General features: G+C 31.2%; 1 protein-coding gene across 1 annotated transcript; it reads right to left on the reverse strand.

The window, feature by feature from the left end:
- Positions 1-3,950: 3,950 nt before the first annotated feature.
- On the reverse strand, positions 3,951-32,761 carry LOC129957445 (spermidine synthase-like). The gene is made up of 10 exons (XM_056069763.1): positions 32,608-32,761; positions 29,688-29,721; positions 25,619-25,751; positions 22,955-23,075; positions 18,070-18,162; positions 11,272-11,425; positions 10,820-10,903; positions 8,898-9,043; positions 5,360-5,482; positions 3,951-4,058 (listed from the first exon to the last, which is right to left on the reverse strand). Exons 1-10 carry the CDS (start codon positions 32,629-32,631, stop codon positions 4,023-4,025), a joined length of 948 nt encoding a protein of 315 aa, XP_055925738.1. The 5' UTR covers positions 32,632-32,761; the 3' UTR covers positions 3,951-4,022.
- Between the last annotated feature and the right edge of the window lie 39,328 nt (positions 32,762-72,089).

Here is a 72,089-nt window from a genome sequence, read left to right on the forward strand (position 1 = left end):
AGGATGACTCATTTATGAACTTAGCCGAAATCACCTTTCCTGTAAAAGATCACTCTTTGGTTCAAATCCAAATGCTGTTCTTCAATTTCGTAAAAATAAATAAATAAATAAAACTGCGACCGTATTCCAACTTTTCCTTATTTTGATGTTTGGCACTTTCTGATGTTCTCGCCTTTCAAACAAAATTTTAACAGTCATGGCAGCAATCTAAATAAAATAACTGATAAATATTTTAAAACCATTTCTCATTTATTAAAGAGATTTGGGAGAACAAATAAAAGACTATCGGATTTAAATGACCGAGTTGCCGGTCGGTGAGAGAAGTCCATTTGAATTTATTTATTAGTTAATTTTTAGATTTTTTTTTTTTGTGTGTGTGTGGCAGCTTTGAAGTACCGAAAATGTTTGAGATTTTGACTGCGAGAAGGTCGGCAATGAACGATGAGCATCATCAATAACCCCTGAAAAAAGAGTCTTGTAGACAAAAGCTAGTCGAAATATGTGGCGCATTTGTTGATAGGTGTAGAGGAAGTAAAAATTTTGAGGCCACTTTTCCGCTAATAAAAGATACAGGAGTTATTAAAAAGTGGTAGGATGAATGGTTAGAATTCACAGTTATTAGTTGCCTCCATATAATTTTTTTTTGAAAATAAAAGGTCTGTGGTTCAAAAGCCAAAAGGTTACCCTTTTAATAACTGTTCTTCCCAACATATTAGAAAGTTTGCAGATCGCACAAAATCAACACAAGAAATGTACTCATTTAATTCAATTTTCGTTTGATCCCAGAATTTTGCGAAACTATGTATTATATTGTACAAACACCTATGGAATATCGTATTTATTCACCTGAAAGTTATAAGTGAAAAAGTTTAGCGGGATTTAGAAATGAAACTCGTGATTAGGGAGCCATTTTGAATGTTGTTGGACATTTATTTCTGCTTGTGATCACAAGGCTAAATAAATAAATCGGTGGCGTCTCCTTATCTTTCAGGGAAGAACATTCAAAATGTCACTTGTTACAGGTTGACGGATTCTGCAGTAAGTTGATCTCCACCCTGCAGACTATATAAAATGAAACAGAAAATGCAATCTGTGTATTTATTACCAAACACCCTCATATATCTGAATAGCACAAGAAAGAAAACCTTGAATATTTCAGCTTCTGGACATGCTGTGTTCGGGAAACATGCACGAATTTGGTGCTCATCCGTATGGCCCAACACTTCTTTATATTATGCAGATCTTCAGCGGAATCAGCTTTCGAACCGGGAGCCTCCAATCCCTAGACTGAAATCTTACCCTTGCATAATTTATCAAAATCAGTCTACTAGGACGCATGACATTAATAACTTTAATTATAAATGCTTGATAATTGCTAAAAAATAGAATTATTTTGTTGACAAAAACAACAAAAAATTATTTAATATTCTTTAAATTTAAAAATTAAACATAATGAATGTTTAGAACGAAAAGAGTATAATAATTTGAATGTGCAGTTCTGTAAAGGAAAATCTTTGCTACAAAACAGGCTTTGAAGAATGTATTAAAAGTAATATAAAAATTACTTGGCATCACTAAAAAGTTGATTTCTGAATATTAAAGTATTGAAAAAAAATGTGTGCAATAGTAGGCACCGAAATCACTGAAGAAAATTATAACATTTTAATTTATATTTATTTAAAAATATAATTGAGAATTTGAAAAACTCTTTCTTGGAAAGCACTTACCCCAAAAATAATTAGTTGCCAAATTTGACAGCTTTAGTTTCAATGATCTCTTTTGTAGACCTCTTCGAACAATTTTTACGTGGTGCATGTTGAAATATATATGTTTATTTATATATGTTCCGTCGTTTTTTTTACAGAAATACTAAAGGCTTTTATTTATGTACGAATAATAATTTTGTTAATATTATTTTTTGTAAAATCGGAAATGAGAAAAATCCATCATGACTAACTAATCTTATAAATCAAGCTAATCTTACGCATGAGAAAACTGTACAAAGACAGATATTTAGAAAAAAAAAAGATTATTGAAAGCGAATCGAATGCAGAAAAGCGAGAATGTTTCTTCCTCGATTTTTTTCATGTCCTGTCAAAATTTGGCGAGTCTCGTATTTAGCAGTCCAGATTATCGATAATAAATTTCGGAACAGTACCTCCTCCATTTGATCAGTTTGTTCCGAAATTTTATCGTAAACTGCATTTTTGATCTAGAGATAAGATATCTCCATTATAAATTTTATTAGCCTTGTCTGTTGCGTTTGTCTGCTCATTCTCAGACGACAGACACAGCTGTTAACATGAGGGATTTAATTTAAACATAGACACATACGCATTTACAATTCATGGGATTAAATTATAAGCAACATTTCATAGACGTAGATGGATGCATCTTTTAATCAAAGAACCTGGACGGCGAGACAGATAGATTTCTCATTACGAGATTTCGTTCAAATTTTGATAAACATTTGCAATTTTATTGTAAACTGAATACAAAATTTTATCCTTCTAGTTTATGCATTTTGATATTATGTTGATCGCAGATGAATATAATTCCAAAAATATATTTAAAGAATTAAATGCGAAAATTTACAAAAATTCTGGTAGCTAATTTTTGACGAATATGATATTTCCTCTTTATATCTTGTATATTAAAAAGCAGAAGCATTTATGGGAAACTGTTGCAGATAATGACATTTTGGGCTTTTAAGGAACTTTTGTAGATGTGGATTTTAATTTAGTTATATTAACGTCCCTTTTTAAAGCAATTCTAGATCTATTTCGGCGCGGACCGCGTAATTTTAAACCGCGGTCAAATGACGATGATGATACCTGATCAGGCATTTCTTCTCCAAGCTTCCAGCGGCAGGACGTTTGGCCCAGATGGATTTAGCCTGCACCATACCCGCTTACACGAGGGTTCTTTGGTGGAATCGGATCTCGAACCTGAAACCCTCCGTTTCCGAAGTCAAAACCTTACAAGCAGGCTACCACGGGCCTTTACCTTTGTGGGAGCTTACTTTAATGATTTTTCGTTCTTTTAATTTCTATAAAAGAATGCTTATATAAAAAGCATTGACGAACCGTTTGATTATTTTCTGAAGCATTTTAATTAATTTTGTCAAATGGATATCTATATTCATTTCTTTTAGCTGTATTTTCTAACTTTTCGATACATAAAAGCAATATAAACCCATTTGATTCTGTTTGGGTAATTTATTTTATAATTAATAAGGTAATTATTTTTTATGGAGTCTATATTTTTAACGATTTGCTTAAAGCTTATTTTCAAAGTAAACAACATATAAAAGTGCAGAGCTGCATTTCGATTACAAGATTTTGTTGCAACAAGATTTACTTTTCCCAAGCCTCAATTGATGAATTGGCATCCATCACTCGCTTTACTATACAAAGAAATAATTTTTTTTTACAGCTAAAAAGATGAACTTGTGTTATTTAAATGGAAAAATTAAAAACGTTTATGGGGAAAAAAGTCAAATGAATTTAAAATGCCTTCTTTTAGAAACTAAAATTTGGTTGTTCAACTTGTAGATGTAAACCAGAAATAGAGTCGTTGGAGATCTGTTCCTTTAAGAGAATCAGAGTTTCCTATTCCCAGTTATTATTTCAAAATTTTATTTTTTCTATTTCTTGGCCATTTCATACTAAGAATTCGATGAAAGTTTGAAACTAGAATATGAAGATGAAGATAATCAAATGAAATAAATTCGAGAAACTCAATTTGAACGTTGGGAAAAAAAATGAGAAAGTGTATTTCTCCTTAAATGGTAATATTCTTAATTTATGGAAATTTCTTGTTATATTATACGTTGATGGGTAAAATGAATTAACTATGGAAATATATATAGTTTTTATTTTCTTAGATAATCTGGGTTAAATCTATCAGTTTGTTTTCATAGGTGGGAGGGAATAAATAAAACAAGCAACTAATCCATAAATCCTTTTATTGATGTATTTCAACAAATTTATTTCATTTACATATTCTCTTAAATTCGAGCTTCATTTGCTTTTAACTTCCCAGTCTAATCCAAGGTCCTGCAAGGAAAAAATGAATCAGAAATTTTTTGTACTCGAATATTTAGGAATATAAAATAATCAATATAGATAAAAAGAATGATAGATATTATTTTCAACTGATGTATTGCAAATATATAGAGCTTGGGATGAAATATATGAATACTGGTGCTTAAAAAATATCAGATACACAACTTTCAACAATGCATCAGATTTTGGTGAAAACATATTTTTCTCAGTTTCTGATCATATAAAATCCAATTCAATGAGAGAAAAGTCAGAATATTTAAGAGACCAAACACTATTATGCAGTAAATGTCTATTTATATGAAGATTATCAACATTATATGAATAATTTTCTTTTGAATCAAAAATACGTTTTCTTTGGAGTATAAAACACAGAAATTACAAAATTCTGTGTGTGTGTGTATATATATATATATATATCTTTGCATTTTTAATTTCGATTTATTCTCTTTAATCCATCTCGGGAAGGCATAATTATTTACAATCAGAGATGCGGATAAGGCGTCCACCACAGGTGGCACAAAAGCAGAAGTGAGGAAGGAGCTATGGAGTCATTCATTTTCCAGGCCTCTATCGCGGATTTAATTTTTGATTCTTTTAATTAATTTAACCATTTTGTACAGGAAATTATCCTGTCGGCTAATTATAATGTAAACGTAATTTTTTGAAAGCAGATGGAAGTTCGACGATAGAGAAGACACTTTGCATTTTTAAATTCACTTTAATCCATCCCGGGAAGGCATAATTATTTACAAGGGGAGACGCGGACAAGCCACGTCCGCGTCTCTGTGCGACACAAAAGCAGAAGTGAGGAAGAACGAAATAAATTATCCCTGGTCTTATATAACATGAGATTTCTGACATTTTTCTAATCATGAACAAGAAAATACGATAATTCAAAAGCATAGAATATATATATATATATATATATATATATATATATATATATATATATATATATATATATATATATATATATATATATATATATATATATATATATATATATATATATATATATATATATACAGAACTTTTATAAATTTCATATACTTGTTTTTATTAGTTTATTATTTTTAATTGGTAAATTAGTTACTTTTCTTTCGTTTCAGTTTCTGCTTTTAATTTAAAGTTGTGTGACTGAAATGAGTAGAGAAAAAGAGATTTAGTTAAGTGACACTTGATTATTTTAAACATCATAAACTAAGGAATAAACATCATTCTTCACAAATCCACGAATGTTGGTGAGCGAAGAATTGTATTTATCATAAATAAGAAGCTGACGATTAACGTACTTCTGCCACAAATAATGGTAGAGAAAATGCAGCGCGATGAACGTCGGGAGTGTAATACTTCAAACCAAGTTCTTTCAGAATTTGATGAGAAAACCTGTTGACTGGAATTCGGAAATTGGTGTTCTGAAAAAAAAATTATGTTATGAAGTAATAGATGTTGGTCCAAAGTGTCAAGATATCTTTAATCAATATATCTATTATCAAGAATGTAATCGTTTAAATTAAATGATTAATTAAAGCCTGCTCATATTCTTCAAAATAAAGTACGGATTACGGTAAGAATTTTCGAATATATTTGAACTAAATCGAAGTCAGGGGAAGTCTTATGCGAATAATGTGACGTCATTATGAAGAAGTTTCAAGAGAGAAAGAGGGAATGGAGTAGGTTAAGAGTGGTTTTAATTAAAACTAGAGGTGTTTTAATTAAAGTAGAAGTGGATTTATTTTTTTCTAAAAAATAATAATTTATTATATACAAAATAGAATGAATAGCATATTTATTTTTAATTAAATATTATATTTAATGTATAACCCATACACAACACTATGTGATGTGTTATTTCAATTTATTTAAAGTGAAGTTATAAGTATAATATTATTTCAGAACAATTAATGGACTCTAAAAAGATCATGTTAGAGGAAATACATAAAAAGATATTTAACTAATATAAAGAAAGTCTATTTTAAAGTAAAATAAAAGGATTTTTTTTATTAAAATTAATAATAAAATTTTCATAGCGAACACAATCTAATACTCTTTCAAAATGTATTTGGATAATTTTTTCCCAACAAGATTTTGATTTTACCCACGTTTCGCAGCATTTATAATGCTTGTTTAAAAACAGCTAAGTAAAATATTTAAAAGCAAGAATAGCCAGGGAAGTTTACTTTTAACTACAAGCCTTTGTGAATTATTTCGTTTTTCTAATGTTCTTTTCCCGCTATTTTATTTTCTCAAAAGATCATACAGTACGCTCCGAGTATCTGGTTCGCGATTATCCGGCCAAGTTTTCTCTTATCGTAATTAAATCAGAAAGTCAAAGCGTTGTATTGGCAATATTGCCAAGGCATTGGTAGCGGGCTAAAATGCAAAAGCAGTCATCTGTTAAGGATTTTTTTTAAAAAAGTTAAAAAGAACAATAATGAGTCAAAGCTGTAAGTTTTGACTCACATCTTGGGATAACTTTTTAATATCTCTGTAATCATTTATCAGTAAAAAATAAAATCAGCTTGAGTCGATTTTCTTAAGAATCAAGCCTACGATTTACCTTAATGTTTTGTTTATGTTTCCTGCATTTAAGTTATATATTACACAGTTGATGTTAAAATGTGAGCAATTTATATCCTTTAACCTGTTTTTTTTCTGTAATAAATTCTTGAGACGTGCTGTGTAGTATATAGACATATATGAACTATCTGTTCAGAGCCTTCTATTTTAACTCGACACATTATTGTTAACTGCTTCTATGATTCAATGATCCGCGTTCATATTCTACGTGACTTGAGATAAATAAAAGGCTCAATACTCTTTAAGAAGTGAGAAAATACGTATTATAACAGTGAGTTTTAGTATAAAAAACTTCTGGTCTTAGTGGGAAAAGAAATGAGTTCATAGAACTCAGGCTTATCCGGGTTTTTTGTTATCCGGACTACCCGTCACCCACATTTGGCCGGATGCTTGGGAATGTACTGTAATTCCAACTAAGAATTGTAACATTGCATTGTTAATTTTGAAGAATAAATATAAATAATTTATTCTTCGTGTTTCTGAATATTTTACACTTGCTATCAAACTTGATTTAATAACAAAAATAGCCTAAAAATCAAACACTTTAGAAAAAAATACTATTTAAAAATTCTTTCTGGTTTAGAGTAACTGATATAAAATTAAAAAAAAAAAGTTTAAAAAATCTGCTTAATATAATTCCTCAAATAGAAACAGAAGATGAGCTCACAGTGATCTAAAGTCTGGAATGCTTTTAAGAACAGCTAGTGGAGATATTATATCATTAGTTTTTAGATATTTTTTTACAGAAGCAGCCACTTTTCTATTACAAAAAAAATCATGAACCTCCCCTTTATACATCCGATTTTTCCTTTTTATATCTATATTATACAGCGCAAATAAAATAACTGATTGAAAATAAAAATGAAGGCCAATAAAATTTTAAAATTAAATGTGTCATTTTAGGAAGAGATTAGGGAATATAAATATTGCTACCAAGTGAAAACTCCAAAATTCTATTAAAAAAATTTAATTCATAAGAAATTTGTGCATTTTGGTGTATCCTGTAAAACAACTACATTGTACAGTTATTAGTTTTTCAATCACTTATACAAAGATATAAATGTGGATTACAAATAACCTTCGCCGCCTCCCCCGATACCTTCGTCATTGCACTTTTTTTGAACTTGAGAATCCTTATCCCCCCCACAAAAAAAAAAAAAAAAAAAACTTTCACGGAATGAGATCGAAGAAATGAGCTGTTTGCAAAAGTGCCGGAATGCGAAGTGGAAAGTAATTTGATATGTGGTGGTGATCTCTGAGCCAACGCCTTATTGTGGCGGAAAATTCACGACGTTGCCTTTTCCGTTATAAGAAGTTTTCAAATGCTTGTAAATTACTAGTAAAGAACATGCTCTGTACGTATGTGACCAAAATGAAACGCATTCTAACCAATCGGTTAAATAATACTTTTTAATAATTCCTTTCATTATGAAAAATATTTGAAACTTTCTGGTACTTTTCACACACGTAATAACATATTTCAAATTAAGATGGTTCTCTAAGTTGTTTTCTTTTTATTAATTTTGGTGTTGAAATTTCTGTTTACAATAAAAGATGAACGATTAGAAAATAACATAATATTTATTATAACGAATGAAATAGTTCACCAAATTTAACAATTAAACTATTAGTTTAATATTAAGTTCTGATGGAAAAGAGCAATAAAACAGGGATCCGAAGAGAGTTTTCCTCAGAAAATGAAAGTTTTGTGAGTAGTAATTATAATTATCTCATGTAAAACTCACGCAGTTTTGAAGGCAACACAAAAACACCCCATGCATCAATTATTGATTCTATTACTATTATTTTATTCTACAATAATTTGTTCTTTATGTATGGCAGTTTTGATCATACAAAAAAAATGAAAGATAACATTTTAATCCATGGAACTTCAACAACAAACGCAATCGAACTTTTTTTTGTACTGATATATCATTATTTGCTAGTGATAGCAATACTACTTAGAACGAAGACACTGTTATAGATTTTCTATTGCATATTTCCTTGCAATCCGTGTTTTTAGAAATGAATTGCTTTTTTATATGAAGTAAAACTCAGGGAGTGAAAAGCCATAAGGAAGCCGTAATAAGAATTCGAATAATTAAGAAAAATTAAATATAGAAATTGCAACAGAAAAAGGAGAAAATGAAGGCTTAAGTTCACAGTTAGGAAATGACAAAAAAACTTTTACTGGATCAAAAAAAAACTCGATCAAACTGAATACTTTAAATAAAAGAATCGAGCACTTACTGGATTCTTGGAACAGCAGAGGTAACCGATCTGACCAGCTGGGAAAGAAGCTACGTAAGATGATCCGAAATCAACCACAGGGAAAAGAGTCTTGCACATTTTAATCATTTCTTTCACTAAGGCCCGGTCGTACCAGAAGGTTGTTCCTAAAGTAGAGCAATTGGTCGGCCTATTATTATTCCACGGCTATATATAGACAGTTACAAAGATTATTACATCACACTGATTAAAACCATGGGTGGTATTCTCCCGCTGGAATTTCTCTTAGGTTCGTATTTTGCATTCACCTTCGTAGAATTGTGAAAACCAGTGGAAGTGGTCTCAACAAAAGTTTCTCGTATATTCTCTAATAAACTTGTCAAGCCAGAGAAAGCCTAGCATAGAATTGGCGTACAATAGTTACGAAATATTGACTTTCGACTTGAATTTAATAATTTTTCTGAATCTATTTTGTCATCCTTGGCAAGTCTTTTGGCGATGAATCCCTGGCATGTCATAAATTGTCGTATTTGTGCTTTAGACGCGTTTTTCTCAACCGATTGAAACAAAAATTTGACACAAAATTGCATTTGTAGTCATAAAATCCCGTACCAAATTTGATATACTGAAGTCATTTGCATTTTAGAATTATCGCGTTTACATGTTTCTGAAAGTACCTAACAACAGGTAATCAATCCTTTGCTGGATTTGGCTCGCAGTGTGACAGGTGTCTGCACTCAATCTGTGCATCGAATCTTATCCATCTAGCTCTCTTCATTTTGTAGGTATAGTGTTAACTTATATTCGAACAGCCGGACAGACGAACTTCTTCTGAACCGATTTTACTCAAACTTTGATAGAAATCTGAAAATTTGGTATAAAGAAATGTCAACTGTCTAGCTAAAAGCGTTTCTGAGTGATCTTTGTCACAAACAGACAAATAGACAGACGAACGGACATTTTCCAAAGATGTGTTTTTCGAACTCAAGGAGGTCTGAAATGTGGAGATTCGTCAAAATTTCGAGTTCAAATTTTTTGACGATTTCAATACTTTCTCTAATCTACGCATATGGTAAAGTAAAAAACTGAGTATGCATTTAAGATCTCTTCTCTTTTGCTGACTGGGTTCCGAAATTTCATGTAGATCAAAAAGAGAGAGATCTCGGTATAAAGATCACAGCCTGTTGCCTTTTTAAGACATATGAATGAATTAATACACCAGCAGAAATCGTTTTGCCTATTTATTCTAAAGCTTGATACTTTTCTACGTTTTTAATAATAAAAACAACAGAAATTTTCTCTTTTTTAGATCGTAGCAATTTTTAAGCTACTGCATTCATATGAACAGGGACAGACAAACTAAATTCCCGTTAACTGATTCCGTCCAACTTCTTCAAAAAGATTTATGATTTTGATGGTAAGACATTATATGGAATTTCATCCGACTATTCTATATGTTTCTATTTTTAAATTGGCTTACTTCCAAAAATAATTTCTTGGGATATGGAAGATCCTTGAAGTTTCAATATCAAATTTTTTGACGATTTCAGTCATTTCTCTTTTTGTATTTAGCGTACATTAATGTAAAAATTGGTTTTGAATAATTTTGCATGGGAATCGGGTCGAATGTTTCAAAAAGGATCGGACATATTCATTATTCATGTAAGTATTTTCATCTGTGATTAATGGAACTAAAAGGTCACAAATTCACCTATCTGACAAACAGCTCACTTTGGCTTATTGAATTAGTGATTTTCATTTATAGTATTAGCATTAGAAGCTATGATCCAAAGAGAAATTGTATGCGAACTTTAAATTTAAAATATATATAAAAACTCAATAACACCACTGATTCTCGTGTTAGTTCCTTCTGATTTATAAAATATTTTTAAAAAATATTTCAGTTGTCAAATTTTTTTAAAAATATTTCAAACATTCCATACCTTGAGATAGCAAAAGTCCATCTGGTTTCAAAGCTCGTTTCAGATTTTCATAGTAAGGTTTTTCAAACAAGCAGACAGATGGACCTGAAACGAGACAAGTAGCTATAAATCTGGCTCAGAATTTGGTTTTAGGATGCGTCGATGTTTCCTGCGCTCATGTTGATTCAAAATACAAAGAATTAGATCGCATTTCACTACATATGAATGAAATATTTCCATTCTATTCATTTTTAGCAATGTAATTTGATCGTCTTTGGAGCACCACAACAGCTTTTCCCTTTAGTTGAGGAAGCATTATACTTTCACATAATTATGATTTTATTACACAAAAATGAAACCCATATAATTACATAGTACAGAATTCTAATTATTTTGACTGCGGATCTGTGTATTCAAGATTCAACAATGAAACAAAATTTTTTGATATTACATGGCTGAATAGAATGTCCTACCTTTAGGATCTGTCGAATCTGTTATTATGACGTCGAATTCATTTTCGTGATTTTTCATGAATTCTATTCCATCTCCGATGTAGAGTGTCAGTTTAGGACTGTCGAATCCTTTTGCCATGAACGGTAAATATTTCTTCGACATTTCTATTATTGTCTACATGAAAAGAAAGAGTTTAGAAGTAACTACATTTCGTTGCAATCATGTATTTTTTTTTTTTTTTTGTCTGTGAAAATGTCACGATTTTATTAATTTACTACAAAACAAAAATGATAAATTCACTGCAACCAGATAAAAAAAAAGTGATGCTAATAACATACCAAATGTCCATTATTATAATAGACGATTGCGATGGAAATACAAAATAGGGTTTCTTTGCAATAGTAGAAACAATTGAAATACCTGTGAAACAAAACTAATCTTAATTCTTAATTGAAAATTTGTGATAAAACGTAGAATAACTCTGAGAAATAAAGTTATAACGCAAGCGATAGTAAAAAGCCCTACTCGACTGACGAACTTAATTCTAAATCTGAAAAGTAGCAAAAAGCTCTATTCTATTTTATGGCTTCAATCCTGGCTCTGAACCAGGAAAAAGCATTTCCATCATATGATTATTAATTCTAATAATAAAATAATGCACCGGGAATATCCTGGTTGGTAGGGCGTTGAATTCCCGTCCCTTAGGCTGTGAGCTCGAACCCCGCCGGTCGAAGACAAGGCAATCTCGGCGAAATTCGCAATATAATCACGATAATAGTTGAACAGGCCAAGAGCACTACGTAGTTGTTTCTTGGTTTCAGGTACGGGCAAACGAGAGATCGTTTCTAACTTAGCTGGATCAGCTTGATGCTTTCCTGAGCCAATTATATGTCCCAGGTATGAAATTTCAGATTTCGCGAAAGCACACTTTGAAAGATTAACAGTGAATTGCAGCTCTTCCAATCTATCCAGCACCAAATGAAGATGTTTCAAGTGAGAGGAAATATCATTGGAGAATATAGCAATGTCATCAATATAAGCACGGCAAAATTCTCTGTATGGCGACAATGCTTTGTTCATTTCCCTTTGAAAAGTTGCAGCTGCATTTTTCAGCCCAAAAGGCATTACCTTAAAACGATATTGTGCTCTATGGGTCTTAAAAGATGTATAATCCCGCGAATCTTCTTCCATGGGAAGCGAATAGTACCCTTTCAAAAGATCTAACACACTAATCACATTTGCCTGTCCTATGGAATATATTAATTCCGTTGCGTCTTCCATGGGGAAATCGTCGGTTTTAGTCACTGCATTCAAAGCTCGATAATCCACGCACATCCTGATAGATCCATCCTTCTTGTTTACACAGACTATAGGATAAGCAATGTCAGCTGAGCTCTCTTCGATTAGATCTAGTTTTAGGAGTTCTTCGATTTGGGAGTCTATTTGAGGTTTCAACGCTTCAGGAATCCTGTACACGTAAGGTTTTTTCCTTTCTTTATCGTCCTCTAATTTTATCTTGTGATGACCAACCTTTGCAACTCTAACTTGTCCGGTAAATATTGAATGATGATTCCACAATAAGTTCAGGATTTGACATTTCACTTCCTCAGAAAGATGTCGCAAATCCACTTGATCAAATATCTCTTTCCGGTAACATACATTTTTATAACTGGGGGATGAATAAACTTCTCCAAAGTCTGCATCATCTTCAAAGATCATGCCTACAGCATTAATTCTTGGATAGTATTTCCGAATTTTATTTGCATGACAATGCCGAATTTTCCCATCGCTAAGTTTTACTTTATATGAATGTGGAGGGCAATGCTCGATAATTTCTCCAGGACCAGTCCAACGGGCATACAATTTGTTCGATGAATCAGGTATTAATAAATAAACTTGGTCACCTGGCTTAAATTCCTTAGAAGCGGTTCGGCGGTTAAAATATTCTGCATATGCCTGTTGTTTACCAGAAGCGATGAGAGATGCTTCCACTGCAGCTCTTTCTAAGTTTATTTTTTGCTCCTGTAAATAATCCACAACTGATTTCTCCATGTTTAACGGAATGGCAATATCACCACACCAGCTCGATTTTAGAACACTGAGAGGTCCTCGTGCTTCACGTCCATACATCAACTTGAATGGCGAAACACCCGTCGTACAGTTAGGAACTTCCCTGTACGCAAAAAGCATATACGGAATGTATTTATCCCAATTACTCGGATCAGTTCTGATAATGTGATGGAGTGAATTTTTGAACACCCTATTATATCTTTCTATAAGGCCATTCCCAGCTGGATGGTTAGGCGTCGTAAATCTGGGAGCACAACCTAATCTTTTCATGAATTCCTGGGTTAACTTAGAAATAAAGTTCGTTCCATTATCACTTGCAATAACATTGGGTATTCCAGTCCGCATGAATATCTCCAATAAAGCATCACACGTAGCTTTAGCCGTTAACGAACGAAGAGGGATAGCCTCAGGCCATCGAGAATGCTGGTCCATTAGACATAATACATACTTATGCCGACGAGCAGAAGGGGGTTCAATGGGTCCTATTAGGTCTATATTTACTATCTCAAATGGCAATTCCGGACGGAGAACAGGAGTAATAGGAATTTTATCAATCATTTTTTCCGGACTCTTCAACTGGCATTCTTTACAAGATTTACAAAAGTTTTTAATATCATCTGTCATATTTGGCCAATAAAAACTGTATTTAATTCTTTCACTAGTCTTTTTTAATCCCATATGGCATCCGAAAATTGATTCATGTGCTAATTTAAGAACTTGCTGTCTCTTATTTTTGGGCAAAACCAACTGATTCACTTTTTCGCCTAATATTTTATCCCGGTGGAATATTAATTCATCATTCATAAAAAAGTTTCCTTTTCCAAGGGATAAATTTTTTCTTACTGACAGCAAAGTATCACATTTTCTTTGTTCTTCTTTCAACGCATTAATTTTGTTTTTCTTATCCAAAGAATCGCTTTCATTTCCGATCGGTTGTTCTTCGCTCTGACTAATTCCACAACAAATCATAAATTCATCAAAGCTCTCTTCCATCGGCGCCTCTAATCCAGACGTGTTTTGGCTGCCGCTGTGGTTTATGCTTTCTCCCAATAAGTTTAATATAGAGGGGGGGGGGATGATGAATTGCTCTTGAATTCTATCCGTGACAGCTGCAACTATCTCAATAGGCCTGGAAAATCCTTCGTTGTTTTTATCTTTTATGATATTTGAAAACTCGAAAGAGTAGCGTTAATCCTTTCTCCAAATGCACTTTTTAAAATGATTTTTCCTTTTTCTTTTTGTTCACTCGACACATATTTAGAATTTAAAACTGGTATCATAGCACCTGAGTCAACTAGGGTTTTCAGTTCTCTATTGTCCACACAAATATCAACGTATTGTAAAGGATTGATATTTAAGCTTTTTTCACCATTAATTAATTCCGACTGAATTTCCGCGGTTAAAATGTCTTCCTGTTTCTTTTCTCCCGCAGATTCTCTCAACTGCGATTTTTTATGTCTATTTGGGCAGTCTCTAGCAAAATGCGACAATCCACAAACGTAACAGTCCCTTGTTACTTTTCTTGAATTTGTAGTTTCGTTTTTATGAAAGTTTTTGTTTCTGAATTCTCGTTGATGCGGGGGTACATATTTCCGTTCCGAAAAATGTCTCTCTTCTCTTTCGTCGTAGGTTTGATGTTTAGAAAAGTTATTCTCTTGATATAGTTCTTTCTTTTTCCTCACACTGTTTGATCGCACATTTTCATAATCATCTAATTTGCTTGCAGTTTCGTTTGGATTCGTGAATTGTGACCAAACATCAATAAAATGTTCTTTAATATCCGTAGGTACTTTTCGCTTTATCTGTTCTGTTATGATTAAACCCGACAAACTTTCAAAAGTAGTTATTTCCAATCCTTGAATCCATTGCTCAAAATAATTTTTAAGTTCGTAAGTAAAATCGCACCAGGTAGTCTCCGGTCTTTTAAAATGAGTCATAAACTTTTACCTGAATTTTTCCGGGCTGAGTTTAAATCGTTTCACTAATAAACTCTTGATGTGGTCATAGTCCTTAACTTTCTCGATTGGCTCTCGAGCGATGAGTTGGGTTATATCCGTTGGCAATAATCCTAATAGATGCGACACGTAATCTTCTCGTTTTATTTGAGCCCACTCGGCTTGTCTCTCGAACAACAGCAAATATAAACTGATATCACTGTTCTTTTCATCGAATTTTTGCATCACGTGCCTGAGTTCTATCTTGGGAGTTGGTAATTCGACATCCACGGGTACACTGGAATATTGCAGCTTCAGTTTCTCAAGTTCGAATTCTCGTTCTTCTTGTGCCTTTTTCTCCTGCAATTCCCACTCTTCTTTAATTTTTCTTTCTTCAAATTCTCGTTCTTCTTTAATTTTTCTTTCTTCAAATTCTCGTTCTTCTTGCTTTCGTTTTTGATCTTCTCTCTCTTTTCTATCCTCTATGATAACTATCATTTGTTTCTTCACAAACTCTTCCTCGTAATTTTCACTTCCAATAATTAATTTTTTTAAGTCCACAATTTTCATCTTTAATGAAACAGTTTCACCCAGCTCTTCCGCCAACAACTTCAAATCTTCCTTTTTCGCACTGCCTAGGAAGGCCATATCGATACCGAAAGCACACACCTTTATCAAATAAAGTTCGATTTCAAGTTCGTCAAAAATAGCACTCGATTCTCAATCCTTTCGACTGCGCCAAATGTCGTGGCTGGTTCGTGAGTGCTTTGAAAAAAATTAGGCAAATAGAAAACTTAACAGATTTATTTCAGATTCGTTCGAGTTACTCTGCTCAGTAACTCCTTCTCCACCAAGAGCCAACATTCGAATGACCTCACTCTTTGAATTACACTCGCGCTAGTTGCCTAGCGCCATCTATGAACGTTTATTTTCTTAACGCTTCAAAATCCAATCACTACAGGATCGATCACTGATTCAGGTCTAAATTACGATCTGAGAATGAAATAATGAATGAAATTCGTCCCGTGAAAAAAGCTGTGACGCACGAGTAGCTAAGACGCACTCTTGGCCCTAGATGGCGCTTTTGAAACAAGAGACGTTAAAACTCGTTCTTGTGCTAAAATCGCTGACTATGGCAAGTGCCATAAACACCAACATAAAATGAAGTTGAAAAATTTAATGCAGCAAAAGGAGAAGAATATGGAGAGGAAAGGGGATTGGAAAAAGTCATTTTTTTTATTTCACATACAATTAGGGGAGGGCTAAATTAAAATCTGCTATGCAAATATAAATATAAAAAATACATTCATTTAATCATTAATTCAAGATTCAAGCTCAGATTTCAACTATTAATGCAAGGAAAAATTGTAAGCAAAATTGTTCGACTAGAGATTATATAGAATTACAGAATTTTCCAGACAAAATTTGATTAATGGATATGATTAATTAATGGGTTTTATTTTTAAATACAAGAAATGTTTGATATGTTGGCAAATTTTTAAAGGTAAACGCTTCTTTTTTTGTTAAGGAGACTCGGTACCCTGCGAATTTTGGAAAATTGACGAACGTTTTTCTAATTTTGAGTAAAAAATGATCTTTGGACATTTGATTTATTAATCTGAAAATTTCAAAAGAATTGGAAAAGTATTTAGGGAGATATGGATATCAGGTGCCACGCCCACTTCCAGTGTTTACATCTAACATATTACATGTACAAAGAGCCAAGCCGGTAAATTTTTCCATGAAATAAAAAGCAGGTCAGTTGATTGATACTGAAACGATTAAATCCTTGTTTGTTTATAGTTCTTCTGCTTTCGCTTTTCTTTTCAATTGAATTTCTCGTTAGTTATTACATTCATCTTCAAAATTACATATTTCATTTGAATTTCAAAAAATTGTCTAGAATTTTCGTTGTGTATTAACAGATAAACAGAACTGCAGATCATTTAATAAATATTTTGACTAAAATATTTTATCGAATAAAAAAAAGTAAAAATTTCCAAATTTATTCGCAATTTTTCTAATAATTCATGCATATAATAATGGTCATTAATATATATGATAATTATTTATATTAATAAAATTAATATCTTAGAACTTACAAATGTCACATTATTGCTTTGAGATAAAAACCAGCTTGATATGAGCTGTTTTTATTACAATTTTACTGTCTTGAATACTTTAAAGCTATTTATCTCAGTTTGTTTTTTTCCAAAATTTTGTTTGCTACAAAATGTTAAAAGTCAATCACATTTTTATTGTAACTGCATGAAATTATTTTGCTCACTCTTAAATGCAAGTTTAATAGAATTAGGGATGGATTTGTAAAAATTTTGATTAGAATTTTTTCTAAAAATGTTCAAAGCGAAAAAAATCTCATATTTTCCAAAAAAATCACAAAATTTTGGTCAACTTTTTTTTTCTGCGAAATTAATATAGATATCGAAAATTCGATTCCTAATTCTGTTAAATATATTTTGAGGCCCATTTAAGAATTTGGGGGGAAAATATTGAAAATTGTACTAGAAGGAGCATTTTTTAAAAAAGTTTTTTTAATTCAAAAAATTTAAATTTGTAACTTTTGAAACTGAAAAATATTTTAGAAATATAAGTTCCTCCACAGTTTACATCTATCTATCCCAAAATTTGAAAAAATTGTTGGTATTTGTGGAAAACATTTTTTTTTTTGGGGGGGGGAGTACCGAGTCCCCTTAAATAATTGCAAGGAATGCTTCAACTTCGCAATCTAATGGACTTTACAAAGCTCTCGTCAGAAGAGATTATACTTAATAGGGTTTATATAAAATCATTTACCTCGTCAATTTCACACATAGTGACAGATTCGACCAAAGGATGCTTCGAAACTTCTCTCACAATTCCACCGTCGCCTCCACCGATGACTAAGACCTGCGAAATAATCGTCTGTCAGAGCCAAAACCATAAAAAATGACAAAAACAGTTTTTGCAATCCTTAAATGGTGCTTAAAATACTGTCTGTTGTGAAAATTTACTATTCATATTGTTACAAATTTGTAATGTTGCTTCCCAGCACGATTAGTTCAATCACTGGAAAAACCGTTTTACAATCAGTTCTGCTGGATGCTGATCGGATGCCGAATCAGTAATCCTAGAACTTGGCGACGAATTTGGTGATAGTGTCAATAAAAACTGAGATATGCTTGATTGTTCCAGAACCTACTCTGCCTTGCTCTGAAAACTATAAAAGACTGGCAGTTCAAGCCGAAGATAGTCGTACAGAGAGTCATCGAGAGGTCGCATAACGAGTCAGTGGCGAATTAGGTGGATCAGAATAGCGAAACGCAAGCGTTGAATGGAGTTCAAGCGATTGTTGAAATGAGCTGTGTGCTGAATCGTGGAGTTTATTATAGAAGCAGCATCGAATCGTGTGTGGAGTAGACTGCCGCTGCGCTGTGTGTCGAGTCCTAGTGTCGAGTCGTATATGCAGTAGCCAGTCGTGTAGTGGTGAGTCAGCAGTTGGATACAGCTAAAGCGAGGAGACAGTGGAGATTGATTGATTGATTGAGGTTTAATGGCGCAAGAGTCATGTTTGGCTAAACTGCGCCAATCAAATGGTAAAAAGAAACATGAATAAAAGATCAATCATATAAATGACATAAAATCTAAAATATGGAGAACTATATGCAAATTAAGATAACAAGATAAAAATTTAAGAAATTGTTAAAAATATTTGACAAAATCAATAAACAAATGATAATGTCAAATTTGGGGATATAAAATCATTGTAGTCTTTTGACACGATATTTCTTTATGTACCTGTCATGGACAGTGGTACTAATTGTCTTAGGATGAAATATTTTAAAATTTACCCAATGAAATGGGCTGCTTTTTAATTTTTCTTTAATAGTAAGATTATCGGTTGATGCTGGGGTTTTAAATATTACTGTTGGTTGTCCTTGCAGATCAACAACAGGGGAAGTTTCCTAAATAGTTTCGTTTGGGTCATAGTCTATAGAATCTTCAGTCACAGACGACGCGATATCATTGTCAATTTTGTTATTACAATTATCGTCTATCGAAATGTGTTCAGAAATTGTGGAAGCTGGTAAATAACCAGTTTTATGTACAACTTTGGAGTGATTTGCCACATGTGTTGACGCAGATTTGTTTACTTGCATAGTTGCAGAAGTCGGAGCTTGCATAGGCGAGGTTACCCAAAATTTGGATTTTTCTGACATTGATTCCTTTTGGTTTTCAACTGCGGTCTTCAGGATTTTTTTATATTCCTTTTTCTTTGTTACTAACTGAAAATCATTCAAATCCTGTGAAGCTGACACAACATCACATGCTGGAACTGACACACTTTCATTCTGAGTAATACTTAGTGTAGTCGAATTAGAACTAGATTGTATGTCGGAAATTGTAACCAATTTATCTAAAGTCAAAGAATTATTCGATATATCAAACGCTTTTGACTGCTTAGCTTTTGTCTGAGCTACGGAAGCATAGCTAGTGCCTGTAGGGCTTTGGGATTTCACAAGTTTCCGAGCTTCGGTGTAAGATATCTGATTTTTTATTTTTGTACTGATTACTTCTTTTTCAAGCAACCACGTTGGGCAATTTCTAGAATACGAAGTGTGTGCACCTTCACAGTTTACACACTTTTCGACAGAATTGCATTGAGAACTGTCATGACCGACATCTGCACAAATGGCGCAGGTCAGTGTCCCGCGGCAAGAAAATTTAGAATGCCCAAAACGTTGGCATTTGAAACAACGAAGAGGACTGGGAATATACGGTCTTACTGGAAGACGCATATAGCCTGGTTTAATATATTCTGACAGTTTGGGAAACTGGCTCTGGGCACTTCCAGCCTCAGTACTTACCATAATGCTAATCGGTTGCCTATACGCTCGGAGTTACCCCCGGGAACAGTGACCACCCTTAATGCCAAGCCCAAAGAGTAACCCCTTCGCTTGATTCCTAGCATACTAGCCACTCAGGTGACTAGGTACCAGCCGAGGAGACAGTGGAGGATTGCAGGCGTTTGGAGACAGAGGACATTATGGTAAGAGGACAGCTACGAAGATTTACTCTTCCTGCTGAGTTCTGTCTGGCAGCTTTGTGTGTTGTGGTTGTTGTTAGCTACCTCTTTAGTTGTTAGCTACCTTTGTTAACTACCTGCTAGCAGCCCACAAGCAATATCATTACTTGTGGGCTGCTGTCTCTTTTAAGTGTGCTGTTGTGTATTGTGTGAGTTCGACTCGGCTGTGTATTTGTTGTCTGTGTATTCGTGTTTAATAAACGAGAATTAATTTTTAATAACGAGATAATTTTTTCTGAGGCTTGTTGATTGTTTCACAATTAGAACAGGAGCGTCTTTCCATGTCTCTCACACTTCATGCTCGTTACACTGTTTAAATAACCAGAGGGTTATGGTTGCAGGGGCATGAAGCAGTGTTGTGTGTGTGATTCTTTGACACTATACACCCACTGCTAGCAAAACCGGTGTCTTTACGGACTCAGTGATGGAAGTTCCGTAGCAATATCATTAGAATAATCGATCTCGTAATCTGGATGATACTGAACAGGTCAAACGTACATGAATTGAAACTCTTTCGACTGGAGTTATGCCCTCTGTTGGTTGGTTAGCCTTTCTCTGTCCGCGAACATTATTACTCAATATGGATTATATTTTCATCAAGGCTTCACCATAAAAATTGTAGTTCTACATCAGTTTGGAACAATTAAAAATCAAATTTTGGAATTGCGTTTTTGCCCATTAATTGTAATCTTTCATTAGTAATAGGCATAACTGTTTATGTGCCATATTTATAGTGTACATCTGAATGCATCAACTGAAAAACCAAAGGCTATATGAATGAAATGTGGAACAATGCACTAGAATAGACCTAGGATTTTGCACCAAAATTCCAGATCTTTATAAAAAATTTTCTATTAATGAATGCTTCAACGGGAATATAAGTTTTTTAAATTTCATTTTTGATCTTTTCCACCACTCTATAAGACATATTTAAAACTAAAAAATAAGCAGTCCTGTTTGACACTTACATTAAATGAAAATATTGTATACATTTTTAATTGTAGCATTTAATCGGCCGCTTTGGAGATATTTAAACTATTCATTTGTGGTCAAGTTATGGAGACTTAAAATAGAATGAAAAAAAGGAACCGTGGAAATGAAAGAGAGAGAAATGACATGCATTTCAAATCGACTCCGTTAAATAAGTATTTTCTATAAATTTTACCCATTCTAAAAAATTGTCTTGTTTTTTAATGTAGACAAGAATTTTTAACAATTAAGGAAACAGTTTAATTAAAACCCAAGAATGAAGAATATTGTCGATAATTGCATTTTCAAAAATCTTTTATTAAATTACTAGGAATCTTCGATGATCAGTTAGCTTGTTGTGACTAATGATTACTTAAAACTACAATCGAATTTTCTATTCGCAAATTAGTCTTAACGGTTTACTCAGTAAAGTATTTTTAAACTTCAGATTTTGATAATCAGGTAACTGATACTATTTTAGAAACCTTATATAACTATATTTAGTGTGCTATACGTCTCCCGATCCTTGTCATTTCACCCAAAAATTAAAAATTTTTAAACGGGAAGTGATTAAAATTCTATTTGCCCACTAACATATTTTCTGAATCGAAGCAAGATCGCAAAAAAAGAATATATGGACTGAAAAAAATATCTTTCATTTTTGAAGTTTTACTACAGAATATATTTATGACTCACATAATACAGAAGCTCATCCAGTAAAATTTCTCTGATTCAATAAAAAAAAATCAGTCTACTACAATAAGAAAGCGAACGTTAAGCTATAAAAGTGATTACATAAGTGTGTTTAAAAGTAATCGCTTCATAAAAAAATGTATCATTGTTTACTTTCTGAAATTAAATATTAGCTAGTTGTTGTCGCAATAATCAAAACTTTTATTAAACGCATGCTTTAAACAAAAACACATTCAATATACAAAAATTGAATTTAATTAAGTACAGACAAAAGATTCTGAAGATAAAACTGATTTCATTGAACAGATAATTTTTGTATTTTAAAAAGATATAAAAATTCCTTTTTGTGCCTCTATATTTACTGAAATTATCGTCGAAAAAAGCCATAAGTACGTTTAATTTTTTAATTAACTAAATATCTAATTAAAATATTTTTTAAATATTCGGTCCGAGGTGTACATTTTCATTCCTCAAAATATGTACGTGCCAGATGTGGTACAAATGGTTTGGCCTGTAGAAAGCCACTCACACATTTACCTTTATTATTAGGAGAAACAGAGATCAGAGATTAAAATTAGGAACAAAATTCATGAAAACTTCATAATTTATAGAGATAGAATTTCAAAGTGCAAAGTTCATGAAAATATTTCAAACTTGACTTGAATTTTGAAACTTGGCTTTAAGCCCCGTTTCAAAGACCTGCGCGCGTCTAGAGACAGGTACTTTTCCGTCTCTTTCCCTTCTCTTGTGGTTTTCAGGGGTTCTTTGATGTCTGTTCCTTTTACGACAATTTGCGAGAAGCTCCAAACCGTTATACATAGGCGGGGGTTGTCCAGCAATAGTCGTTTGGCAGATATACCACCATATCCGTAAGGTCACGGGTTGTCAGAAGGTGGCTTAGTGAAATCGAATTTTCTGAGTTTGTACAAGTTAGCAGAAATCTGAAAGACTCACTTTTTGAGGATTGGGATGAGAGTTGAGAGGCAGGAAAGTCGCCATTTCTTGCCACGAGCATTCGTCCAACTCGGTCAGCTGAATAGAATTGTCGAGAGCCAGAACTCGCCCCCACTTGGCGCTGGAAATAACAAAAGCATTGATGATGAATGAAAAGCAGGATGAAAGAAAGCCATCTTACATTATACATGCCGACCCTAATGGGGTGGGTGATTATTATGCGCTCTGAGGATAAAGAAACTTTTCGTCCGCAGTTATTTACTGAATCGAATTTGTAACAAACGTCTTCCATAATAGGAGAAGTTATTTTATAAAGATGGGCTGATTAAAAACATAATTGACCAATTGAAGCAAGCTAAAATGTACAAAAAAAAATCTTTCTATGTAAGTAATCGATTAAGGAGATAGTAAGTCAATAGAGGATGTAATAAGTCCATAGAAGATGTAATAAATCGATTAAGGATGTAATAAGTCAATGTAATAAGTAAGTATTAAGAATATAATAAGTCGATTGAGGAGATAAAATAAGGTTTAAATTCATAAAAAAGAAATGAAGTACAAATGAAAGAGAAATTAATTTGTGCAATTTATAAAGACGATAAGTCTCTTCTTGTCTGATTTGATGACAATAAACAGTAACTGTTTGAAGGAAAAGTTAACATGCACTGGTTGAAAGCAAAATCATAAACAACATCAGTTAAAATTCTAAGAAATATGCAATATCAAAACATAAAAACATGTCACAACTATATAAGTAAAAAAGTTGTCCCCTCCCAAAAAAGATCCTTTTTTCGGTGAATTCAAAGAAGTCACAAAGAAGAACAAAAAATATATGTATAATATTCGAATTTGAGATTGTAACTAAAATTATCGATAATCAGTCAAATCATTTAGCAAATATTGAAAATAATGCAATACATTTAACTGTCAAATGAAAACTCCACCATATGATGCAGTATATCTTAACATATTATAATTACAATAAGGTCCCTACTATATCCCAGGCAGATGGTTGTGGGTTCTTCAAATGCAAAGAATTTTCTGCTTCAATTATCGTTTGAATGAAAATCGTTTGTGAAGTTTTGATGATTTTTCAGTATTTCACGGCGTTCCTTGTGAAGAGATAAATGTCAGTGCATCAAAACTACAATAAAATAAAATAAAACTATGAAAAAAGGATTGTACACGGTTAGTTTCATTTATTTATTTATTGTAATAATGACATTATTTGGTGAGCTGAAGATGATAAAAATATAAATAAATAAATGAAAATGAAGACATTCTGAAAAGGAGAAAAAATGCAACGAAATTACAAAGTTTGTTGCAAAAATACTAATAGAATTTAAATTACATGAAAGTAATTTTTATGATTCTTGATTTTTCCTTTTCGACTCCTTGCCAAATAAGGGAAGAAGTAAAACTTCTCTCGTATACCTGTGTTTCTCCAGCGGATCAGCAAAGAAAATCTTTGAATTCATTAGGAAAATAAATAACGAAAAATCAAGAAAAAGGAATTTTGATCGTTCTTTCTTTAACTTAGAGAGAAATGTTCAAATTATCCCCTCCAAAAAATTCAGAAAAGAAAGAAAGAATATAAAAGAAAAAAGGAAAAGAAATTCCAAGGCTCATGCATTGAAAGAATGTTAACTATAAGTGGCAAATCTTATTGGTGATTGCCCTGATATAAGTTCTGATAGTCATGTGACTTCTTCTTTGTGGTAGAAAGCAAATTGTAGATTAAATCTCTAGAGAAATAAGGACATTAGAGCCAGACTTAACTTAGTGAATATTAAAACTGCCATTTTGAGCTAACTGGAGCAAAGAAAAATGAACTATATTTGCCAAAATAGATGGTCAATATCGATTAGTAACAGCGACGTTTGATCTCCAGAATCAACTGCTAAAATGTCAATTTATAAATTGCTGTTGTCACTATATAATGGAATGCAAAACAATTATTCCATACTACTGAAAAAAATACTGGAGGATGCTTATGATGAAATAAGGGAAAAGGTATTTTTATAAGCTCTAAAAATGATGTCATATTGGTTACAAAATTTAAAATCATCCCAGCCAAACATACAAAGTGGTGAAAATTAAAACACCCTTACTCTGAGCTCTCTATACATCGAACTACTCAGTGTAAAGGTTTCAAAATTGTTGGACATACCATTCAAGACATAGGAAAACTGATCACGAGTAAAAAAAACTAGTTCCAGAAATACCGATATATGCCAATGTAGATACAGAAAATACGGTAAAAAGACACAAATAATAGCAATCAAAAAATGTGGTATGGAATTTTTACTTTCTAATTTCTAGTGTTGATATAAAAAAGAGAAGAAACCACATTGAGCAGTTTCCCTTGCATCGATAAGGTCCTTGTGACTGAATGTTATATATTTTCGAATAAAATGCGTTACCAACGTGTACTTTGAATCTTTAGGTGTTTACCATCTATAGGTGTTTCTGGATCTAATGTTTTTTCACTTAATCCGTTCCCCATGTCTTGAATAGTATGTTCAACCATTTTGGAGCATTTACACTGAGTAATTCGATGTATAGAGAGCTCATATTAGGGGTGTTTTCATTTTGACCACCTTGCACTTAGAATCACATCTTTAAGGGTTTGTTTGAACTTTCAAACTATCTTCAAAACGCTACCTTTCGAATATGATCACATCTTGATATTTTGATCTTCCTTGATACAATATCTTCTCCACCTTCACGGACAGCGCTTGGTCTCCCGTCGCCGAACCTGTTTCGCTGAACCATCCCTTCCTGAGCGAATCCAAACCTAAGAAATTGAGATTTCTTTGAAGCAACAGTCTTGCTATTCCAAATCAAAATTAAAATTTATAACTTGTAACGTTTAATCTTCAATCAGTTATTATTCTATTTCTATAAATCACCCTTTTCGTGATATTTGAGTGCCATAGTCACATTTGACTATGCAATGTTAAACGTGCGGTTTAATATTTTTTTAAGGGAATTGCGACCTAAACAAAACTCATCGTTTCATGAAATAACAATTTATACTTTTGTAGTCACATCAAAAATATACATTTACTGATAAAACTGCATAATAAGCACGTTTTCTCAAGCATAAAAATAAAATTTTTTTTATCATTTTTGGTTGGTTTGTTGGTTCATTTGAGTTTTTTGGCACAAGGGCCATTTTTGGCCATACTGCGCCATCCACATGGTAAAGTAGAGCATTGTTAATTTATAAAACTTCGTATAAAATCATATGTATGAACTAATAAAACAGCTAAAATACGTATGAAACCAAATATATGATCTTTGCTTTAAAACGACAAGTAAAAAATGGAAATTGTTAAGTTAAATATATGATAAAAGGTGTGTAGCAATTAAAAATGTTAAAATGTTTGGTTGGTAATTCTTTCCCAGAAATTCTGGGTGCGTTGCATTTGATGAATTAAAAAAATGGTGGAGATGGGTGTCAAAAACTAGACATTCAATCAAAATGTGATGAACTGTCAATTTAGTGTGGCATGAGGAGCACACAGGTGCCCTATCACCGAAAAGTAGATACTTGTGGGTAATATGAGTATTCCCAATACGCAGGCGAGATAATTTAACATCAGCCCCACGCAAAACTGGCCACGTGTCAATTTCAGGTTTTATAAAGTGCAATTTATTCTGGGTCTGCAGGTTCCATGTCTCTTGCCACACATAAAATTTTTTTTATTAACAATGGATTGCTTTACATCGCAGTACGGTATGATGTGATGCAAGAGAGAACACGCAGTTTTTGCAGCATGATCCACCTGCTCATTGCCAGTGATTCCCATGTGACTGGGTATCCAGCAAAATAAAATGTTAAAACCTCTATTTTGTAGAGTTTTGAAAAGTTCCAAGATTTCTACAACACCTGGATGTGTATGAGGATTAAAATGAGAGAGAATTTCTTAAGAACTCATACTATCTGTATAAATGCAAAACTGTCGGCCGGGTGAGAGCGAGATATTCATTAGAGCATGAGAAATCGCCACTCATTCGGTTGATAAAACTGAAAACGATGTTTGCAGGTGAAGACTGTTCATGTCAGAATCAAAAACAATTCCACAACCAACATGCTCGGCTGCTTTTGAACCGTCAAAGAAAACAGGCACGAAAGAAGAATATCAATTGCGGTGGGAATAAAAAATCTGCTGAAAAATCACTGGAGGGGTCGTATCTTTTATGAAACCAGAAGAGGGATTTAAAAATAAAAAGATGGGCATATCCCAAGGCGAAAAAATTTAACAATCAGCTGTCTGGATTTCAGGAAACTGCAAATCCAGAATTTGAATTGTGCTTTTTACTCTCTCAAAAAGGGAAGAATGTGAGAAGGACGAGCATCATAAATTCTGTGGAACAGCCATATTAGATACGGGATGCTGTGGAAGAGATTGCGTTTTGAAATGATATTGCAGGGAAAGTTTTTTCCTTCGCAGCTCCAAAGGCATCTGATGACAAATGACATATAGACTCTCCACTGGCGATGTGCAGAAAGTTCCTGAACAAATCCGCAGAGCAAAATGATGCACGGTATCTAGTCGACGTAGAGCAGCAGAATTGGCTGAGCCATACACGAAACATCGTAGTCAATCCGAGATAAAATGACGGATTTTATCATTATTGGAGAGCTGCACACAAAAATTGTTGGCAGTTGCCTCTCGTTTGAAAAGTACAGAATCAGTCTGTTCCCTCAATTTCCTTGAAGTATAAGTATGGGTATAAGCAATTTGATTAACTTTAAAAATATAACTATTTCTAGATTATATAGCAACTTTTATGAAAAGATTAATCTAAATCTGTTTCATATATTGAATATAAGTGAAATACAGGAACTTGTATTACATTCATCTGGAAAAATAAGTATTAGAAACATGTTCTCCAAGATATTAATTATTAGAGAGATTTATTGCGACTAGCAAGTAAGTTCTTAGGCGCCAGTCTATTCTCCAAAGACAAACATTGCTTGTCACGCTTTAATGTGGAAACTCCAAAGAATCTTTAGATATGTGTGCCAAACGGCGAGAAAAGAGAATGTCATTTATCCGAAATCTTCCCGTCCATTGACGTGTCTAAACTCGCGCGTTCATTATAAATTTTTAGTCTTTAAATCTGCAGTTAAGTGAAAATATCAAGTAATTAAAAACGCAAAAATAACTTGGAAGCGCTTCAACATCTCAGGTGACTTAATAGAGGGATTGAAGTAAACATAAATGCCTCAAATAGCATATCAAGTAAGATCTAATAATGAGATGAAAATAAAGTCAAGAGATTCATTCATTTCGATTCTAATGGGAGTTGAGGAATCTTCAGCATTTTGAATATAAGATTCAAAAACTATAGACCATTAAATATATGCCATTTGTATTTTCTAGCATATTCATGCAACAAATAAATGCCAACATAGCCACGGATACAGTAGCTAGTATCTGATAGAGTCCTCTCATGAGATGCATTCTCACACTTCTGGTTTTGGTATGTGTCATCGAGTATAAAAAGAAAACTTAACTTTTCCTAATCTCATTTTCAAATAAACGGCACTTGATATCTTTTTCTTGCTTGAATTTCTGTTTTACTGAGACTGTGATTGTCTTCAAACATACATTCTGCCAGTGCTGCCAACCATTGCTCATTCTTGAAATTTTAAAATAAATAAGTAAATGAAAATCAAATGACACATTCGGTATTTAGTAGTAACAGAGAAAATTTAATTCTTTTTTTGGACAATAACTGATTGAATCAAACATTCGACACAGGACTACAGTTTTCATGTTAAAGTTCCACATCGAACTTCCTATTTCAATTTTTCCAACAGAGCAATAGTGTTTGAACACTGGAGGATAGACATAAAAAGCAGTCGATCCTTTGACAGAACTGACACAAAATAGGACGCAGATTTTTATCTTATGATGTAACCTCATACTAAATTTCATCTGCCTAGCCTTTTCGAATGATTGTGTCCACATACAAGAGAATCAAACTCATAAACATGATGACTTCCCTTATTCAAATTTTGTTCAAAACTTCATTTATTATTACATTTTTGACGTCAAGGTCACATGCGAAATTTCACCGCTCTCAATCATTCCATTTTTGAGTTTTCCTTTCTCCAAACAGCTGGATCTAATTCTCGAAAAATTAGTTTCCATCTTTAGTAAGGTCTAAAAAACAAAGTTTCAATAAATTCTCGAGTTCAATCTATCTGATAATTATAATACATGATCTTGCATACAAGAGAATAAATGCTAACTTCAGTGAAATAAAAGGGAACAAAAATGTTAATTCTGGTGATGAAATGTTTCATCACCCATAAACATTATCCGTATCCAGTTTTTACAACCAGATAAATTAAGATTTCTTTGTCTGGATTAGAATATTTTAGAAATAAATTTAAAATGAAACATGTAATCGACTGCTCAATAAATTTCCGATCTCATGAACAATGGCTTCGACTCGAAAATGGAATTTCTTGCTAATAATGAAACATGATAAATTCATCGCTACAAAATGCCGTTACTGGAATTAATTTCTTACCAATGCAGTAAAATTTTATTAATAACAAAAATAGCTAAACAGCAAAGCAGTCGAAAGAGACTATTATATTCCAATGACTAGAAAAAGAACTTTACGATTTCCATGCCAGGAACTTCGTTTTAGTAAGCTAGTTTGAGATTTCTTCTATTTATGATTTAAAAGAAAAACATAAACTTACCAAAAATGGCTGTTGAAGGAGCTTTATAAGTATCCTGAAAGGAAGAATGTGTCATTTATTATTTCACGAATAAAAGCAAAATATATGAGCAAAAGCATTTATTTTAGCATCTACTCTACAACAAACACATCTCTCAAGCAAAAAAGAATACCTTTGAGGTTCGAATACCAAAATATCTTGCATATTTTAAATCTAATATAAACTATTTTAGATCCAATTTTTTAAAAAAAATCAGATATATTTTCTAATAAAAATATCATCATTCTTTAGTGGTGACATGACACATTTTGCGTTTAAATATACACATATTTAATAATAATACAATCGCTTTTAAGACTAAACAAATTGAGGCACAAAACCATGTCCACCGTATTCTGGAAATAACAGTATGATAAGCATTATCGTTTTGTTGAAATTTGAGTAATTATATATAGTCTGTTCAGCCACATGTGTGAGCTAGTCTTCGAAAACGCAATTTCAGCGAATTATTTCGCGATTTTTTTATTTTAGTTACATTAACGTTCCGTTTTTAAGACAACATTAGGTCTATTTTGAAACGGATCTCGTAATTTCTACTTCGGTCAGATGACGAGGACGACGCCTGTGCTGTCACCCTCCTCTGCAAGTTACCTGGAGGACGTCTGGCTCCGACGGATTTAATGAGAGCCAGACCCGCTTACACGATGGTTCTTCGGCGGAATCGGGTCTCGAACCTAAACCCTCTGGTTCCACGGCCGAGACCTTACCACCAGGTCACCTTGACCGCGAATAATTTCGAGAATATTCTGATAAAGAACATTCATAGGGTCAATTTATTTTATTTGTATACAGATGATATTCTGTATGCAAATAATCTTTATTCAAATGATATTCTGTATACAAGTAATCTTCATTCGACTATGATTACACTAAATCTTAAAATCGGAGACAGTGGTGAAAAATTCTTTTGAAACTGGAAATTAAACTTACCAGATAAAGTCAAAATCTATTTTTAAAATTCCACTCATTAATCAAAAAGAAAAACTTTTATCTTACATAATTCCGCAACTATTTATTTGCAGTTAAATTATGATTCCGATTTGAAAGCAAAATTCGATGAAATGACAGTTTTACGGACATTTGTTCGAAATTCGTACAAAGAAAAATGTTTATGTATCATAATTATGACATGGAAGTCCTTTCATATGACGTCATACTCATATGACAAACAGCATAGAGCATATCATCTAACAACTTACTCTGACATCAAGTCACTTTTCCTTCTGTATGATATGCGACTAATTCTAATTTTAAATTATATCGATGTGTGTGTGTGTGTGCGTGCGTGCGCGCGTTATATTTTCTACTTGGTTAAATTCGTTTGGTGTGGTTTCTTGGCACAAGGGCCACAGATTTGATCATGCTGCGCCAGACTGGGTAAAATTCTTTCAAGTTAAAATTTCAGAATTCATTAGCACAGGAAACAATGTGGAATAAAAAAATAATAGTAGATAATGTTCGAAAAAGAAAGAAGAGTAGAATAAATATGTGAATAAAAACCAATTCATTTTAAAAAGGGTAAGAGGTTACCATGTGCAGTTTTTCCAAGTAAAGTAAATAAAATAATCTACTTGGTTAAAATAGTTTTATATGTGCATGTGTATTATTATACGACATGTCGGTTGGTAGAAAATAGTTGCGGGCGCATTAGACGTATACCTGAAATATTAGACAATATAAATACATTTTCTTAACTAAATACAAAACAGGCTTGGAATATTATAGAGATGCATTCTGGGGAACTCTAAAGTTTACTATTATCAACGCATTCATTATTATTCACAAAACTATTTACTGAAATATTTAAGCAAATTTTTAACCGCCCTGCTCACGCATATATGGATAGAATCTGGAAAATTCTTCACGAAGAATATATTCCGAAACTGAGTTTTTGGATTTAGGACGGTCTAAAAAGTGAGAGTTCATCAAGCTGGAAAGCAAACTTTGGGCGATTATAATATCACCCTTGGAGGCGATTAATATACGAGATTTCCTTTTGTTTAAATTGTGAAATTTTGCATTGCTGTTATTCCTTTTCAACACTGAAGACAATGCTAAATAAACAAGGGACTTTTTCCCTTATTTCGGGTACTATACTTTTTTGATGTGGTTTGTTTATGGGATTCACATGAAATTCTCTTTCATATGTATAGAGAGAGAATTGATTGTTGGCATACAAAATTAATTTTCTCAGGTGTCATGCGCAGAAAGTGTTGTAATTGCTTAAAAATTCGAAATCGAATCATCAGATTTTAGGCATTCCTTTATAGAAAAATATTCATTTTTGAAACTATGTCTACCTCTCTTCTCGATGCGCTCATTCGATGAAATTCGGTATATAATTTTTATACCAGAATTGTAGATTTCTATCAAATGTGGGGGAAAATTTGTACAAGGCCAGTCTGTATGTCAGCATCTGCACATTTGAACGCTATCATTCAACAGCTCACCATACTGGATAGATCAGACCTGACATAAGATTGCATTACAAACTTTGGCAGTGCTGGAATAGGTGAACCCGATCACTAAAAAATGCCACAAACTAGAAAAAGAAATCTCAGTAAAGGATTTTGCCAAAATCACAATTTTTGTCTAAATATAAGCTTAATCATTGTATGACGATCTGTTTGATTGTTTGTTCATCCACTTGCTTCTGAATACAATCGCAAAATCAAAAAAGAAAAAAAAAAAAAAGACTAATAAGTAAAATAAAGAAATTTGGCATGGAAAATAAAATTTTGGAAAGTTGGTCAGTGAAAAAAGATTTGATTCATTGACCCTTCACGTAGGTGAGTGGCCACGATTTTCAAAGCATTCCGGGATATAAAATGTTGCTTTACTACAAAAAAATTGAGAAAAATTGTATTTTAAATATACTTACGAAAATGCTTTGCATCGTACTCATTGTGTGCAAGAGGGAAAAATCCTACCAAAAGAAACTGTCCTTTATTATCAATCATTAAGAAGTAATTTGTCATAAAAATGCAAAAGGATTTTATATAAAATGTAGATGTAGAAATGCTGCAATTCGACGACAGGAAAACGAATCGTGAAATGAAACGCGGAAGAAAAGGAAAAGGTTTATGACTTTGGCAGTTTGGCAGATGCAAGTACTGCGTCATTCATTAAATGGAACATATGCTTTGTGAAGCATCAAGAAACTCCAGATGCATTTTTTAATTTAGAATTCTATATAATGTCGGTCATATTAGACATGACTTTATAAACACTCAATATACACCAGCAATCTTCAAAGGATATTCAAATTGTGAACACATATGCAAGGTATCCAAAAAAAAGTGGAATAAGCTTTTGTTTCCTTAAATATTGCTCTAAGGAATATTCTTTCATTTGCAAAATTTTATTAAATGTGACAAGTATTAAACTCTTTGGTTTTTGTAAGGACTGATGTTAAAAAATAACGAGAATTAATTTTTATAATGTCTCCAGAATAAAAATGTGTAATTAAATAAAATGTTTCTCTTCTATGAGGATACAAAGTTTCATGCTTCTATCTATAAAGTTTTCTGAGAAATTAAAAGGTAAATTTACTACTTTTAATGTCTCAAATAGGAGCAATCTTGTGCATTTCATGGAAAATACACTTATCACAATAAAATATTAAAACAAAAAATTAAAAACTAACAAATCGTTCATTAATTTTTATTACATTATAAAAAATTGTCAAATAATACATTCATTGAATTGTCCAAAAACATTTGTAAATAAGGATGTAAACTTTTTTAAATAAATAAGATGTTTCTTTACTTTTTTTTTATTATATACTGTTATAATTTATAAGTTACAAATTATTTTTGTGATATTTACACTCTCTAACAAAATTGGCAAATAAAACAAAGAAACACCTGTGTTTTCTTTCTTTTTCTAAAATTTCTAATACCGGTATTAAAACCGGTATCCTGGTATTAAGATTTAAAAAATACCGCATACCGGTATTGAAATTTTGGTCCGGTATTGCAATCCCTACCCTGGAGTGATATCCGAAATCAATGGCCGAAGGAATGGAGATCTATGGAACTTGAATTTTTAATTAAAATCCCAAGTTTTCGCATTAGTGCATCCCAAATCATAGCAAAATTGCAATAAATGGAAATGTCTGATATTGGTTGATTTTGCTCAATTTTTTCTCTTTGTTTAATATTACTGTAAATATATTATTTCTTGAATTGTCTTTATAAGTTATTCTCTTAAGACTCACACCACGTGCATTTCAATGTCATTATTTTAATGTTTAAATAACTCATGTTATTTTGTGTATATAGTTATTTTGAAGAGCGTATATTTTTGCTCTTAATTATGTATAAATTAATGTTGTATATCAATGTTGTAATGTTACACGTCTTAATGTTAATGTTATTATGCTGTATGTTAAGGTTAAAAAGTTAAAGTGTATGTTATTATGTTGTATGCATGTTAAAGTTATATTATTGTAATGAATTGTATTAATTTAAGATATTTTAGCCCCTTAACCATTAATGCATAGAATAGGAATTGTATAGAATAGGTAATCCATGGTCTGATGGAAAGAAATAAAGAAAGTTTCAAGAGTTAGTCCTGCGCTATTGTGCTGAGTGGGGTTGCTTTGCGGCGGCCCATCGTCTTATCCGAATGGCTTCGGCTGGGGCGGACTGTAGGTATGCCTATCCTGGGATATATTGCTTGTTCCATCAATTTTGTTAATTTATCGGTAATAATGACAGGTTTACGTACAAAAAAAATCTAATAATTTCATAATGTATCTGTATTGGTATTTTATAGATAAAATTGGGAAAATCAAATTTAACACAGAAATATGCTAAAAAAGCGATTTTATGAGTTGGATGTGCAATTAATTTTTAAAATAAAAACTTCACTATTATTTATTAATTAAAACATTAAACAATAACAGAATCATTCATATTCTCCAATTCCCTCAAATGTACTATATAATGTGCTGAACAATATTTCAGTAGTAAGAAAATGAATTGATCTTTATTAACTTTCACAATAGCATAGGAATTGAATAATTTTTCAACTGTATAAAAGATGTTAATTACATATTTTAGAAATTCAAAAATTCTACCATTATTTAAAAAAAATTAAAGATTTAATCAAATTATATACAGTTCACACAAAGAAGACAGTTCACATAAACATTAATAATTTTTTTTTTAATTCTGAAGATAAATTTTCTTGGTTTTGATGACTATCTACGGGTGTCAATATCTCTTCATCTTCTGATAATTATTGTACGAATTTCTTCGTGTAACATTTTTTCTTTAATAATGAATATTCAGTGGATTCCAAATAGCCGGCTTTTCATGAATAAAGTCGATAAAAACCCATTTTTTATCACTCGACCATATATCATTTTCCCTTTTTTTAAGGAGTGATTTGCAAATGTGTTTACAAATTAGTTACATATTGGCGTCACTCGCGCCATTCTTGGCAACTACGTCACTACCAAAGCCATGCGCGATTGGTTGAATTTCGTTTGCAAACAATCTTTCCGTCTACACTTTCAAGCCGGTTGAAAACAGTCCACGATGACGAAAATCCTGCCTGACCGGTTGCCTGCGGATGTAAACGGGAAACTGTCCACGAAAATGTAGACGGTATTTGTTACGTGTGATAAAGCCTTTACTTAAATTAGTAAATTAAGTATTAAGTACAATTAATAAATTTTATATTTAATATTAAGTAATAATTTTTAATTAATAATATGATTGAAATAACAGATATTTGGAACAAATATTTAAATATGACATTATTATTAACAAATTAATTATTTGTTATTCAAAAAAACGTGGATTATGCATCTCTTAAGGACTACTGTAAATAAGATCAGAAAATCTAAAAATAATTAGGATTCTTTCTAATTTTTGATAAAAGGCAACTTATTGTTATTGTTTTCATTTGATGCAGAGAGGTTTTGAGTGATGAAAAAGTCTTATTGTATTTCCCATTTTTTTGACTTGAATTGCTTTAATGGAGAGTGTTCTAATTACCGTCTATGAAGATTTTTACTTGGTTATAACTGTTGAATTATTGGACGGATTTTCAAAATATTCTCACCATCGTAAGAAGAAAAAATTCTTCTTTTTTATTAACGTATAATTTTTGAAGATGGAGTGCGGAGGATTTTGATGATGATGGATTTCGAAAGCTTCGAGTAAGAACGTTGTTTTACGTTAAACAATCAGGTTCGCCGTATTTTCAGAATTTTCTCATGACTTCATTTAATTATTTTTCAAAATCGGAAATGATTTCCATTTGCTTCTCGGGTCACCAATGTGGATGTTGTCAATAATATTTAATTCAATGACGGCGTAAAAAAATAACATCTTTATTTAATGAAACATTAAAAAGAAAAGAAAAAAAAAGATACAGGTACAGTATAAATCTGCTTGCAGGATCACGCACCTTAAACTGTGACGTCATTTTGATGAAAGCAGGACCACCACAAACCTTTCTCGTTGTTTAAAGTCACAAACGTGTTTAAAAGTTTCTGCAAAAATTTCCATTTTACATTTTCATTACTCATGTAATCACTTAAACTCCCATCAGGATTGTCGGCCATTTTACACAATCGTTGTAACTCAGTATTGCTCCCTATAAAGTATGTCCCGTCATCCGAGTATAAAATACTGCATTTCCCTCTACGCTGGAAAAACCTTTTAAGGGTAGCTATAAATGCTTCAGAACTTAACTCTGTCACAGGCTCCAAATGCACAGCCTTTGTGACAAAGCACACAAATATCGCCACATAATTTTTTTTTTTTTTTGGTATGTGTATTTACGCTGGTGCTTATATTTAATTGTGAAATCACAAATGGAAAATTTTGACTCACATGCTCTTTAGGTTGGTCGCCGATTAGTTGGTCACACTTTACTGGTTTAGCTTTAAAACAAGTTACACATTCGTGGACTATCTTTCTACAATTAGCTCTGCCATAAATCGGCCAAAATCTTTGTCTTATAGTAAACAATAAGGTTTGAGGTCCTATATGCAAATGCTTAATGTGATAACTAGTAATTAATCTCGTTAACCGATGATTACCTAGTAATAATATCGGAAACTTTTTGTCAAAGCTCAAATTACTGTTGGACAATCGTCCACCAACTCTTAAAATACCTGCTTTATCAATAAAGGGATGTAAATTTTTTACCTGACTTTGCATTGGGACTTCACCTGAACATATAAATCTTTCATCTCTTTGGCAAACTCACTTTGTTGGACTAAACTTACCAATCGTCTGATTCGGCGTCTGAGCTCATCAGGGGATAAAAAAAACCTCTTGATCTGTCGTCTTTCTTTCTACAATTTTTGATGAACCTATGAACATAACTCACAATACGAATAAGTTTACTATAAGTATTACTAATTTTTAGAACATTATGAAGAAAATTATTGTTATCACTAGGAATTGCAATACCGGACCTAAATTTCAATACCGGTATTCGGTATTTTTTAGATCTTAATACCGGGATACCGGTTTTAATACCGGTATTAGAAATTTTAGAAAAAGAAAGAAACACAGGTGTTTCCTTGTTTTATTTGCCAGTTTGATTAGAAAGGGTAAACATCACAAAAAATAATTTGTAACTTATAAATTATAACAGTATATAAAGAATCACAAAAACGTAAAATAACTTATTTATTTAAATCACAAAAAATTGTAAATATCACTATTCAGTATGTGGTACTAATACAAATTTTTGAAATGTGATCTTAAAAAACATAATGCATCAATTCTACTGTCATTAAGCCTGAAAAGTAATTTTGTGCAAATATTACTAGCTGTGGAAAACGCTCTTTCGGCATCTACGCTAGTTGGTGGTACTGTTAGCAATGCGCGATATGCTTTTTCCAAGTATTTAACTCTAAATCCCTCATCTTCAAATAAATCGATTTCTCGTCGGATGGTTTTGGATATAGCTGATTTCTGTATTGTATTTTGGTTCGTTGAAAATTTTTATTTCTCGCTAATTCCAATTTTTGTTCAAGAGACAATTCCTTTTCACTATCGACAGTAGTGACATCATAATCTCAGATAACTGAACCGAATTCTTTTGAATGTGGATAGGTTTGTGGGTAAAAGATTTTAAGAAAATTTAATATAAACTTAATGAGATTTGAATTGGTTATTTTTTCTTTTTCATTTTTAAAATCATTATAATTATGTAAATACCATAAGACATTTTCTATTTCGATATGTCTTTCTTCTGTGCAATTTTTCAATGTAATATATAATCTTCAGAGAATGATGTGTGCTGTTAGGAGTAAACGGTTCCAACGTGTTTTAAAATCTAATATTAACATATATTCTGTTTTATTTTCAGTTAGTATGTATATTAGTAATATGTCATCTTTTATAGGGGAACGTTTAAATATCTTAACAATTTTTCGAACTTTATAAATTATAGGAAGAAATTCTTGATGGGTTAATATTTCATCCTCATTAGCAATATCTTCAACAATTACATTGTCGTTATCTTCATTGTCAATATCACTCTCACTCTTACTCTCTTCAAAGTTAAATCCGAAGTTTCTATATCCGCAGTATTTGGATTCTTCGGTTCTTTATTTTTTTGGTATAATACATCTATTACTCCTAATTGAACCCCTTGAGCATAACACAATTGCTGATTTGCACCAATCAACTTTTCAACTTTTTTCATAACTGTTGCTCCATCAGTCATTATGGATACAATTTCTTCTTTCAGGGATAATCCATGTTTCGCTAATTTAGATTTAACAATTAATTAAGCCATTAATTAATTAATTCGCCCGTTAGGGAGACATAAAAACAAAAACGTATGCTATTTTGTTATGTGTGCGATCCCTCAACATATAGTGGAGACAATTTTAAAAATTTCTAGTAAATACCGAAAAACCGGTATTTAAACTTGTGAATACCGGTATTACAAAATTGTACAAATGGCTCAAAATACCGGTATTCGGTATCCCGGTATACCGGTATTGCAATCCCTAGTTATCACTTATAAAACAATTAGAGTCACTAGATGGTTTAAACTCTTTAGAAAAGTCATCTGCAATAACTCTGATTAAGATGTCTCTATTTAGGTATTCACTGTTACGCAAAAATGATGGTCCTTTAAACCACAGTTTGCAATGATGAAGTTTATCAGGATCGAGTCCTCTGGAGATGAGGTCAGCAGGATTGTCATTAGAAGGAACATATGTCCAATCTTCAATGAATTGTCTTGAATTTGAGTTACCCGATTGGCAACAAATGTCTTAAGAAGAAATGGTTCTTTGCGAATCCATGAAAGAACAATCATGCTGTTACTCCATAGATAGGTGCGTGATATTGGTAAATTGAGAGTATGTATCACCGTTTTCACTAACTTGGCTAGAAGCACTGAAGTGCAAAGTTCCAATCTTGGGATGGTAACTCTTTTTAATGGAGACACTCTCGATTTGCTGGCAATCAATTTAATTGATGCGTGACCATCTTTAATACACTTACATTAGATAACTGCACCATAAGCGGCTTCTGATGCGTCAGCGAACTCATGGATTTCTATCACTTCAGCTCCCTCAGTAAGTGTACATCTTTCAAATTTCATGCTACTAACATTTTGTAGTGATTCGACGAAATTAGACCACTCTTTAGTTTGTTTCTCAGGCAGTACCTCATGCCAATCCATCTTTAAAGACCATAATTGCAGTAAAGATATTTTTACCTTCGTTACTACAGGTCCTAGTAATCCAAGAGGATATAAAAGTCTTGCTATAGTGGATAAAACGCAGCGTTTTGTGGCTCGACAGTCTTTTCCTTCAGACGGCTTGAAATCAACTTTAAAGTAAAGTCTGTCCTTTTTGATATTCCAAGAAACTCGTAAAACTTGCGTTTCCTCGGAATGTGTAAAATTATAGATTTCTTCACTACTTGATACTAAGTCTTCACAATTACTATGCCATTTGTGCAGTTGCATGCCAGAATTTTCCAAGATATCAATTAACTGCCTTTGAAGTTCTTTGGAGGTAACTAAATTATCAGAACCGGTTAACACGTCATCCATATAAAAGTCATCTTCAATGACGGATGCAGCTAGAGGATAATTTTCTCCCTCTTCAATCGCTATTTGTTTCAACGTACGAGTTGCTAAAAATGGTGCACTCACCGTTTCATACGTCACAGTATTTAGTTCGTAAGTTTTGACTGGTTCCTTCTCATTTTCTTTCCATAGAATACGCTGTAACTTTCTCTGACTTGGGTGAATCTAGATCATTCGGTACATTTTCTTTATGTCCGCTGTGAAGGCATAGACATATTTACGAAACCTAACCATGATGGAAAATAAATCACCTTGCACTATTCCTCCGTTATATTGTAAGGAATTTAGGGAATTTCCATTTGAAGTTGGATAACTTGCATTAAAAACAACTCTGAGCATTGTTGATTGCCTATTAGGTCGATAAACTCCTAAATTAGGAATAAAATAAGTTGCTTCTTCCTCCTAATCCTGAATTTCTGACATGTGCCCTAACTCTAAATATTCACGTAAAAAACCTCTGTATAGGGACAAATAATTTGGATCCTTAATTAGACGTTGTCACAACAAGTTTAATTTTTTCAGCGCAAACTCTTTAGATTTTCCTAAACACTTAGGATCTTCCTTTAAGGGCATTTTTACAATATATTGTCCTTCCGAATTTCTCGAAAAGTTATTTTTGAAATGTTCTTCACAAATTATTTTTTCTTTACTCTCAATTAATTCCGTTTCAACATTTTCAATTTCCCAAAAACTTCTTAAAGTCTTTTCTAAATCAACACTTTCTTTGACTAATTTGTATTTTATTTTCTTCCGTGTTAGAAATACTCCCACTCACTAGATAACCGAAAACAGAATTTTGTGAGATTAGATTGGAATTTGGTGGACATATTTGCCCTGGTTTCAACAGCTCAAAAAAGGCTTCCGCTCCAACCAATAAATCAACTCTTTGTGGAATATAAAAATGCTCATCAGCTAAATTAATATTATCTAATTCTCCTACGCATTCATCTACTCGCTTTGATGGAGTAAGATCCGTAATTCTCGGAACAACTAATAAATTTAATTCAGTCTCAAAGGTTCGGGCCTTGTTACACAAAGTAGCGGATACTTGAGATTGAACGGAAATCGCTGAGTCATTTAACCCAGACACCAGGATATTTATTTTATTTCTCCTCAATCGAAGTCGATCTGCACATTCTTTGCTAATAAAGTGTGACATTGAGCCAGAATCCATTAAAATCCGTACTTCACATTCATTTCCATAGGAATCACATAAATAACCAAACGCTGTACTCAGGAGAAGTGTTTTATTTTTAGTCGAGACACAACTACTCGTAGCTGAAAAGACGTTGGCGCCAGTGTTCTGTTCATTGCTCGCTGCCGGTATGAATGTAGAAGCTAATGGGGAGAGAGGGGAGGGTGACAGATTTCTATTTTCACTTTGTTTTTTATTTGATACCATACTCGAAGAAAAGGTTTCATCTTTTTCTTTTAATTGCCCAAAAGAATTCTGATCTCGGGTGAAATGTAAACTAATATGATGCCTTTTATTGCATTTAGCACAATAATACTTTGATTTGCAATTATTCATTTTATGTTTGCCAAGGCAATTAAAGCATAAATCATTATCTTTTACAATTTATATTTTCTCATTAACAGGTAATTTTTTGTAACTAAAACACATATAAAGAGGATGAGAATCATTACACAGAATACATTTTGAACTTTTTACATCGGATAAAAAGGTCTTTGATACATTTTTCACATTATAATTTTTGTTATGAGGAACACTCTTTGATAGGGATTTTCCCCGAGATGAGAAATATAAATCCATTTCCTTTCCCAACGTAATTGGATCAAACCAGGTATCTGCTTGTTTTACACTTATATGTGAAGAGGTTTCTCTATCCAAAGTTTGGAAAAGTTTATCAGGAATTATAAGCTGATTTAATGTTTTGTAATCTGACACATTCCTTAATTTTAAGTAATATTCCCAGCTTGTGGTTAAACGGGAAGCGAACTGAACATATGTCTCATTTAACTGCCGCATAGTCATTCTGAAATTCTCTAGACAGGACTGAGCTGTTGGCTGAAACTCTCTCAGCACAATTTCTTTAATTTCCCCATATTTATTTAGATCATCATCATCTAAGTATGTGATTATATTAGACGATTTTTCACCTAGCAGGTTAAGAAGAATCTCAGATTTATATTTCTCTGGTACACTCTTTACCATAAATGCTCGCTCTAAAGATGAAAAAAAGAAACCCCAATTTTCAGGTTTGCTTGGTACTTTAATTGTTAGAGCTCTTATACTCTTTACTAATGAGTCTAAGGAATCATTAGGCTCAAAGGATTCTGCATTATTTTCTTTTGCCTTGACACGAATTCGCGCTATTTCAAGCTCAGTTTTTGCTCTTTCTAATTTTAACTTCTCAAATGCTAATTCTTTTTCATCTTCTGCCTTGCGCTCCTCAACAATTAAATTTGCAAGGTCACTTACAGTTTCAGGTTCAGTTTTAAATTGTCGCTTTTTTTAATCATATCAATTAGTTCTAAAACTGTCATTTCATCACTTGTGTTGAAACCAAGTTCTTTGGCAATAAGCCTTAAATCAGCCTTTCTACAAGTCTTAAACATTTTGAACAGTGAAACTCCAGAAACAAACTTCGTATTGTTTATATAGTATGGATATTTTGAAGGGTTTTTTTTTTTTATTTATTTAAATTATCTTCGTTACGTTCTTTTAATCAATAAATAAAAACGTTTTCTTACAAAAAAAAACCTTAAATAGATCAGGACAGTTTCAAAGCGGTACAGTTCATTTGTAAGTAATTTCGTGTAAGACCGAGACGCAAAAGTAAGTTGGAATATACAAAAACAAACCTATAAGTTTTAAGTTTTAAGTTTTACAACAACAACAACAAAAAATCGTCTCATGGAATCAATGGAACTTTTCTATAATTTTTAAAGTTTTTGAAATGCAGGGAGATTTCTGATTGAAAGAATTTTTCGAAATAAAATATGAAACTAAATAAGTAACAATAGTATATTCTTCTAAAAAGTTTCAGAAAATTAATTAATTCCATAATGAGGTGAGGAATGTAACGACAAAAGGTAAATAATAAGGCTAATTACTTTACTTATTTAGCAATTTTCTCGCTAACTTATTTTCGTTAATGGTCAACATATTTATAAAAATTTTACGTAACGAAAAAATGTCTCCTAATTTTATAAGAGATTTATAGGCGTTGCATTGATAGTTTTTTAAACCCTTTTTTTCTAAGTTTTTAAAAAAAATAATCTTATATAAGAAAATATTCAATCTCTATTCATAAGGCATGTAAAGTATCAAATTGTGTTTGATTGGCTCAATTAAGAATTCTTTCAAAAGAAATTTTTCATAAAATCCATAATTTCCAAATTAATTATAGTAAATGATTGAGAATTTTTATAATATAGAAAATAAATTCCTCTGGTAAGAGGGAGAGGAATGATTATCTACACAATTGTTAATTTCTGAAGTAAAGAAAGTTCTCTTGCACTTTTTAATACTTGTAAAACATTAATTCAACAATAAAACTCAAAGAAGCCCTGCTTTATTTCTTTTCTCAAAAGAATACAATGAAAGTATCTTAATGTGATCGCGGCTAATATTAATAATTACTATATATTATCAAAATCTTCTGACTCCGAAATGATGTATTATTATGTACACAAAAATTTCCAGTTTGTGCGATCACAGCATCGCTTAATACTATCAATTTGGAAGTAAAGAACTTGACAATCTGTCATTTACAACAAGACATCCACATTCATGGAATCCTTTGCCCTCTTCTAAGAAAACGCATTCTCTTGTTTGGACAAAAGCAATTTGGACTGCAAAACTCTATTGAGCAAACAAACATACACTGAATATATAGTTGATTTTTCATGCTACTGAATTACGGATGAAAAATGGACTGGAAAAAAAAAATAAAAAGGATAGAAAACATTTCAGTATTAAAAGACAAAAATGAAAGCTTAAAAGAAATGAAAGTTTAACTGAAATGATTTATGATGAAGCTAAAGTTTTTAAAGCCTCTTTTTAAAATTTTGGGAAATCATGACTTTTTTTGTGAGCAATAAACATTAATGATTCCAACGAAGACACCTGTATTGAAGAACGCCCTCTCATAAAAATCAAATGATTCAAGCATTTGATATTTTGAAATACGGTGTGCAACATTGATAAATAAATTTTAAAAATCAATACAAGTACGAACTTTATACAAATGAAGTATTAAGGAATAAATGTTAACAAGTAACAATTCATAAATTTTTTTACTGTTATTTTTAAAATACATTATCGATATACCTGAAGGAGATATATACCTATTATATACTATATAGTATATAATAGGTATAATATATATAATATATATTAGTATATATAATACATAATATAGTATATATTATTATATATATTATATAATATATACTATCCCCCCTCCTTTTTTTTTTTATTGATCTGGTGAAAGTGCGGTTGATTTTACCCAGTTCATTTATGGCTATCAACCATTTAATATTATAAAAATTTAAGTCCCGTCGTGTCACAGGGCGCGTAGTGAGAAAATGCTTCAGAAATTAAGTACGTTTTAAGCATTTTACTCAAATAAAATTTTACACTTTTTTACATTCATGCATAAGCGAGCCTGCTTATTTTCTAAGCGTAGGATGTTTTCTGTTTTATAATAAAGTTTTATTTTTATTGAAATTTTTTTAATTAATTTTAAATGTGTATTTTTTGAATTTTAAGCTATTTCTGGAATAACATAGTAATTTTAATATTTTGAATGAATGCATCATTTCTGAATTTACATTGGCATTGATAAAAATATATAGCATGACCAAAAAATTTCTTTTTGATTTTTATATATACTGCAACAAATGAAATTCGGATGTAAATTAAAATTTCCTCCTGCTCTAATTCACCATATTTAGAAGTTTAGAATATTTTATTTGCCGCTTTTTAAAGCCAAGAGCTGAAGTATACCAGGGCGGCGATCATCATAAAATTGGCAAAATTGCCAGAAATTGACGATAGAGCAATGTAATGTTTTAAAGGAATTTTTCAGATAAAATTTTTTAGTTGAAAATAATAAAAAAATAATAGAAATAGTAGAAATAATAACATAAATTTAATAGAAAATAAAAAATAAAAATTTAATTATGTTATTTCTGATTTTCAGTGAAGGATATTTTTTAAATGTTTCTCATTTTGCAAATTTAAGAAAAACCTGCTTTTTAACTTCCATGCAAAAACTATTAAAATTTTATTACTTTAGCTTTAAAAAAGTCAGAAAAATATGATTATATATTTTAGCAAGAAATAAAAATGATTTCACAATTCCTATCTTTCATAAATAATGGAAACAAATTCACTTAGATAAAAAACAACTCTGCAGTTACAAGTAAAATAAAAATTTTAAAAAATGACAGTTAATGCATTTTTTTTAAAATTGTAATTTTTGAAGTGAGTGTAAAACTAAATGCTGCACTGCCTTAAAATTTCAAGACACTATTCAATGAATTGCTTTGAATTTTGTTTCAATATTTTGAATTAAATTTAAAAAGCAAAAAAAGCATTTTTTTAAAATCATAACATTAACACATTTCACGTAACTCAACAATTCAATGAAAAAAGGACTTTATTTTGAATTTTATTTAAAAAAATTATTGTTACAAATTGAGTTTTAGATTAATTTTCCAAAATTTATTAAAACTAAAAATAAAGAAAGAAAGGAAAGTATTCACTCAAACGAAATTAGAATTCAAAAAATCTTTTTAAACCTTTAAAACAGTGTAAAAATATTTTTTTATTCAATAATATGTTTTGGTGATAAGGCGGAAATAAATTCTGATTTTATTTTTTAATTAAAACTTCTAATTAAAATTCAAAAAATATTCTCATAGTGCGTTTCTAATATCCCAGAAGGAACTTCTTATCACATTTCACTTTTTTAACTTTAAGAATTTGTCAATCAGCGCGAACCTCTAAGAGAAGAGAGATTTCAGTAGGAAGTAATATATATATATATATATATATATATATATATATATATATATATATATATATATATATATATATATATATATATATCTGTTTGAGTTACAAAAAGAAGAAAAGAAAGAATCGTCGAACCCTAAAGAATAAAAGTTTTGAAAATCTTTTTTCTTGTGAATTCTTTTTTGAAATTTTAAGTACCAGGTGTAGTAAATTTCTTTATAGATACAAAAACTAAACTTTGTCCAGATTGGTCCAACAAATAAAAATTTTCAAATGGACGAGGACATTTAAAAAAAACCACTATGAAAGAAATCATGATCATTGGAAATCTGTGGCCTCAAGTTAAAATCGCATCATATTTTTCTTAAATAATACATAAAAAGTTTAAGCTTACGTTTATCAGACATAAATGAAGCACCCTCTTTGAATTCAACTAAAGATCGAACGTTTTTCGAAGTAACAACAAGTATGAGACAGTACGCATTTGCTATTGCCCCTTCTAAATAATTTCCCTAATATTTCCATAAACAACAATGCATAATGTTGAAGAAAGAAGAAGCGGGAAAAAAAAGGCATTTAATTTTATTTTTATATATGTTGGCACTCCTCGGAAAGTTTTCTTTGCACTTCTTGAGAAAAGAAAACGCTTTCTAAGGACCTTTATTAAAATTTAAACACTTTTAATGTGCTTAAAAATTATTTTCAAATTTAAGCACTTTTAATGACAGCATGCAACCTGTGATCATTATAAGAGATAGTTATATTATGTATCAATATATACTGATTAATTCATTCAAAGCTGTTTTTAAAGACCCATAATTCTCAAAGGTTCATTTTGTAAGAGTGGTTTTTTATTGGCCATATAACATTCATTTAATTTAATTAAATTAATAATTCTTTAATAATTAATCTATGTAGTTGGTATATTATATTAAATTTCTCCCTTCATGAAAAAAAATGATAAACTAACTAAATAAGAATTTATCTTCAATTTTTTTACAGGAAAAATTTAAACAGCATATCAACCAAATGTAAACGGCTTTACTCTACTATACCTTTCCGTGGCATAAGAGGAAATAAAAAATTCTGGATTGTTTAACAGAAAAAAAGTATAGATAAATAGGAAGAAAATATAGTTTAAAAGAATAAAAATGATTGACTTGGGAAGTGTCAGGAAACTATATTGTGAGAAAAAATAATATTATAGAGATGAATTATTTCAGACTTGAATCACTGGGAAAAGAAATGTTAATAAATGATTTCATCAAAATCACAACATAATTTTGTTAATGATTTTTGCTACTTTGAAATAAATATTTCATTCCTCTTGAGAAAAATGGAAGAATACACATCAGAGATGTTTTTTTCTACTTTAATTTCTTAAATGATCTTATTGGTGTGGTGTGGAAATTCGGGGGGGGGGAGTGGTGGCTCAGTTATCGTCCTCATCACTTAACTATGATTAAAAATTACGTCTATCTCAAACCAATCATCATGCTGGACTCATTTCAAAATCGAATAATCATCTAATTAAACTAACTTGGTAAATGGAAATATCTCTGGAACAGGATATTACATTTTCTTCCTAATCTAACTGCTTTATAATAGCTAGTATCCGATGCGCTGCTGAGGCAGAAGAAATAATTTTGGAAATATCGTTTGATATAGCTTTGTTTTATTAGAAATGATAGAAAGAGTGTTATTTATTTTTTCGCGATGAATACATTTTTGAAATGGAATGACTTATAAAACATAAGTATAAATAACATATTACTTTATTATTCAAGTATACTTTAGGATAGACAGTATTTTTAATTTTTCTGTCTTCAGCAAAAAAGAATAAATTTTGTGGCTGTCCGACTCGTGAACGTCTAACGTGCAACTGGCCATGGCTTTTCTGGGTTCAAGGCAATTAGTTGGCAGAGTTTTATCGTCTTCGAATAAACAGTATGCCAGCGCATAAAATACGGACAAACAAAAATTCATTTTTATATATTAGATTAAAGGAATCCAATTTACTATTGTGAAATTAAGACTACTTTCTGAAATAAAGCAATATTTTTATGAAAAAATTTATCTGCATGAATAGCTTCTGTAAGAGAAGTAACATTTTAAGAAACAAAATCCAATTAAATTCACTTTTATACAAAAACAAAGAAAAATATAGTTACGAATAAATTCATATTTATCCAAAATTAGTAAGAAAAAAATGGAATATAGGGGGGAAATGTTGGCATCAATACACAATCACTCTATAATTCGGTGGTCTTATGTTGATATGTTTACAGAAGCTGATTTTCTACTATTTTCCCACAAAATAATGCGTGGCATTGATTGATTACAATTGTCATCCTGAGCCCCTACAATTGTCATCCTGATACACAACACTTCAGTCTAAACCAAGTTGATCTGCATCCAAAAAAAGCCGACCGGGGATGGCGCTTTAAATCTTTTTTCCTTGTGTTCTTATGATTACACCCTTAGAGTGTCCTTTGGGAAGGACAGATGGTGAAACTCTCTCAATGGGAGGGGGATGTTTATGACCCTATTTCCTGCTTTAAATGGTGCGTAAATTGGCGTCTGTTTCATGCGAGACAGAGCTTGAATAAAAAAAAAGGGGGGGGGGGCATTTTACACTCCCTTTTTCTCCCAGCTGTGTGGAACCAATTACCACAGTGAGTAGAACGTGTTTCTTAACAATCTGGCTATCTTATCTCCCTCCCCCCAACTCTTCAATTTACAACTTTTTCTCTCATATTAGCAATACAGTAATGTATAGTTCCAAATAGAACTGAGATCCGAATTCGTTGTTCGAATAACTACCGCATCTGGGAAAGGGGGAAAATATTTGCAGTTAATGGTTTTAACCCTCCAAGCGCCCAATTATTCTAAGTATAACATCTTTAAAATTTATCTCTATCGGCCATTTGTTCTTTAAAAAAATATCAGTGTACACGTGAGAAGTGTGAAGAAAAATAACATAGCGACCTGCCCCCCCCCTTCACATCTGCAGGCGGTCCACTTACTTCTGGGGTAATAGAATCTCCCCTACTCCTTACCACTGGCTGGTATTACCCACTCTCCCCCCCCCCTACTTTTCCTCTTTCATATTAGCAAACTAAAGTTTCAGACAAAACCCTTTTATGGGAACAATATCGTTTGCTTGATGTAGATATAAATAATTTTTATGAATAATCTTTTGTTTGATATCTTAACCCGATTAAGCATTTCCAAAATCATATCTGCAGTAAAATGAAAATTCAATCGCATTTCATTTCAATAACATTTTTTCGGTATTTTTACATTTATAACCTTAAGTCTTTCAGAAACGTTGGCTTCTTTTGTAACTTTACGCAAATTATAAGTTCATTCATGGATTCAAAAGAATGTTCCGTTATATAAATTATAAAATAGTCAATTTAGCTATTCAGCTAACTCCAGAACATTCCATAATTCACTCAGTACAAAGACTTCTTGTTTCATAAGAATTTTATCATAAATATTTTTTATTTACTATCAAATGTCCTCCTATGGATATATCGCTGCACATTTTCAAATTTCCTTCATTTAGCACGTAGTATTTCCAATTAGACCTATATATTATACAAAGTATCAAATGTTTCTCACGACACCTCGAACATTTTAAAGTAATTTTAAAAATATCCCAAATTTAATAATTGATTATACAAAGGAAATTATATATAAACTTGTTTGATTTTGATGAAATTTCGATATTTAAACCTTTTTTGAAAAAATACTTCTTTTAGAGAATAAATTTAGATATCGTGAATCGGAACCTTCACTTTATTAAGTACTTTATATCCCATTCAAATCTAATTACTGCTAAACAAACCACTTTTTTCTAAACTGTCATATATATATATTCTTTAATGCCTTATCTTTTTAAAAACCCCAAAACAGTTCTATTAAACAGATGTTTTCTTTTGAAAGTTAAAATATGATATTAATTTTATATAAAATTTAAAACATTTCAACCATATGTAGAAACAGCAAAGTGGGTAAAAATACAAGGTATATAATTCAGTATAGTAAGTTTCAAAGTAGGATGCGGCACTAAGTCCAACATTACAGTCTTTAAATTCAAATCTAGATTCTCTCCTCACACGTCTGCCATTTTTCATTTATTTTTAATGTGCACACAACAAATTTTCTTTCTTTATTTTTTTTCTTGGATCACGTTTATCAACGTAAGATGGGAAATGTTATCCTGTTTGAGAATGATATTGACAAGTATATTCAATCTTTTGGAATGAAGACATTTATATAAAAGCTTGAAAATATCATTTAAGCTCATTCCTACATTTAATAACAGTGGGATCTCAATTTTAAGCTCAAAATGAAGGAATTTTTCAATAGATTCTTTTAAAATTTCAAATTGATAGAATCAAATTATAGAGAGATATGCAGCGATATTTTATTTCGGCCTCAGCAGTTTTCGTTATTCATTTTTCCTTCAATATAACACCAACTTAAATGGAACTTCAAAAATTTATCTCAGCTGAAAAAAAAAAAAAGTTTCTTCAAAATTTTAATTTATTTCAAATTTGCACATGATCTCATTAATTTATCATTACATTTTATAGCTCTGTTTATAGGACTTTTTAATATGGATTCATTTTAAAGGATTGTTATATAGTCTTCCTCAAATATTAATATTTTATTGTTTAAACTAGGAAATTTAATATAACATTTATCCTGTAATATTGAGGATAAAACTTAGAGTCAAGTTTTGTACAGATTGCACAACATCTTAAAAAGAATAAAATGCGAACCTAAATGAAACGACTTTTGCGAATTTTTTCCAAAGGAAAAGTAGAATTCGATTGGACTATTTGTAATTGCAAAAGTTTAAAAAGAATTTAAATTCAAATTATAAAAAAAAAACATTTATAATATTGTTAAATATAATTAATGGTATTAATAATTTTTATAATTCTAATATTTAAAAAAATTAACTTTTTATTTATTTACTTTATAGTTATTATGAAAAAATATATCTTTTTACAAGCACTTTTTATGAACATTTTAGTCTTTAATATATTAACCCGATTTACTCACTGTTCTTTTTCCGAAATCATACCAGCAATAAAATGCTAAAATTCAATCGCATTTTAATCAAATCACTTCAGGTTTACTTTGTATGAATTTCAACGTGAAGTATTTAATTTGAATGGCACGTATTCACTCCACTACTACCGTAAATTCCCGTTCCATTGTAATCTTCAACAAAAACATCAATTAACATTCTTATATCAAAGAAAACCCTTTTTGTAATTTGTTTAAACAAAATTTCTGCCCCCCTACCTACATTTTAACATTTATTTTATTCTCCTCGCATCTACAAATCGGCAATTTTGATTAGGTACTTTGAAGTTTCTATTTTTTTCAACAATCAAATCTTCTATGTAATTGCACTTCTGTTTTGTATGCTCTGTATATATTTCATCAACTGGGAGCAAGATTTGTTCAGAGGAAGTTTATGCCAGTTTATTTCAGAACAAATGGACTCAATGATTACAAAGCACCAGGAGCTAGGTAAATAAAATTTGGTACACAGGTCCAGCATCTAAAATAGAGATTAGTATAAAATTTTGAACCAAATCTGCCAAGCGGTTGACTATTTAATATGTATTTATGATTGTAAAATTTGCAATCTATCGGCTTTTATTTCGGAATATTTTCACATGGTGGCATTAGTTTCTCCTGTTTAAATTCCCTTGATATTTCCAGATTTAAAAAAAAAAAATCCCTGACTTTTTCAGATGTATTTAATATCTTTATAACGATGTCACTTTATTTTATTATCTTTAATTACTGCACAATATGCTCCTAAATGTATTTGGAAAATGTTTCAAATCTTTTAACTGAAATCAACGTAAAATAACATTTGATACTTAGAAAAAAAGGTATCAATTTTATTTTCAGAATGTCAGATAAGCTTCACTTATGTGAAAACTTCAGCCACTTTTTTTTTTTTTTCAGATATATTGACAAACACTAGAAAATGCATTCTAGTCTAGAATTACTTTTAACTAACCAGTCATATCTCAAAACTGTTTGTCAAATTTACGTACGAAAAATGCTGTACAAAAAACATATAAAACATTATATATATATATATAGAGAGAGAGAGAGAGAAAAGAGAAAAATTAGTCCGCATCATCAAATTTTTTATTGCATAAAAAAGAAAAATATTTCAAACATATAAATCTAAGAAAATAATATAAATAATTTTGTAAAATCCTGTGGCAAACCTGTTTCGTATACATCAAAACGTATAACCCTACTCTTTTCATAATAATTTTTTTGAGAAAATTACAAGAGAAATGTGTACCTATAAATTATAAAACAAATTTATTTTATTGTGTTTAATATTTCCTTTAAATTGTAAAGCACTTTGACGAAGTAACGAATTAAAATACCACCAAATTATCATTGCAATACCATACATAATGAAAAAGATGGGATGAAGAAATATCGCTTTACTTATCAATAAGAGTTTGATTTTTATTAAATGACAAAGATTTTCATTCTACATATGAAAAAATATCAGAGATCATGTTGATAAGAAATGCCAATTAACAAAAAAAAAAAAAAAAAAAAATCCAGTTTTATTATAAATTTCATAAATTCCAGTTTTATGAAAATTCATAAAAACTTTTTTCTTCCTTTCTCTCTTTCTTAAATATAAAAACCTAATTCGAACATAAATAAAATCCCTTAAGTGAAGTCCAACAAATTAATTAACCTCGTTGTTTCCTTTTTTTATATTTTCCTTCTCCTTTAACCCTCCGAGCGGCTAATTATTCTGAATATGGCTTCTCAAAAATTTATCACTATTCTTCAAAAGATTACTTCAAAAAATATAAACCTCACACGAGTGTTCGAAAAAGAAGGAGCACTTTTCACTCCCCTTCCTTCCAACCCGCGGGGGTTTACTTATCAAAGTGGTGAGATTGCATTGTAATCTATCTGGCTATCTTATTTTATCTTACTGACTGACCACTTTCCCCCCCTCTTCTCTTCACTCCCCAACTTTTTTTTTCTTCTTTTTTTCATATTAACAATAGGCAGTTCTAAGCTAAACTGTGAACCGAATACGTTTTTCGAAAAACTCCCATATCTTGGAAAGGGGAAAAAAAAAAAAAGCATTAAAAGTCTTAAATTTTTAAACTAAAATCTTTGTAATTAAATTGATTATTACATATATTTCTTTATTCCGACATTTTTACAAAAGACACTAGTCTACAAGTTTCCTTTTCATTAAAAACATTATATAAAAACGGAGAAAAGCATTTAGAAATATAAACTCGTTAAAATCATGCTACGAATTTACACTTTTTCTGTAAATAATATAAATAATTTTTAATCCAAATAAATATTTTTTTCCGAATGTAAATTAATTTTCAAAATCTGTGTCACCTACACTTTATTTTTTTCTAGAGACTTAATTTAAGATATCTTTTACACTGAATGATGAAAATTTTACATCGTAATCATGAAGCTTCACCAATTAATGTCATTTTCATTTTATAGAGTAGTATATACCTCAATCATTCGTTGACAAACTTTTTAAAGATGTATATCCAAGCTTTTGGAATAAAAACATCTATATAAGAGCTTGAAAATATTATTTTAAGGGCGTTCCTACATTTAATAACAGTAGGATCTTTTAATTTTGAGCTCAAAATTGAAAGAGAGAGAAAGGGAAAAGAATTTTTCACTAATTTTTTTTTAAATTTCAAACTGATAGAATAAATTTTTAATGAGATATGAAGCGATATTGACTGTATTTCGCCCACAGCAGTTTTAGTTATTTATTTATAATTAAGAGACTAAGTTATTTAAATATTGCCATGAAATAAAGCAAAACGCTTTTGCAAAAATAATGAATTGTCCGCTTGTTTTTCTTTTAAAAATATAGTTTTCTTTTTAAAAGATTTTGTCTTTATGTCTGTTTTGAATCAAAAGTAATTTTTCACTTTTAATATAGTTTTGTTTTTGGATCAAAAGTCACTTTTGGCGAGAAAACACTTTTCAGTGCTTCAACACAATCTATCTTTTGTAAATATCAGATAAGAGTTAACAGATAGGTGTTTTTTTTTTTTTTTTTTTTTTTTTTTTTTTTTAATTATGAATGCCAGAAAGTGTAAGATTCGAATGTTCTAAATTAAATGGTTTCATGTTTGCCATATTTCTCAATGAAACCAAGGCGAAACAGAATGTAAACCGATATTAATGCTATGGGGAAGGATAACAAGCATATGTTTGTATCAATTTAGCAACTTTCAAATTTGGTTTTACTAATTGTCATCTAAAATTTTTGCGCTACTTCTTTATACAATTTTTTTAATCGTTTCCTTATTAAAAGAATCCCATCTAGAAGAAATTAAAATACCTATACTAGAATAATTTCCTTATATGTAGTTATGATTTGTTTGATTTATATTTTGTTTAAAAATCTGCAGTTTATTTGCGTGCATCATTAATCACTTATAGAACACAATCCAGTATAAATTCGAAAAAGAAAATTTTACTTTTGAAGAAAAATAATTCTTTTGCGAATAAAAGAAACCTTTGTTAATGCTTCAGAAGAAAATTTCACTAATTTCCACATGTTATTTTTGAAGTTCTAAATACTAAATCTGAATGATAAAATGGTATTTTAACAAAATTTCGAATATAGCTGTGTTAATTTACTAAGCATTTTTATTAAACAAATAAAATATCTTGAAGGGTACGAGAAATTGCTTTGTGTCAAGATGTCACTGGTGTCCCAATCTCGAGGTACCCAGGGATCTTTACTTCCTTTACGTTTTACTCTCCACTATGACTTCTGCTGTCTTTTTTTTTCTCTTTCCTTCGACGGTAGGCGAGGGAGCTCTCCATGAGAAGCTGTCACCGCTCTGTTTGCTTCCTGCTTCTCATGGACAGCAAATACCCTCACGTGTTTGCCGTACGTGGCGACCTATGAGACGGGTGGTGCACTATGGTCCCCGGTGTATCAATCGGCTGGTACCTAGTCACCTGAGTGGTTGGTTTGCTAGGGATCAAGCGAAGGGGTTACTCCTTGGGCTTGGCGTTAAGGGGGGTCACTGCCACCGGGGGTAACTCTGAGCTTATAGGTTCCGGCTTACGCTATAGTAAACGCCGAGGCTGGGAATGGCTGAGCCGGTGGCTGCCTTCCCTTGTTGGGCTCCGTGGTGGGCGGTATCGTCGGGCCCGAATCCCCATCAATATCGTATGGGCAAAAAACCTTCTGCTCCCTTTAGTGGGCAATAAATTGTTTCAAAAAAGAATTTCCAAAAAATATCCAAGATAAATACTATGATCATTTTTTTATCATAAAAAGAATTAGTGAACAAAATGAAACATTCCATTTAGTTTCACCTTTCCTTGTCGTAAATGCCATCAAAAGCACTGTTGGTGATTTGGCTTCAATACTCACACTTATTTCCGGGGATTTACTTGCTAAGGTTTCATCTCGAGACCAAGTTAAGCAGATCCTAAAACTAAAAGCGTTAGCCAGGATTCCCGTAAATGTACTTCTCACGCCACACTAAACTCTTCAAGCGGTGTTATTACTTGCGGAGAGCTATTTCATACAACGATAGAAGACATTACAAAAGACTTAAAGGTCGAAGGAGTGACGCACGTCCGCCGTATTTCAATAAAGCGAGATGGACAGCTCCTCCCTACAAAACACCTTATTTTAACATTTCAAAACCCTAAATTATCAGAATCTGTTAAAGTGGGGTATATGAAATTAGCCATACGTCCTTATATTCCGAAGCCCATACGGTGTTACCAATGCCAACGATTTGGACATGCTAAGACTGCCTACCGCGGGCAACTAACTTGCGCCCGTTGTGCAGAGAAAGGCCATGAAAACCAGCAGTGTGATGCACAGGAGAAGTGCGTACATTGCAACGGGAATCACACTTCCTTTTCTAGAGAATGTCCACGTTGGAAGATAGAAAAAGAAATTACAACCGTTAAGATTAAGGAACAAATTTCTTATCCTGAGGCAAAACGAAAAGTTCTGTCTTAAACCCCAACACCTGGCATAAGTTACCCATCGGTCGTGCAAAGGTCCTTTTGTAAAAACTGTTCTTGTAAAAACTGTATTCAAAATTTCACTCAAGTAAATTTTAGTGAAAAGTCGTCTGATTTTGATACTGAAACATCGGCAAGAAATGCTCCTGAGAAAACTAAAACCCGAAAATCCAAATAGCAAAATTCACTCAAATTAAAGCTCTCCAAACGTGGTCTTTCACCAACACGATTAATAGCAAAATTGAAAAAGTCGAATGTTCAAAATTCTGTCGCTCTGGAACTTGGAAGTCAAGGAATAGTGCATAAAGACTTGTCTCCATTTTTAATAGTACTTCTAGAAATCCCGAGCTACTATCCCTACATCCGTCTGAGGAGGATGATGATGAAATCTCGATGAGTTGCGAGGTTTCACCAACCCAAAATCCTACTACAAATAATACACTCTCCAAGCCAAATTCTTAATGGGTAGTTTCGTTTCTTGGAACTGTCGTGGTCTAAGGTCCAAAACTGTTGACATTAAGTGCATCATTAATCAGTTTCTTCCTTCTTGTTTGGCAATTCTGGAAACGTTTTTTAATCCGAACTTTTCCTTTAAAATACGTGGTTATAATATTGTCCCCAAGGATACAGATTCAAACAACTCTGGAGGTGTTTGTATTTTAACCTCTAATCTCTTCCTCAGTACACCTCTTAATTTACACACTGCCTTACAGGCTGTGGCTGTTCGAATACATATTAAGACACTTGTTACAGTTTGCTGTATATATTTACCACCACATGATGCCATTAATCAACAACAATTTGACGACCTAACTGACCAGCTTCCTTCACCTTTTCTAATACTTGGCGACTTCAATGGACATAGTACTTTTTGGGGTTCAGATGATACAAATTCTCGAGGGAGACAAATTGAACAATTTATATCTAATAATTGTCTCTGTCTGCTTAATAATAATAATGAGAAAACGTACTTCCACGAACCCACACGGACCTTCCACAGTCTTGATCTTGCTATCTGTTCTCTTGAAATGTTACCATTGCTGAACTTCACACTTGGAAGTGATCTCCATAACAGAGACCACTTCCCTTTAATTGTCTCTCATGTTGATAGAGGCGGTGCGACTCCTTGCACTCCGCGTTTTCTATTCCAGCTAGCAGACTGGACTACGTTCACGCAATTAGCAGAAATTACTGATACTGTGGTCAATACGACATAACTGAAGCAATTCAAAATGTCATTGATTGCATTATATATGCCGCTAACAACACCTTCCCAAAGTACTCCCCACGGAAACGAAAATTTCATAGGCTATGGTGGAATGAATATTGCCGTGACAGTTACAGGGAACAAAAGAAACGTTGGAACATTTTTCGTCGGTACCCATCAACAGAAAACCTTATTGCTTTTCAGCACGCCAAAGCCAATGCTCGCCGCATCCGCCGGAGAAGCCAAAGAGAATCTTGGGCTCGCTTCGTATCTTCAATTACATCTTCTACCTCTAGCAAATTACTTTGGATTATAGTAAAAGCAGCCAACAGGATTTATAATGATTTTTCCTTTCCTGTCCCGAAAATGGGAAATATTACGGTTTCCTTCCCGACAGACGTTGCTAATACTCTCGGTAAAACATTCGCCCAAGTTTCTGCCGCTGATTCATACAAGCCTTCTTTCGTGACTATAAAGAATCGCGCAGAACGAAAGATTTTGCGGTTTACTACCAGAAGATCCCTTCCATACATTCTGACTTTAAAATGTATGAGCTGCTTTCAGCCTTGTCTAAAGCACATGATAATAGCCCCGGTCCGGATGGAATTACAGATAGCATTCTTCGCCATTTGTCTATTACTTCTCTTTCCAACATGTTGGTATTATTTAACTGCATTTGGATTGAACAGAAGTTTCCTTCACAATGGCATGAAGTTATTGTGATCCCAACCCTTAAACCCGGTAAAGATTCACCTGATCCCCTACATTACACGCTTAATGCGCTCACAAATTGCTTGTGCAAGACATTGGAGCGCATGGTCAATGATAGATTTCTTTTTGAATTGAAGAAGAGGACATGCATTCCGCATTTGCAGAGTGGTTTTCGCAGAGGACGTTAAACACATGAAAATATCGTCCTACTTGAGACCCAAATACGTAATGCGTATGTTCGCCGAAATCATCTAGTGTCTATCTTTTTTGATGTAGAAAAAGCCTACGATCTCACTTTGCGCTTTGGCATTCTTTCAACTCTTTTAAATTTTGGTTTTAAAGAAAATTTACTACAGACTATAGCGCTCACAAGTTGTTTGTGCAAGACACTGGAACGTATGGTCAATTCCAGGTTAATTTTCAAATTGGTGAAGAGGGCATATATTCCGCAAATGCAGAGTGGTTTTCGTTCGACATCTGATAATATCGTCTTTCTCGAAACTAAAATCCGCAATGCATTAGTCCATCGGAATCATCTAATTTCCATATTCTTTGACGTTGAAAAGGCGTATGATTGCACATGGCGCTTTGGCATTCTTTCAACTCTTTTAAATTATGGATTTAAAGGAAATTTACCATTTTTTTTAAAGAACTTTTTATCTTTATGATCATTTCGTGTCCGAATTGGAAACTTTTATTCCGATGCTTTTATTCAAGCTGAGGGGGTTCCACAAGGAAGCATCCTCAGTGTAACACTTTTTATGATTCATTTTAGTCAAATTTTCAATGTTTTAGCTTCATATGTTCAAAGCACTTTATATGTGGACGATCTTCAGATCTCCTGCCAAGGCTGCAATATGCGCTCAATTGAGCGTCAACTGCAAATTGCAGTTAATAAGCTAACTGCCTGATGTGATCATAATGGACACTAGATTTCTCCCGAGAAAAGTAAATGTGTTCACTTTTGTAAAAGGCGAGGTATTCATTGGGATCCTATAATCCGTATTGAAAATGTAGCAATTCCAGTTGTGGATGAAATTAAGTTTTTACTGATAATATTTGATCGTAATCTCACTTTCCTTCGGCATGTCTTACATCTGAGGAAGAAGTGTGACAGGTCAATGAATATTCTGTATTTTCAAGAACCTCATGGGGAGCGGATCGCACATCTTTGCTTCGAATCTACGAAGCCGTTATTCTATCACGCATGGATTATTGATGTATAGTGTATGGTTCTGCAAGATCTTCCGTTTTACGCAGACTGGAAACCATACACCATTCTGCCTTAAGAATTTGTTCAGTTGTATTTCGGACCTCATTAGTAGAGTCTGTATGTTAAATGTTCGGCGGCAAAAAATGTCTGTTCAATACTACCTCCGAGCTTTGTCTGTACCAAAACACCCTAGGCACTCTTTGATACTTCCTGAACAGCTTCGAAGATTTTACATGGCTCGACCCTCTCACATCCTCCCTTTCCGTCAGAGAGTTAAATTACTCCTTGATGAATCGGAACTCCGTGATGTAGATATTCAAATATTTGATTTATTTTCATTCCCTCCTTGGGATATCCCTCACTTTTCGTTTTTAAATCCTTTTCATGGGTTTGAAAAGTCGACAACGGCCCTAACGGTCAGTTTTCAACGTATTTGCCTACTTACATAGATGGTTCAAAGTCAGATGATCAAGTTGGTTGTGGTATCGTTTTTGGCACGCAAACTCTGACTTACAATTTGCACATATCTTTTTCGGTTTTATCTGCCGAGTTAGTGGCAATCTTTTATGCCCTACAAAAAATAGCTCTCTGCTCTGAACGCGAATTCTGTATATATATCGACAGCATAAGTTCTTTAAAAACACTTTCCCATTTTCCTGATTACATTCATTCAATTGCATTGGAAATCCTAGGTCTTTTAAGAAACCTACAAAATAGAGACTTCGACATTCTTTTTTGCTGGATTCCGAGTCATATTGGAATCGCATTAAATGAGCAGCCGGACAATGCTGCAAAAACAACATCTTTGCCTTTGACGAGAGGAATACCATATTGCGATAGAAAAAATTCATTTGCACACCATTTATACACTCAGTGGCAGGTGTCATGGGATCAACAGAATAGCAGCAAACTCCATTTTATAAAACCCACAATTTCATTTTGGCCTTGTTATTCAATACGCGAACTCGATGTCAAATTGGCTCGACTCCGTATTGGTCATACTCGCTTAACCCACACATATCTTTTATTCGGCAATCGAACTCCTTTGTGCTCAAAATGTCGGGTTATTTTAATGATTCGCCATATTTTTATTGAATGTCCGGATTTGAATCTTCACCGTTTACAGTTTAATTCTTCATCTGTGGATATGCGAACGTTGTTGGGGAAAAGTCCATACAAGAAAATTTTTAAGTTTTCAAAAACAGTTGGTATGTATCACCTTATCTAAAACTCTATTGTTTTTATTATCTTACCAAAGGTATTTTTTTACGATTTTAATATGGAATTTTTTGCATCGTTAGTTTTATTGTATGTTTTTTGAACTTTTTATACAATTTTAGTCTTCTTATTTGACCATATGTATGGCGCAGTATAGCCTTTCCTGGCTCTTGTGCCATTAAAACAGACAAACCAAACGTGTCAAGATGTCATAAGGAATTGTTATCCTCAATTGTAGATTTTTCAGCTACTACTGCAAACATAATATTCCATTTTCTTTCAAAGATTATTGTTATCAAATAATATTATTGCTGTCATACTTTTTTTTTTTTTTGTAATTACTATATTGCATACAAACAAACGTGTAATGTTGAGTGACAAAGTTAACAAGTTTATATTAATGACAAAAGAATAAATTCGTCTTTACTTGAGTAGTTAAATTTTGATAGAGTATTAGGAATGAAATGAATCGTATTACAATAATAAAAATTATTGTAGAAATACATTCTAAAATATTTTTTTTTAGTTTATTAATATTAAAAAGACAATTGTATCATAATGAAATTGATATCAATAAACGGATTTTGATATTAAGTTTGGAAAATAGTGTTCGTATCATTTTTGTACAGTAATATATTTTGGGAATTATACGAGGAAAACATCATTTTGTTTAGTTAAAATTGTAATTGGAAATTTTGATGCATTGCATCAAAGTACACGCTTTCAACCTTTAAAGCATGTTTGATAAATTTTCAGTTTCTGGAGTCGGCAGTCTGTCTTATAACTCATGTTAAAGTATAGATAAATATATGAACAACTATATATTTATTCAGTAAGATTGGAATTACAAATGCATATCAGTATGTTGTCCTTATGTTAATCTTTTGATTTGATATCCATTACAAAAGATAAAAAAAGAGCTATCTGCAATCTGCAAAGCAGCATCTTGCAAAATATTTATTCATCTTCTATTCTGTTTAAAAGTGCTGATGGTTTCTAATTAAATAATTTTGATGAGCATTAATTTTATATTTTCCTTTTCTTGTTTGGTATTGTAATCATCAAAGAAAAAAAAATCGCTTAAATGTAGATTCTCAAAGAAAGCCATTTTTATTTGCAGAGTAGTATTCTTAAACAGGGCAGTAACAGATGTTTTTATGAGCTTTAAGAAAGAAAAATAGACACGTACGATAATTCTATAATTGTTTCCTGTATCTTTCTTACCATTCTTGGCTGCTTTTAAAAAGCTCCCTCAATTTGCCGGGTAAATTGAGGGAGGCCAACGGGTATTCGTATGCAGAAGCGTTCTAACTAGCATCATATGTGCTGAAGTTATTCTTATAAGATAATAATTGATGGATAATGATTCATTTTTATAGGATAATTAACATTTTTCCGACGCGAAGCTTGATAATTATGCTTTAATTCGTGCCTGGACATAGGAAATTTCGGTGAACTCGTGGTTTCGTTTCTTTCACATTTGTATACAATTCATACAAAGGCAGATAAATAAAGTTTTATTGAAATTTTTTAAAACATGACAAGCTAAGAAACGAATAAACAGACAGTTATTTGTCTACAGAAACAATATAATAATATGTTTAATACTCGCATTGGCCTGTGTATATTTTAAACAGACGTTTCACAACGTCTTATAAGTAAAAATGATTAAACTGCATCTGTTTTTCTCTCATAGCATATAAATATTACAAATGCTTGATAAAGAATATTAGAATTATGATAATCACGATGAATATATTTAAACTTTTTTTTCGTATATACGAATTATACCTTTCTGAATCAGTTATACTATATAGAGATACCAAGTATTCATTTCGAGTTAATGTTTAAATTTATTTCTTATTTAATACTTTTTTTATCTATGTATTTTAGTCAGTTTTTGATTTTGCTGTTTTGAGTAGAATTTTAGTATTGTTAATGTTTTGATAGCAAAAATGGAACCAATTTTTTATATAACTATGTCGAATGAGTTTTATTTCAATAACCTCTAAATCACGTTTGCAAAACCCTCAAGCTTTGAAGTCGGCAGTCTGTCTTGTAACTCATGTTAAAGTAGAGATAAACTCATTAACTAGTATATTATTCTTCAATAAGATAGGAATTACGAACGTGTATCAGCATCTTACTCTAACGTTATTCTTTTGATTTAATATTCATTAAAAAGGAACGATAAGAGCTATTTGGAATGCAGCATACAGCAAAATTTTTATTCATCTACTTAGTAATGAAGATTTTTAATCAAAAAATTTTAATAACATGAGTTTTATATTTTATCCTTTCTTGTTTGGTATTGTATTCATCAAAGAAAAAAAAATTGCTTAAAAGTAGCTTCTCAAATAAAAGCAGCTGTTTGCAAAAATAAATTCAAGTTAAAATATCGATTTTTATTTATTCTTTTATTTTTTTAATTATATTTTTTTATATTAGGCTCAATTTTTCATTCGGTTGATATGTCTAATTTTTCTGAAAAGGATGTCGCATCATTTACCAAAATGTTAACTTGATTAAATTTATAGACTGTATGTTGTCTCTGAATTAAGTTAGGAGAACCTTTATAATGCAAAAACATATTCGAGATTTCTGAATTCTAGACCGTTCGACCGAAAGTTGGTTCGTAATTTGAATAGTAGATGTTCACTAAGAAAGGTTTTTAAAATTGTAAATAGGTTTTCCCTTTAAAAATTTATTGACGTTTTAACCCTTCGTCTCAATAATTTTCGAGCGTATTGTTGCATTAATTAAATATTGTAAAGAATATTTTAATATAATACTTTCTAATGCCTTTGTTACAGGGTCGGTCTTAGAAGACGCGAGGCCCAATTTGAAACTATTTTCTATAATACTTATTTCTAGACAGTTTTTATCAGTAATATAAAATAGCTTTTGTAAAAAAACACTTTTTAAAAGGTATTTTAATTAGTGAATTAAAAGTAAATTTTTAAAAAAATTAATTGATTTTTTAAAATTTTTAAATCATTGTTACTATTCCCCTTTGGCAACTAGCTGGTTTGCTAGAATTAACATTTGCTTTTAAATTAAATATTTTATGTAACTTGCTCTCTTAAAATTTTCAAGCGAAATGTTTTTAAGCTTCAAATTTTTATAGACGTAACACCGAAACTATTATAGAAGCTTTCCTTATTCTGTTTGTTCTTCGATACCTTTCTCTAATTCTTTATCAGCTCCCGTAAAATATGAACTTGAAATTGAAGCCGGAATTGATAAAACTTCAATTAATACACTTTTTAAAAACCAAAAATGTCTTTAAAAAATACGAGTTCAGAATTGAAATCTAATTTGTATCACAGAATATTTTAATAATTTATGAATTATATAAAAACATTATTCAATAATATTTTCTTTGGCCTCATCATAAAATTTTATTTCCAATTTTGCTTTCTAAAGGATTTAAATGACGTAATATTTTATTTTATTTCAGTAAAAAAAACTACTTCTGTAAACGATTATGAAGTCTAAATTTTATACGGTCCTTCAGGCCTAGGAATCCTATTCAGTAAAATAATCTTGACCATATAACGTTTCCACCTTTTGCGACCAAATTTGACCGAGTTATAAAGCCTTGAATATCCTTATTTTAGGACAATCTAAAGTGTAATTATTTTAGGTCGATCAATCTCGGGGAAACTCAGGGCACTGATTGGATATCTTCGAGATGGTCCATGGAGTTCCGCGTTTTTATAAAACAGTGACATTCAAATTGTCATAACTCACTCAGTTTTGGTCACAAAAGGGCGAACTTTTATTTATTTAATACAGCAATATATATATAGAAAATTATTAAAATCATGCCTCATATTTAAGCCAACTCAACATGGGAAAATAAACCGAACCTTCATATCTTGGTCATATCAATGGGAAAAGGCCAAGATGAGGTATTAGGGGTAACAATGTAAATGGTTTCAGTTTCTCTTCAATAATAAAAGTGTTGTAAAATAAATTTAAAAACTTTAAAAAAAAAAAAATTATATGATGAAAAAATTTGGAATCATTAGAAAGATAATGTTTTGAATATTAAGATGCTGTACAAATTCTTTTTCTCCTATATTTTCAGAAATTATTGCAAAAACGCGAAAATTTCACAAATTTTAATTAACTGAAAATTCAAAAAATCGCACCGAAATTTCAAATTTCCGCACTGCATATATATGAAAAATTTGGTTGTTATAGATCAAATGATTTGCCCCTTACAGTACCAATACATTCACACACAAATTTATCTTTATAATTAGTGTAGATTATATGCATTATGTAATTTAAAAATAAAATGTTTTTTTTCCTCATATTCAGTACTGGATGGCACTACTCATGTGAAATTAAAAATTAAGTAAATTGACAAGTTAATTTCTAGCAAAATTATGTATAGTCATAGAGAATACAAACGTGCCGTACAATTTTGAAACTCTGTCATCTGAGAGAGTGAATAAAAATTCCATTACAAAACTTCATCTTTACAAACATGAAATGCATTATCTGTGCTAATAGTAAAGATGAATGTATGTGTCTTCGTGCGTATGTGAGATTTGCGTAAAACAATAAAAGAAACACATTTTTGATGTCTGTAAATTTCGCGGTATCATGGATATATAGTTATATGTAAATAATTTATTTGGAATTAAATATAATCAATACTTTTGTCAAACCAGCTGGTCACCAGGAGCGATCTCTACTAATAATAAAGATGAGTATGTGTTTGTGCGTCTGTATATCTGGGTGTTGACTCTCTATTAATCAAACCGTAAGACATATAGCTACCAAACTTAGTACGCAACTATGTTGGACGGATAAACATGCACTTCGGAGCAATGTTTTAAAAATTTCATTTAGAATTTTAATGAATTAAAAATTAAGCAAGTTCTTGATGTTTTGTCCCTTGATAACTTTCGAAAATATTACAGTATAAATTTTATTTTTACATATTCAGAAAACATTCTTTTCAATGATTGTAATTTTTTGCAGTATAAATATTTTGTTCATATTTAATCAATTAAAAAAAATATTTTAAGCACATTTTCTAGCAAAAATCTTAAGAATTCTGAGCAAATATTAAATGTATCAAGAATAATAATACAAAAGCATAAGAATTCTGGAAGAAAACCAAAATTATTAAATTTGCAAAAGAATGTTCAGTCTTCGTTTTACATTGCGAATTATTATTCTGTTCTTTTTTCAAAAATTATTACTGACAAAGCTGATTTCAGGAAAATAAGCAATATAATTACTTAATTCTGCAAAAAAAAAAAAAAAAAAAAAAAAAAAAAAACTGAAAAATTTACATTTAAAATACTTTTAATATGAAGAAAAATGCCAATTTTTGTTTTGCTCTAGGTTAGAAATTAGATTGTATTGTCAAACGACTAAAAATATCAAAGTACATTCATAATAGTTAGTGGCGTTGGCAGAAAATAAGGGAAAGGCGTAGTAAAATGAACAGAATCAAGAAGTCTTCTAATATAATATTTGTTATACACTATCAAAATTTGAAGCTTATAAATAATTTTCTGAAGAAGCTATTAAGACCCAGTTACGTAAAGTATTTAATTGAAAATTTTAGAGGCCATTAATTTTTGCTAGCCAGTTGGTCGGTGACTAGTATTAAATAAAATGTTGCTATAGATATAACTCAGCCATAGAATGGAAATCACAAATAGAAATTAACGCTAAATGGAAAATGATTAAAACGTATTTTTCAGACTGATTAATAAACCAAACATACTCGTAAATTTATATATACTTTAAAACATATGCTTTAATTTTTAATTCATGAATGCACATAAGCTAGCCAACAAATGAACAAAAATTTGTATACTATCGGTAATAAGTAAATAGGTCACTATACTATTTATTTCAGTGACTTAACAAAGATTTATGAAAATTCTTTATTTGGTACAAAAAGAAAATTGAAATTCAAGAACATTGCCAGAAATAAATAATTTTTAAGACTAACATAAAAAATAATTAAAAATTCATAGATCATTATTGTCGTTTATTATTACGGAGCAATTTTTATGCTTTTATTTCCTTTTACGAACTTTTTATATAAATCCGAAATCCGGCTGATTTCAGATCCAATCGATATAATTGCCCAACAATTTAAGCGTTCTTGCTGAATAAATGATCGTAAATATGTTTTATAATTAATGATTTAATGATCGTAATTAATTTCAAGTCGGAAAACTTCCTTTCTACAAATGCTGCAGAAACTGAAATTGTCAAGAGAATCCTTACATGAATATATAAATTTGAAATGCGTCTTATCTGCTATCACAAGCAAGAAATTCAAAAATTTTCATGCTTTTTTTTTTTTTTTTAAATCTCCAAAGGCATTCTTCAATTTCCTCACAAAGCATTCAACCATCATATTTACTATAGTAAAAAAGAAATCGGAATGAGATTTTTTTCCCCTTCTGCAAATTATTTCACGAAAAGAACTGTATTATTCCAAATGTTACCTTTAATGACATATGGATAAATGCGTCTTGTTAGAATGGTGACTAATAAGAAAAAATGTTGATAGAATATCCATATCTACCATAATGGAAAAAAAGTTTTTAAAATTGAAAAAAAAAAAAAAAAAACTTATTTTTGTGAGCATTTAAGTTCGCAAAAGTTAAATATAAAATTCTTAAAAATAACCCTTCAGGAATACAGGAGAATTCGAAATAAGAACAAATATCTTGTTTTTGAATAAATTCAATGCATAATAATAATTTCATAAATTTACATTTCCCAGTTAAAAACTTTTATTTAAAAATTCCTTTATTCAAACTTTATAGAAAACACCTATTTTATAATGAACCAGAATCCAATGCATAAAATGCAACTTTTTTTTCTTTTTTTTTTTTTTCTGCTCATGAAAAGTTTCGCCAAGATCCATTTAGAAAAATAAATAGTATGTTAAGTGGACAGGAAGTTAATAATTTCCATTGCTGATTGAGGAGTTTTAACTTTCCGAATTCTTCTAAATTGTAAATTCTAAAAAGATACGAAATTAGTAGCAACATTGAAAACGGTTTTGAGCTTTTTTTTTTTTTTTTTTCCAACAATGAAATATATATTGTTGCAAAATATTTCAAAAAATTTATTGAATATTGTAAGAAAAATTGTATGATAAAAAAATTTGGTATTGTTAAAAAGGTATGTATATTTTTAATTTTATAATGCTACAAAAACTATTTTTAAAAAACTTTAAAAAGTTATCCCGAATAAAGGCCAATATTTCGCTTAGTTTTTAATTAATTAAAATATTTTAAAAATCGCTCTGAAAGGCACATTTCTACCTACCAAACTAAATATTTGCCAAATTTGATTGATACATGTCAAAAATGCTGGTTTGTAAAGTCAACACATGTACAAACAGGCAAAATCTTGGATGTTTGACTCGTACGGAAATGTCCGGTCAATTCTCGTGCCCCTAAATAGACAAAGTAGCTATAAATTTTATGTTACGAACATACAATACATTTCGTAAAAAGACTACTATGATTCTTTTATGTTTGTTAAAGTCCATGGCAAGGCGGAAGAAAAATTAGCCTGCATGCAGGAAATATGACAGAGACCTTATGAACGTCACCCAATTGGAAGCAATCGTCTAAAGACCGATCCTGCTTAATTCTTGGTCTTATACTCAAGAATGTGTTTGATATGGTCGATATTAAACACCATTTTTATTTACTTTATTGCTGTTGTAATTAAGGGAAAAGAATAACATAAAGATAGATTAAAATGAAACCAAAAATATTATTATACTACGATATTTTGAATTAAAGGTTCGAATCGCCTTAATATTTATTTTTTGTATAATTTCTGTGATAAATTTGAAGAGAATATAAGTAGTCTATATAAAATATAATTATCTTTTTGATCTGCCGTCAAAGACAATTTTTTTCCTACTCTGTTTTCTCCTAGCAGATAACAAGCGGTCAAGATCAATTACACGATATCATTGATACCGGATAAGATTAATGGATTACCCATTGGTAGGAGTAATGGGATTTAATTGAACAAAATTAAAACATAATGCCTGAAAATTTACTGTCTATAGGATATCTGTCCTCTTTCCGAAAACTAAGAGAACTGTTCCATCTTGGGCTTCTTTATGGTTTTTTTTTCTATCATTTTTCCTGATAGATTTTCCAATATTCTTCTATTGATAGCGTTTGAAACAGTCATAACAATAGTTTTTAATGCAAATTGAATTGAATTTTTTATTTCTTAAGATTTGAAATCTGATTGGAAGAATTTACTTGATAAAATCATCTATCATAAATCCCATTATGGGTTTGAAGGGGTTTATACATTCCAGCTTATTTTCATCAAATAATCTACAAGCAAGTTCATTACATTTTCAGAGAATAAATGTAGATTATTCAAAGAATAGTAATTGAGTAGAAAAGATATGTAGAAATTTATAGAACAATTAAAGGTCCATGCTACACATTCAACATTAATATAACAATATAGGCGCATACCTGGCAGCTGAACATAAATGCTAAATAGAAAATCAGTCAATAAATATAAATTTTGGATTTTAAGAGGGGTTGGTGCATAATTAGGCAGGTATTCCATGTATGACATGGCTAGAGCCCAAGAAGAGACATGAGCTCTAATGTTAGCTAACTATTTAATATATAAACACCACGTTCCCCAATGCTATACACTGTTTTGTTCCACATTGAAAACACATTTACATTATAAGGATGATTATTGTTAAACGTATACTTTGGAAACGAAATCGAAATAATTAGGGATGTACCAGCTGCATTCGGTAACCAGCTGGTCTGTCCATCATTCATTTAGTATTACTTTAATTAGTCAATTAATTATAAAATATTTGCAATAAATTTAATTTTTGTTAATTTAATGCACGAATTGCAAGAAAAGAACAAGTTATATATAGTTGTAAATTATTCACTTTTTAGCTTTTTATGAGAATTACTATTTAAGCAAACTATAATATATAAATAATTAACATAACTTTCGAAAAGAATTATATTGCAGTTGTTGGAAGACTTATTTAATGATTGAGCTAAGAAGTGAATATATTAAAACTAATAGAAAGTTAATTTTCAAAATTGCTTTTTATTAAATGCTAAAAAAAGCCATAAAAAACTGGTAAAAAAAATCAACTGTATTTTATTAGGGGAAAGAAAAAAAAAAGGATGCTTCAGTTATTTCTAATTTTTAATTTTGTTAACCTAAAATAAATAAAATGTAATAAATAAAAAAATAAATATTAGAAATGAAAATAATAAAGTAGATTTGAATCTTCATTCAAAATATTATAGGAAGCCAATGATGTAGATTTTAATTGTTTAGTTTTATATAATCTTTAAAAAATGAAAATAATATGCACATAAAATTGTATTTAATATCACTGCAATGTGCTCATATAGAAGTATAGTTTACTAAACCAATGAAAATTATTTTTGAAAAATATGTTTAAAAGTATTTTGAAAAGTACTAAGATCAAAAAAGAAAATCAGTGAAAGGAATTAAAAAAGAGATAACTGAAAAACTAATTGTTTAAAATTTAAAATGTTTTTGGTCAGTGATATATTTCGAAGTTATTAAAGAAAATGCTGGAATTTTGTTAATTTGTTATTAAAAATTTAATTTAATTTTTGAAACACTATTTCTTAATATTGCTATTCAAGAAATAGCTAAATTTGTAAGCACTAAGTCCAAAAATCGGCCCTGAAAGATGCAATTTATGCTGGCCTATAAATTTTATTATATTAAAAGTATGAATAATTTTATCTCATGTTTTTTAACAAAAAAAAAAAAAAATCGTTCAGCTTTGATTGAAGAATGAAAATGATTTGTCTTTCATTTACGATATTGTTGAAAATCAATATTTAAAAATTTGTTAAAATAAAGAAAGAATATCATAAGATTTTATAATTAAAAAGATATATGTATAAATATACTTTTATTTTAAAGATGAATTAAAATCTTTTTTAATCTGGAAACATTTTCGGAAGTTATTGCAGAAAAACAGACTTTTTCGCTGTTTTTAAGTAATAAAAATTAAAAAATTGCTCTAGCAAACATTATAATTTCCCACCCTCCAAAACAATATTTACTCTTCTCTACAGACACACACGCACGTTCTCTTTTTTTAGCAAAAAATTTGTACATTGTAAAAAATTTATATATGTATTATATGGAGAGTCCTTGCAGCCAAATGTTATTTCGAATCGCAATAACATAAAAACATCTATTTATTCAAATTTTGCCTGAAAATATTTCTATTTTCGACTCTTGGAGACGTTTTCTTTCAAATGAAAAATAATTATACAATAATAAAATAAATAAATACATTTATATTTTTAATAAGTTATTTAATAAATAATAATTTTAACGAATGACTTAAAAAAATTCTTAATAAATAAATACATTTTAATAATAATAAAGAATTTATTTACATCAAATTCATTTTAAAATAAAAAAAAATTATCAGATGAATTTCTGAAAGAGTGTTAAAGAGACGAGTAAAGTTTCAGAAAGAGTAAAAGAAACGAAACAGTTTGACGATTCAAAGTTTTGGCGGAATAAAATAAACAAAATCACATAATAGGAATGAAAAAGATTGGCATTATTCGCCACAAATATGCTTATTTGCCAAATCTTATAACCCCTATAATCGCTAATCCTGGAATCAGGGGGATAGTTCTTGTTAACTTCTGTAGATGGCTGTAGACGGCTGGCGCTGTCTACACACTAACTGGAACCTAGCTTGACCCTCCAATATGTCCTCCGGTTAACGCTACTCTTTCCGTAAGCAACCATGCATCTAATCCCCCATTTCCATCACTACCGGAATTAAATCCGCCCTCCAGTGCTTCTTCCCTTCTATCGCTTCCCCCCCTGTGAACTTCTAGTGGGGGGAGGGGTTCAAGCGTCCTACTAGCGTCTCAATCGCAACGTAATCCCTATAGGATGGGCGAATCCATCATGAACTTTTCACAGGTAGGTACGTTTGCCCGAGAGGGGCAGCAGGGATAAACGTTGGCTTTTAAATGTTGAGTTGTAGCTCAACGCTTATCCCGGTTCAGTTGAATCGTTTTTCGTTGATCACGAGATAATACGTTGTCATTATTTAGCACGTGAATGTGGGTATAGTTTTCTCCTCTATTAATGTCTATTTTTAAATCACTATTTCTTATCTTTGAAAATGTTGTTTTGCAGTTTACAAATTTGTTCTTGTGTTGCATTTCATAAACGGATCATATATAATTTTTAGAAATGTATAAAATTACATTGTGAATGAAGAGGTAATGTGATATTGATATTTAAGTTTCATAGTATGTAATATGGAAATAAAACAAATCATTAACCATTTCATTTTCATACTTGTTGATTTTTTTTTTGTCATTATATTACTCTTGTGCTTTGTAGTTTTAAGTAAATGCATGTTAAATTCTTGTAAAGTTAATAAACTAACAGGAATGAAATAACTTATTGAATTTAAATAACACGTTTTGTGAGTAGAAGACATATAACCAAAACTTAATGATCTAGGTCATCTTTATTTTTAAAAAAATAAATAAAACAACTTTTACATAAATTTAGAAAAATAATTTTATAAAGTGCTTACTGTAAAAACAACTTTATCGCAAAGTTTATTTCCTACTCGGGGATCATAATGTAATAATAGACATAGCATGTTGAGTAGGTATATATTGTAATATTTATTGTATATCAAGTCAAGCCTTTGTATATCAAGGGGGAATATTTTTTAAAAAAACAAATATTCGTTCTACAATTCAATTGATATAATTAAAAAAATTTCAAACAACGTAAAATTTATGTTTGTGCAGT

Source organism: Argiope bruennichi, chromosome 11, assembly GCF_947563725.1.
Source record: "Argiope bruennichi chromosome 11, qqArgBrue1.1, whole genome shotgun sequence".
In the NCBI taxonomy this organism is placed as follows: domain Eukaryota; kingdom Metazoa; phylum Arthropoda; class Arachnida; order Araneae; family Araneidae; genus Argiope; species Argiope bruennichi.

Bases quoted from the DNA above. Each gene is read 5' to 3' on its own strand.
- LOC129957445 (XM_056069763.1), bottom strand. From the start codon at position 32,631: ATGAGTACGATGCAAAGCATTTTC. The intron at 25,752-29,687 runs GTAAGTTTATGT...TCAATTTCTTAG, and splicing joins TCCTTCAACAGCCATTTTTG to GTTTGGATTCGCTCAGGAAG. The intron at 11,426-18,069 runs GTAAATGATTTT...CTTTTCATGTAG, and splicing joins CTATGTGTGAAATTGACGAG to ACAATAATAGAAATGTCGAA.